This window comes from Xyrauchen texanus, chromosome 2 (assembly GCF_025860055.1).
Source record: "Xyrauchen texanus isolate HMW12.3.18 chromosome 2, RBS_HiC_50CHRs, whole genome shotgun sequence".
NCBI lineage: Eukaryota > Metazoa > Chordata > Actinopteri > Cypriniformes > Catostomidae > Xyrauchen > Xyrauchen texanus.
In genome coordinates, this window is record NC_068277.1 from 8251726 (window position 1) to 8322280 (window position 70555).

General features: G+C 38.2%; 1 protein-coding gene across 2 annotated transcripts; it reads left to right on the forward strand.

The window, feature by feature from the left end:
* The first annotated feature begins 912 nt into the window (after positions 1-912).
* LOC127654008 (apoptosis regulator BAX-like) lies at positions 913-28103 on the forward strand. 2 transcript variants are annotated; one of them, XM_052140923.1, is made up of 6 exons: positions 913-1266; positions 3406-3454; positions 10569-10730; positions 11627-11759; positions 14745-14849; positions 15574-15842. In XM_052140923.1, the coding sequence occupies exons 1-6, from the start codon at positions 1200-1202 to the stop codon at positions 15805-15807; spliced, it is 750 nt and encodes a 249-aa protein (XP_051996883.1). In that variant the 5' UTR covers positions 913-1199; the 3' UTR covers positions 15808-15842. The 2 variants fall into 2 exon arrangements, with proteins under 2 accessions (XP_051996883.1, XP_051996892.1); XM_052140932.1 differs by lacking the exon at positions 15574-15842 and adding an exon at positions 27151-28103 and having other exon boundaries at positions 917-1266.
* Positions 28104-70555: the final 42452 nt, after the last annotated feature.

Sequence of the window (70555 nt, forward strand, 5' to 3'; positions counted from 1 at the left end):
TGAATGACGGATACACCGAAATTTTCAAAACGGTTGGTCAAGATTACAACCAAAGAACATATCTCAAAACAGCAGTAAAATCTGACCACAATAGACCACCAATTGTTATGACGCGTTTCCGCCTTATTTATCAGCGTAAATCTCGCAATTTTTTACATTATACATTTTTTAAATATTGAGTGTGAATTTATAAAATTTTTCTTTGTGTTACATTACCCTGTAATTCGTTTAAAAAAATGAATTACCACAGCTTCTGAGTGACAGTAAATTTGGCATCTTCTCCCATTTTACTGTCTTAATCACCCGCTCTATATTTTTTCCTCTTTTGGAAAGTCATTCAAACGTAATAGTGGATTTTCCCTTTGGTCTTGGAGCAAATGGGTAAGTGAAAATAATATTTGCTGTAATCTACCGTTCAACGCTGTCGAAGTTTACCCTGCAAACTTTTACTTCCGCGTTCCAAAACCCGGAGTGTGAAAAAGGTCTATCGTATCACTGATATTTTGTGATTCTTTAGCTCAGATCACGCTAAAAACGCCATTCTTCAGGCTGTTCCAATTGGGCATGAATGTTCTCGAGAGGGACTGACAGGCTGTCTGTCTGCATGAAAAAGGTGATTGTCTCTTTTATATGTGCAGCGGGAATTCCTTTTCTACATCCGCCATATTGGGCGTTCCAATTTCTCCCATTCATTTTTTATTAATAGAAGTGGTCCGTTTCGGGCTAAACAGTCTCTGGTTATCAATTTGACATGAATGAGAGCCTTTCAGAACACGATTTACATTGGATAATTTGGCAGAATTTCATGTATACAGCACTTTTTTTTACCAAATAAAATATATAAACAACGTGAAAATTCATTATTGTGGTTTTCCTTGGCACAGCGAATCTGCCGTTATGTTCACCTCGTAAAAAGCAAACGCCTTCTACATTTCCGCGTTACTTCCACAGTTTTGTTACGGAGTTCCTATGGATTGGTGGAGCTCTTGTTAAAGTTCCTCGACCACTTTTACCTACAGATCATGTTTTTATCATCTTAATAGTGCTACCGAGGGGGACATATAAACCACAAGCATCGACTACGTCAACAAATTATGTTGTTTTGTGTTTGCATCTGTGAATTTAGCTCATTCAGAAGTTGTTAGGCTGGTCCGTCTAGATCGCGAGCTTGAGTCGGCGAAGTTTTGCTTAATATAACTATGGCTGAGGCGAACGAAGTGGAGCGGACAGACGAAAACGAGCTAAAGGGGGCTACAGGTGGAGAAGGTAAGAGGTCTGATTATACTTAAATGTGAATGAGAGTGGCTTTAGTGTGTTAGCCGTCGATTTCAAACTATTTGAACGCCATTGTGTGACGTCACAACGAAGGACGAATGCGTACTCGCAACGCAGATTGATTCGTAAGAAAAACGACGTTTTCTTCTTAGAACATATATGGCGTTTAATGCTGGAATCAGTGTTGGGTAAGTTACTCTGAAAACGTAATTAATTACTAACTACTAATTACATAATCTCTAGTGTAATTAGATTACTCTGTCTCAAAAGTAATTGCGTTACTTATTACGAATTACTTTCTTAAACCCATTTCAACCTCGACCAGATGAACAATATAAGGATAGACGTGAAACTGTTCTTTTAATTCTTCCAAATAAATCATATAAAATCAAAATGAACTGACCAAAGAATTTAAAGGGGCAGCGTTAAATTAGAAAACATACATTTTAACAGTAGATGTTTTATATAGAATTGTTCTACAGCCTATACAGTATTTATCGCAATTACATCAGAAGTAACTGTAATTAAATGACTGAACAATTAAGAATAATCCCTTACTTTTCAATGAAAAAGTAATTTATTTACAGTAATTAATTACTTAGTAATGCATTACACACAACACTGCCTGGAATGACAAGTATTTGGTTGAAATTGGTTAAATCGCTTCATTGAAGCGGATGTACACTGTTTTCTCTGCTTTTGGTCTCCTAAACCCTCTAGTAAAGTTGGTGGTTCGATTCCCAGCCCACACGATTCCACATGCCGAAGTGTCTTTAAAATCCTTTATTTTTTTGGTCACACATTATACACAACATTTTTTGCATATGTACAGTGAAATGTATTAGTTTTCACATATCCCAGCTAAGCTGGGGTCAGAGTGTAGGGTCAGCCATGATACGGCACCCCTGGAGCAGATAGGGTTAAGGGCCCTGCTCAAGCCTTGAACCCCAAGTTACTTCCAATGGCAGGTTGGCGCCTTGTGTAACCGGTCCTGATCGCCCCGCTCCGTACGGGACTCCAACCGACATCTCCGGCGTGGGAGGTGTGTGCGCTAACAAGGAGGCTAAAGGGTACAGCCTCTAGCGTCAGTCACTAGTGCACCTCTTGAGGTCAGGAGAGTGAGGTTTACAAACTGCACAGCTATCTACCAGCTGGCTCCCGTTACACTCACCCCCCCTAAACCTCACTCCCATCCGGGTCACGGCACCATTGTAACCGGTCCTGATCGCCCTGCTCCGAATGGGACTCGAACCGACGTCTCCAGCGTGGGAGGCGGGTGTGCTAACAAGGAGGCTAAAGGTTCTATCAGCTGGCTCCCGTTACACTTGCATGGCAGCTCTGCTGTCATTGGTGTGTGAATGGGAGGCAGTGTAAAGTGCTTTGAATACCTCTAAGGTTAAAAAGGCGCTATATAAGTGCAGACATATTTGTATTTATTTAATTTTTGTCACTGTGGCTATGTTCGGGATTGCATACTATTATATCACTATCATACATTTTCTGCAGTTGGCTATGTATTGTGTGGATAGTATGCACATTTTCCCAAAATGTACAGAATGAGCTGTGTAAAAATATAGTTTAACCAACCAATCGCGATCTTCATCTGAACGATCCTGATATCGATTTTTTTTAAATCCCGTAATCAATATTGTACATTGACTTCGAAGTTTATAGTTTCTATTAATTTTTAATTTAATGCTAAATATAATCGGAATTGAATCAAATCAGAAAAGAATGTTAGTATGCCGACAATTAGAGGTTAACGTTAAATGTCATAATAGCAGATACTGTATACTTTTAAAACAAGGCTGTACAGAGAGAAATATTAAGAATAATGCATATACCACCAAATATTGTGGTGTTGATTAGAATAGAAAAGAGAAGTGGGAATAAAAATGTGGCAATAGTGTTATTTGGCTTCAAACATTCTCATAAACTGTGACCAACTGGTGTCAGAACAGGAAGTTGTGCCCAATAGAGGTCAGTGTTCACCACATTTTGGAACATACATTTAAAACACAGGAAAGGAAAGATCTGCACTTTGAGCTTGTTTCCTTTTCAAATGCTATGCAGTTATTTAGAGTAATAAATATGTTCATATTAACTCACAACAGCTTTTCTCTTTTTCAGATGTCATTGATGATGTGATTGTCGAGCAAAGTGCAGTTCTACTAAGAGGGTAAATTGATGTTATCCTAATCCATGTTTTATGGGTCATTCCTGTTATTCAGTATATTTTGAACTCTGAAATGTTTAACAAACTTAAATATTTGTATGTAATTTCAAATGTTTCTTTTAAAAGGTTTACCAGACTTTCAGAAATATGTCCTAGTCAAACTAGGGCTCTTAAACTTTATTAATTAATACTTGATTAAAACGGACCATTTACACAATTTCAAGGAAAATATCAGGATGCCTGACCTTTACGTTAAGTAATTATCTAAAAGTCGTAGTTTCAATTGATTTTTAAAAATATTGATATAGCGAACAATTTTTTTTGTAATTTTATCAGACAGGATTGAATGTTTTACAGTGAGACAAACCAACATAACAAAACATTAAAAAAAAAAATTCCAAGAATTAATTCCTTCCATGTAAAAAAAAATCTAAAGTTCCTTAATGACATCATCCTCCAGGAAGTGACAATGTTTTGGTGGGGAAACACCAGCATAAACACAATTGTGTAATAATAAAAAAACCCCCCAAACATTAGTAATTTTGAGGTCATAAGAAAAACCTCTTAAGTTATGTTCATTTATTATATACAGATAATATATATTATGATATTACATTATTTTTAATGATTTCTAATGTAAACAATATTGCCCAAAAGCATGTTTTGTTATAACATTGATTACAGAAAGCAAAAAATGTGAAAAAAAACCACCTGGAATATTTTTTTATAAATTTCCAGTTTTTCATTTTTGAGGTTGAACCCATTGTAAAAAAAAAAAAAACGGCAACATCTGCTCGAAAAAATTAAAGTACAGAAATTCTTGGTAATGCTTAATAAGTTCCCATTTGTTAACATTTAATGCATTAGGGATCATGAGCTAACAATGAACAATATTTTTTTTTACAGCACTAAATATTTCTTTATGCTAGTTAAAAATACAGTTGGCCATTCGTAGTTCATTAAATAATGTTAACTTATATATAACTTTTTTGATTTTAAAAATGTGTTAGTAAATGTTGAAATTAACATTAACCAAGATGCTTTAAAATTGTTAGTTCACTTTAACTAATATTAACCAATGGAACCTTAATGTAAAGTTGTACCAAATTATAAAAAATTCACCCGTTTTTGCTTAACTGTATTTTTTCCAATTAAAGATGCACTCAGTTACCTTTGTCTTTGTCATCTTGACTTACACTGACACCTAGTGGCTTGGATGCAGCATAATTTAAAATTAATAGTTTTCAGTTTCAGATGCCATTGTAGAAATGTAGTATTCACAGTCAGCCATGATTACTTTAATCAGTGAATGAAAGTGTCAAATAACAGAGACTAACATGGCAGCCCCCATGTGCGTACCCTCTCAAATGGAGAATAAAACAGCTTTTATAAGGTTACTACTAGGCGCCAGGGCAGTTGTGTTAAGATCCATGTGCAGTTTAATAACAGAATAAATAGTAAAACAAAGTAGCAAAATGAAGTGAAAACAAAAGGCAGGCAAGGGTTTGGTACACAGGCAGAGACTGTCCAGAAAGGCAAACCAAGTAAATCCGAGAGGTAATCCAGTAAACGGGCAATAAATCCATAAAAACTCTCAAGCAGGCTGGGAAATACGAAGAACAGACAGGAGTCAAAACACACGGTAAACAACGCTCAGAAATTTTGACTAGGCAAACAAGACTTTGCACTGAATGCAAGAAAACAGGGAACTTAACCAGAATTAATGTGGAACTGGTGAGAGAGTAATCAGTCTGAATGGAGGATGATGGGAAATGTAGTTTGTGACAAGTTAGTACTCTGGGGATGGAGACCTCTGGCAGTGTACAGGAGAGATAGCAGATGCAACAGGTGTAAGAGAGCCCCCCCCCAACGGCTCCTGATGTGAGGTTGTCTACGTCGGGCCTACCTCGACCTCTGGGAGTGGGACGATTAGGAAACGTGGTGGAATTTAGCGATGAGAGCAGGGTCTTGAATGCCCTCAGAGTTCATCCAGAAACACTCCTCAGTGCCGTTACCGTCACAGTCCACCAAGTATCGAAGCATCCGACCCCGGCTTCGAGAGTCCAGGAGCTCGCGTACCCGAAAGGCTTCCTCTCCATCAATGAGGAACAGAATGGGTCTCTAGGGTCTTGAGGGCCCTCCTCTCTCGGAAGTGCCGTTGGTTTGAGCAGGGAAACATGAAAGTTGGGGGAAACACTGTAATTAGCAGGGAGCTGAAGCTTGAATGAAACAGGATTGATTTGACGAAGAATCTTGAAAGAGCCAACGTATCTGGGACTTAGTTTCTTGGACGGGTTTCACAGACGAATATCTCTGGTAGATAGCCAAACCCATTGTCCTGGAGCATAGTTAGGGCCAGAGCGCTGATGGAGATTGGCCTATTCACTCTTGTCAGCAAATAGCATGCTGTAAGTGGTCCTGAGCTTGATCCCAGATAGCCTTGCTGTGCTGCATCCAGTAGTGGACTACAGGTACAGTGTATGGTTCCCCTTTCAACAGGGGGTTGAAAACTTGAAAGGCGTGGTTCCGGTGGCTGGTTTGAACAGCGAGTTTTGAGCATATTCTGCCCAGGGAAGGAAACAACTCCAGTCATGCTGGTTGACTTGACAGTAGGCCTGGAGGAATTTCAGTTCAGCTTGACCATTGGATTGAGGGTGGTAATCAGACTCACATTGAGTTTGAAGAATGCAGAACAGACTTGGGAGGTGAATTGGGGGCCACGGTTGGAGACAATGTCTTCAGTTAGGCCATAAAAGTGTAAGACGTACCGAAACAGGTTGTCTGCCCATTCGAGGGGTGCTTGGACAGAGGAATGAATCTACAGGCCTTAGAGAAGTGGTCCACCACGGTTAAGAAACCCTGAGAGTTGGGTAAATCGGTGACGAAATCCATGGCGACATGAGACTAAGGACGTCGAGGTGCAGGTAGAGGCTGAAGGAGACCAGATGGGAGCTGTCGAATGGATTTAGAGGTGGCACACACATTGCAGTTTTTATATAATCAGTGACCTCAGTCGCTAGGTTCTCCCACCAAAACGGGTTTTGTGCTAACCTGCAAGTAGCTTGAATGCCTGGATGTCCCGAGCAGGCCGAGTCATGAACCCACTGAAGAAATCTGTTGCTTGAGGAGATGGGAACGAAGACCTTATCTGGAGGGCAGTCAGTGGGTGTGGGTTCTTGGTTCGGAGCCCGGGTGATGCCTGCCATTTATGCCCCATTGCACTGGAGCGACAATGAAAGTAGGTGAGATGATGGAAGTCACTGGGTTGTTGCCAGTAGTGGACCCATAAATGCGGGACAGGGTGTCGGTGTTGGTGTTCTTGGAGCCAGGTCGAAAGGTGATGGTGAAATCGAACCTGGAAAAAAAGAGGGACCATCGAGCCTAACGAGGATTTAAGCGTTTATCAGACTGAATGTATTCCAGGTTGCAATAATCCGTGATTACCAGAAAATGACGAGCTCGCTCTAGCCAGTGTCTCCACTCCTCGAAAGCTACTTCATGGCTAAGAGTCCTCAGTTGCCGACATCGTAGTATCTCTCAGTAGAAGATAACTTGCATGAGTAGAAGGCACAGGGATAAAGTTTGGTGGGAAATCCTTGTCGTTGGGAGAGTACCGTACCAACTCCTGAGTTGGAGGCATCCACTTCCAGCACAAAAGGTTGAGTGGGGTCTGGATGATGGAGAATGGGGGCAGTAGTGAAGCAACGTTTGAGGTCATTGAAGACTTGACAGGCAGGAGGTGTCCAGTTTAGTTTCTGGGCTTTACCATGGAGCAATGATGTGAGTTGTGCAGCCACCGAGCTGAAACCTCGGGTGAACCGTCTGTAGAAAATAGCCAAGGAAGCATAGGAGTTCTTTGACTGACACCGGTAGTGGCCACTGAAGAACGGCTTGTACCTTGGAAGAGTCCATGTTGACCCACTCGGGGGAGATGACATACCCCAGGAAAGAGATGGTCGATTGGTCAAACACACTTCTTAATCTTGGCGTATAGTTGATGTTGAATGAGGCGGTTGAGCACCACTCTGTCGTGTTGAATGCACTCATCAAGGGAAGAAGAGTAAATCAGAATGTCATCGATGTAGACCATCACCCATTTGACAATAATATCGCTAAATGTAATTCACAATGGCTTGGAAGACAGTTGGAAAGTCCGAAAGGCATTACCCGGTATTCATAGTGGCCGGTGCATGTAGAAAAGGCTGTCTTCAATTGATCCCCCCTACCAGATGCAAATTAAATTGTAGGCGTTACGAAGATCCAGTTTGGTGTAGATCTCGGCGCATCGTAACTGCTCTAACACTGCCTATACCAGAGGAAGGGGGTAGTGATACTTGATGGTGACTGTTCAGGCTTTGGTAGTCAATGCATGGATGAAGACCCCTGTCATTCTTTCCTAAAAAGAAGCAACAGAAGCGGATGATCGAATTAATCCTTTTTTCAGGGATTCTGAAATGTACTCCGCCATAACTTTAGTCTCAGGCTCAGATAAGGGGTATATCTATCTGCATGTATGAGGAGCCTGGGAGAAGGTCAATGGCACAGTCACCGGAATAGTGAGGAGGAAGTTGTGAAGCCTTCGATTTGCTGAATGCCTCCTGGAGATCTGAATAACAATGTGGTAGGATCTAAATCTCCCTTTCAGGGAGGATCGTTGTGATGCTTACAGGAGGGAAAGAGATGGATTCAGGTAGGCTGAGGCAAGACTGGAAACACGAAGTACTCCACCAAGTGATTTGTTCATCTCTCCAGAAGATCTCAGGGTTGTGAAGTTGCAGCAATGGCAGGCCAAGAACAATCAGGTTCTCAGGAGAGTGAGTGACTAGGAACTGAATTTCCTCATGATGAAAGTGTCCAACTTGAAGACGAATGGGTTGAGTGATCTGTTGTATCTTGCCAGAGCCCATGGGGTCGTCTGTCTAGTGCTGAGACATGGATCTTGCCAGAGCCCAGGGGTCGTCAGTCTAGTGCTGAAACATGTAAAGGAGGGACACAAGGGACAAAAGACCGTTTTAGATTCATAGCGAGAGCCAGGCCAATAAAGTTACCTGCAGCCCCTGAATCTAAAATGGCAGACAATTGATGTTCAATATTCAGAACTTGCCATGAGACAAAGTCAATACAAATTAAGTTTGAAAGTTCTAAACTTACCACTGCATCCCCCTTCCTAAGAGTTGGGCATGCAGCCAGAAAATGTCCCAACTGTCCGCAGTAGATACATAGTCTCTCTCAGAGATGGCGTCGTCGTTCCTCGGAGGAGAGAGGAATGACTTGCATGGGCTCGTTATGACTGGTTGCAGCGTGTCAAAGTGAAGTGACTGTAGAGAACTGACTGGACGGCTGGCTTTGATCAGGTTATCCAGGCGAATGGTGAGTTTGATAAATTCATCAAGAGATCTCCCTTCGTTACAACATGCTAGTTCAGTTTGAAGGTCAGGATTTAACCTCTGACGGAAAAACAGTTTCAAAGTGTCCTCCATTTATACAGTTTGCGCTACTAGCGTGCAGACTTCTTCCCCTGTTTTAAACTCTATAAAAGTCCTCCTGGGACCTTCCCACCCTCAGAGTGCTCCAAAACCTCCAATAAACGAGCTAGAAAGTGAGACAAGGAACCCTTTAATATGTTCTCAGGACTCCAAACTGCCGTAGCCCAGTCTAGTGCTTTTACTGACAGCAGTGGAAGGAAGGAAGGAAACATTCATCATTGGGATACATTAGAGGTAGTTGGGACAGAAAAAGCTTACATTTAAAGAGAAATCCTCGACAATTACTGGGTGAGCCGTCAAACTTCTCTGGAAGCGAGAGTCGAGAATTAACAACGGCAGTAGAGTGCGTTGTGCTGCAGGCTGAGTTGTTAGTGGAAACCCCATTCGGATATACTTGCGTGTTTGGCTGCACGGATTTAAAGAGTTCTTCTATGATTGAGGTGAGCTTGCACAGCTGCTGATGGTGACCGGTAAGCATGGCTGTTTGCGCTTAAACAAGCTTGTGTAAGGGTACTTTCACACTGGCCGTTTAGTTTGAAACGGAGCAAGGCTCGCATGAAACATAGGTAATGTGAAAGCTGTCATGCAGACCAGTGTGCGCACCGCGGTACCAAACCCGAGACTACCTGTAGGAGTTCGGTTGCAGTGGAAATGTAGCGTGATTCGCATGAATGTGAAAGCGACTCGGGTGCGCATTTGTTCAGGAAGTAATCTGCGCATGTGTTTTAGCCGATGACGACATCATTAGTCTCGACAACACAGGAGGATCCACACATTCCTGAAAGTCCCCAAAAAAAGTAATGACGCCACAATGACATACAAGTACAATCAACACTATAAATTCTGTCTATCTATACACCTTATAAATACTATTATAGGTTATAAATATAGAGTATAATAGGACATGACAGTGATGATAATTTCACCTTGGACACGAGCGTGAGTAAGTGGGCAGTGTAAACAAAGTTGCAAATGAATTCCTTGCAATCAGCGGTCTCCTCCAAAAAACGCAGTTTGCGAGCAGCAGCAAGCCTCCTTCCCCTGGACATCTGATGAGATAAACCATGAAGCGCACAAACGCACAGCACCCCATGAAGCGCACAAACGCACAGCAAACATGCCCAGTGTGTAACGCTCAGAAATGTTGACTAGACAAAAAAGACAGGGAAACTTAAAGAACCAGAGTTAATGTGGAACAGGTGAGAGAGTAATCAGTCTGAACAAGAGAATTATGGGAAATGTAGTTCGTGAAAAATTGGTACTTTGGGGATGTCGACCTCTGGTGGCGTACAGGAGAGCTAGCAGGTGCTGCAGGTGTAACAAATGGAGTCTTAATTTTAACGTGAGTGCTCGTGATTTCCTATATATATATATATATATATATATATATATATATATATATATATATATATATATATATATATATATTGCAAAATTACAATTCATGTCTTTAGGAGTTAAACTTTTTTTATGAGGAAAAAATGACTGAATGCACCTTTAAGACATGCTGGGGCACGTAAATGTACTGCATATACGGAATGACCCGTGTATCTCATTCACATGTGACCCGCTAGCAAAATGTATTTCTCACTGTTATTCTGCTTTGGTCTTTCCTTTGGATTCAAATCAAGGTATGTTATTGAGCGTGCTGCTGTAGAGGATCCAAACATACATGTGGGCCATGAGGACCTTGGAGGAAGACCTCAGGATTCATATGATCCTCAAATCAAAGAGTTTGTAGATCAACTTCTGAGGATAGCAGATGACCTTAACAGGAATGCTGAGCTTCAACAGTATGTATTTAGTATTATTTAATCTCCTCTGAACTTGTGTTCATTTGATGTCACTATTGAGGAGCAAGGAAGTGATTTGTGTTCTCCTCACACTACAGTAGCAATAGTATTTGAAGTAAATGACACTGTAGTTTCATCCAAGCATTTAATGGTTTTTTCTTTTCTTAAAGAGGATCAATCTGAGCATGTTACAGTTTTATTGAGCAAATTCTAATAATGTATCTGTTCTGATCCTGTTTTGTATTCAGTTGCAAATGGCTTGCTCTATATCTGCCCTAATGTTGTTTGGGAGGCAGGTGTGATTGTCACCGTTTAAGCGAGTCAGTGTTTTAAATATTACTTTATTTATGCTTAAAATATTTCATGTAGGCTACACTAACTTAGTTCACCCATAAATGAAAATTCTGTAATCATTTGCTCTCCAGCATGTTGTTCCAAACCTGTAGGACTTCCTTTCTTCTTTGGAACACAAAAGGATATGTTTGGCAGAACGCTAGCCTCAGTCACCATTCACATTAATACATTTTTTCTCAAACAATGAAAGTGAATGTTGGCAACATTTCACACCATCTAATCATTCATTTGAGCAACATTGATCAAAGAGTAAAACTTTGAACCAGATACATTGTAGATAAAAAAAAAAGAAGTAATTTGTTTATGTAGTAATAATGTGACTGGAAGCTTTTTAGTTTACATGTAGTAACATCCCAAATAGTTTATGTTGCATGCTTTGTTCCTTTCTTTGAATGCAGATTTTTTCTTTCAAATTGAAACAGACTTTGGTAATAGAACAGTTTCAGTTCCATTTTTCATTTGTTGCAAATTAATGTTAGTGAATAATTGCCAATTGATAATGTATACTGCATGACATACAAAATGCTTTCCTTTCCTTATAGTCTTATTAGTACTGTGGAAGCTAACTGCGCTCAGGATGTCTTCATGAGCGTAGCCAGGAGCATCTTTGAAGATGGCATTAACTGGGGACGTGTCATGTCTCTGTTTCACCTCGCATTTAAGCTTATTTTCAAGGTAAAACACCCAGTTTATACAGTGGATATATATCTGTGGCAGACAAGCCTCTTGTTCGGTAGGGAAAGGAGGAAGCAGGAACTGGATTAACGATCAACAAGAAATTAATTACAACATAAAACTCTGAACTTAAACAGAACGACACATTGACACACACGCACACACATACACACACAACGGCTGCATGCGTCTCTCTTTCTGGCATTCCCAGCTCCTCCTTTATCTCTCTCCCGCTGATTGGGCAACTCTGCACCGGGCATGCATCTTCATGGCCTGGTCACGCTCCCCTCCTCGTCACAATATCGAAATATCAAACCATATATGGTTAATGTTCATTGTCAAACTACACCTGTGGTTACTCTACTACAGTGGCAAGAAAAAGTATGTTAACACTTTGGAATTACCTGCATTTATGTACAGAGCATTCATAAAGTATTCAGACCCCTTCATTTTTTTCACATTTTGTTATGTTGAATCCTTATGCTAAAATGCTTTAAATAATTTTTTTCCCATATCAATCTACACTCCATACCCTATAATGACAAAGCAAAAACCAGATTTTGGATAACTTTTCAAATAAATAAAAACAAAGGTAAAAATCATATTGACATAAGTATTCAGACCCTCAACTACTTAGTTGAAGCACCTTTGGCAGCGATTACAGCCTCAAGTCATTTTGGGTATGATGCAACAAGCTTTGCACACCTGGATTTGGGGATTTTCTGCCATTCTTCTCTGCAGATCCTCTCAAGCTCTGTTGGGTTGAATGGGGACCATCGATGGACAGCCATTTTCAGGTCTCTCCAGAGATGTTCGATTGAGTTCAAGTCCAGGATCTGGCTGGGCCACTCAAGGACATTCACAGAGTTTTCCCTAAGCCACTCTTGTATTGTCTTGGCTGTGTGCTTGGGGTCATTGTTCTGTTGGAAGGTGAACATTCGGCCTATGCTGAGGTGCACTCTGGACCAGGTTTTCAGTAAGTATATCTCCGTGTTCAGCTTTCCTTCAACACTGACCAGTCCCTCAGTCCCTGCCGCTGAAAAACACTCCCACAGCATGATGCTACCACCACCATGCTTCTCAGTTGGGATGGTATTGTGCAGGTGATGAGCGGTGCCTGGTTTCCTCCTGTTTGGAATTGAGGCCAAACAGTTCAATCTTCGTTTCATCTGACCAGAGAAATTGATTCTCACAGTTTGAGAGTCCAGTGTCTTGCACTGAGGAGAGTGTCTTGCACTTCTGTCTGGCCACTCTGCCATAAAGCCCAGATCGGTGGAGTGTCGCAGTGATGGTTGTCCTTCTGTAAGTTTCTCCCATCTCAACACATGATCTCTGGAGCGCAACCAGAGTGACCATCGGGTTCTTGGTCACCTCTCTTACTAAGGCCCTTCTCCCCCGATTGCTCATTTTGGCCAGCTGGCCAGCTCTAGGAAAAGTCCTGGTTGTTCCAAACTTCCATTTAAGAATTGTAGAGGCCACTGTGCTCTTGGGAACCTTCAATGCATCCAAATTTTTTTTGTTTTGTAGCTTTCACCAGATCGGTGCCTTGATACAATCATTGATACACAATGAGGTAAAAAGAACCTTAGAGAAGTACGGTGGAGGGATCATCATGATTTGGGGCTCCTTTGCTGCTTAAGACCTGGAACGCTTGCCAACATCGAGGGCAAAATTAATTCCCAAGTTTTTGCAAGATACCCTAAAGGATGATGTCAGGGTGGCTGTGAGCCAGCTGAAGCTCAGTAGAAGTTGGGTGATGCAGCAGGACAATGACCTTAAACATTGAAGTAAACCCACTACAATATGGCTTCAAAACAAGAAAATCCACCTTTTGGAGAGGCCCCGTCAGAGCCCAGACCTTAACCCAGTAGAGATGCTGCGGAATGACCTCAAGAGAGCCGTTCACACCAGGCATCCTAAGAATATAGCTGAGCTGAAGCAGTTCTGTAAGGAAGAATGATCCAAAATACCTTCTGAACATTGTGCAGGTCTAATGCAGGATGTGTTCAATAAAGACATGAAAGATTATATTTGTTTTTGTGTTGTTAGCTTAAACACATTGTGTTTGTTTATACTTGTGACATTGATGGAGATGAGATCACATTTTATGACCAATTAAGGCTGCAAAAAAACAGCTAATTCCAAAGGGTTCACATAATTTTTCTTGCCTCTGTAGGACTTGAGGACTTGCGAACTGACTTCATTCATACACTACAAGTCACCTTGAACCCAGTTAGTTTAAGGAATGTTCCGGACTCAATACAAGTTAAGCATGTGTGGCATAATGCTGATTACCACAGAAAATAATCTTGGCTCATCCCACACATATTTTGAAGCAAATATCCCGGTTAAAAGGCACTTACTATGGAAGCGAATGGGGGCCAGTTCATAAACATGATTCGAAAATCATGTTAACATGTATATTGTTTACGTCTTTAGGCTATACTTTTAAAACAGTGAGCATTAAATTTTTTTATGCACTGGCCCTATTGACTTCCATTGCTTTACTGGAACCATTTTTTCATTTGTTTTATTTTTAAATAAGCAAGGGACAAGTCCAAATTATTTGTGTGATTACATTATGCCACAAATGCTGTCAATTGAGCCTAACTTGTATCAATCCTGGAATATTCCTTTAAAAGTATTCACAAAAAGTGAAGTTAAACCTGAAATACAGTATGGCCTTAACATAATTTGTTTGCAGAAATGTATAATTCATTTATTTACTGTGAGTTGATTATGGTTACATGTATTGCCTGTATTGCCATAAGCTTAAGTGTTGATGGAATTACTAATTAGCATGCTGTAATGTAGGAGGAACAAGGAAGTTTTTTTCTGCGACAACTGCGTCAGAGCAAAGTCTTAACAAATGCTGCTTAGATGTATCATCATAATGGCTGCATGATGCTGTCCTTAAAAACTTGAACTTGATTCTTATAGATAACACAGAAGTTTTAAGAACATTATTCCCCTTTATTCCTTCAGGCACTGACTGTGAACCACCGTGAAGTTATCAAGACGATCTTTAGCTGGTTTTTACAGTTTATCAGGGAAAATATTTCTCCTTGGGTCAGACTGCAAGGCGGATGGGTAAGTTGCTGTTTTTTGGTTATATGTGTGTATAAGTGTTGTATATGGCCACCCATGTGGAGCCACACAGGTCGAGCCAGACATGAGCCACCACACACACAGATGCACCCACTCGGGCCAGGAAGTGCACTGGCACAAACCCAGGCACATTCCATCTAGTAATACACAAACACAAAAACCCACCGTCCCATTATGGCACACAGCTAGACAATAGTGATTGCATACATTGGAACGATTGTAATATAAACATCATATAAACTAAAATAAATATGTATGGATGTTTGATTAAACATACAGATCTAATTCTCATAAACACCTGCACAAATACTTGCATTTACAGTTGGGTTTAAAAGTCTGCTACAGAAAACGCTTCTACTTAATACCATTTTTTTCATTACAAATTATATTACCATTATAACAATTAAAATGAGTTTCAGATTTTCTTAGTATTCGGTATGTCAAGCTGGCATGGACTCCACAAGTTGATGATTCATGTTATCTAACATGATTTGAAAATGTTAGAGCATCTTGTGCGCATTAATGAAAGCAAAGAAATCTGATCTTTTGGTCAAAGGAGTTAACAGAGCGTCACAAATTTGCTTATTTGTTTAGTGACCAAAAAATATTGCAGAATCTTAAATATTTCGTATTTATTTTACGTCATAACATTTATTTTATTTTTTTTATGTTTAAAAATCCTGAAAGTCCTTTTCTGCATTTCAAGGTGCCGTTTTGTGGTCCGTTCGGCATAACGCGGCGGCTCATTTTAGCTCATCTCAGCCCATTCGGCCCGTTTCGCCACCGACCCACTGGACCACTCTGTTCTCCCGATGGCCAGTCCTCCCCTGATCAGCCCCAAAGTGCGTTGGCCCACCGGGAAAATGCCCGGTATGCCAGATTACCAGTCCAGCCCTGGTCACAACATAATTCCCAAAATTCCATTTATGTTATTCCATAGATTTGATTAAATTTACTATTATTCTAAAATGTGAAGAAAAACATTATAATAAAGAATGAGTGTTTCAAAACATTTGACCGGTTGTGTGTATTATATGATAATTTTTGCAATCATGTAAGATGTTATTATACTCGAGTAAGACACAGTTTGCATGTGTTCAGCAGAGGCAGTGCTTGCTGCAGTTCCTGGGGCCACTCAAGTTTAATAGCACACATATGATCATAAAGGAAGCAGTATGTGGGGTTCTGGGGTTAGACTTCAAACACTCACGGAGCGTCATGGAGCATACTGTGGCACTGAGAACGGGAAGACATGCCTGGGTCTTGCTGGGGGGTGGGGGGTGGGGGGGGTCCAATGAAGATACAACAACTTGCGCATCATAAAGATCAAAATAAAGTTCAGCAAACCTTGTCAGAGTGAAAAATGGTAGGGGTGGTTCAGCATTGAGACCCTTTGCATGTCGAGTGTAAAAGTTTGGTTTTACTCCATCCGTCTAATGTGTGTCCAAAGACATGATCCATTTGTCATTGAATAATATCTCTTACCTTTTCTGTTCTTTACAGTCAGTTGTTTAGCAAAAACAACAGCAACAAAAGCACAGATCACACAAAGCACAGACAAAATAAAGAAGCCATATTTAACTCCAATCTCATTAATGTGCGCTCATCTAAAACAATTCTGAGATGCTCGCTGACCTGCCGGTATTCTTAAAGAGACAGTACCAGTTAAGCACTTGTTCTACAAATCAATGTAAATACTTTTAAGTAGTACGAATTATGGTTGTAAACAATAAACATGTAGCTATATATATATACTAATATAATATATATATTAGGGCTGTCAAAAAATAATAGTTTTTTAAATAAATTTAATTGCATAGCTTGTCGATTAATTAATCTCAATTAATCGTATACAAAATATTATGTGAGAAAGCCACTCAAATAACAATAATTCAATATATCCTCGCCTTCCTAAAATAATGTCCCTAGTCATTTTTTGACCAATTTTTTTTATTTTGCCTAAATCATCTCCTCATTATATTTGGTTACTTGGGACATTAGGTGACGATATAATTATTAAATAATTATAAATAGTTATTTAAATAATTATAAATAAATTATATATATATTATGAAAAATGATTAAACAGGTCATTAAAATACATGACATTATTTTTGCACACAAGTGAAGCATTAAATAAGACAATACAAAAAGTGGCTTTAGAATGCAAATATTGTTTATTAAACATAAGCCTATCACTGGCCTACAGTTTACTGTCCGAGATTTATTCTAAGTTTAAGTTTATCTTGTTTAAGGACGCGTCAATGTACACCTGCGTCAGACGGATGCTTTTGGAGTGGCTCTGTTGCTTTGCGTGATAAACATACAGTTTTTAGGTCGCTGTGTCAAGTTAAACGAAGTTTGATACTTAGAAAAACACGTATTGAGATCCCTGCCTTCGGATATGTGTTTGTTCGCAAGAAAGTGTTCTCATTTGTGTTGTGTGCTCTCAGTAAGTGTAGTTTATTCTCTGTCTGTTTGAGCTGCGCGTTGCCTATATAGCAAGTTTCGCTTACTGCCCCCTGGAGAAAATAGGTGGTAGTCCATGCTTGAATTGCTCATATGGAAGGAATATTCCTTATTACTGTCCAAGGACATGATTAATTGTGTAAAAAAATTTTACGCTTTATTTTTTATATAATTAATCGTACTGAATTAACATATTAAATACACGTCCTAATATATATAAATTAAAATATATGCAATTTCATCATATTTATTGATGGAATATACAGATTAGTTAATTCTTCGAAAAGGAAGACGCACTATAGATCACCTCATCTGCCTTGAAAGTTTTATATATATATATGATGCTTTTATCAGAAAATAACATGCTGTTGCTGTCTTCTTTGACTTGGCTTATGACCCGACCTGGAAGTATCGACTTTGTGTTAGAGGCCATCTAGAGGTCAGCAGCCATATCACCCTGTAGCTCATGACCGGTTGCCCGCTGAAGCTAAGCAGGGTTGAGCCTTGTCAGTACCTGGATGGGAGATCTCATTGGGAAAACTAAGGTTGCTGCTGGAAGAGGTATTAGGGAGGCCAGCAGGGGGTGCTCACACTGTGCTCTTTTTGGTCCTAATGCCCCAGTATAGTGACGGGGACACTATACTCTAAAAAGGCACTGTCCTTCGGATGAGATGGTACACTGAGGTCCTGACTCTCTGTGGTCATTAAAAATCCTAGAGCACTTCTTGTAAAGAGTAGGGGTCTAACCCCGATATCCTGGCTAAATTCCCCCATTGGGCCTTCTCAATCATGTCCTCCTAATAATCCCCTTCCCCTAATTGGCTCTATAACTCTCCTCTCCTCCAACAGCTGGTGTGCGGTGAACGGCGAGCATTCTGGCTCACTATGGTGGTGGTGGTTGAGAAGAGTCCCCTGTTCACTGTGTAAAGCGCTTTGAGTGTAGTGTCAGAAAAGCACTATATAAATGTAACATTCATTCATCTACCCATTTTTATTGCCAATGTTTTATGAAAGACATTTTAAAGTCAGGATAGGCAATACCCTATCGGACTCACACAGACAGTTCAGGCCAGGCCTGGTCTTTGTCCAACAGGTTTAAGATCTCAAAGAGTAAAACAGTCTGTATGCATTTCTGCCAGTTATGCTCTCTCCATTATGACCCAGATGGATAACGATCCTATCAAAGTTGTCAAGGAGACCAAATTCCTTGGAAAAACCTTTGACAATAAGTTGTCTTTTATCCCTCACATAAAGATTTTAATAGCCATGGATATATTTATTTATTTATTTCTCTACAAAATTGGAATTCCCAATGCACTCTTAGACCTTGTGGTGGTGGCAGAAGAATCTCAGTTGCCTCCGTGTCTGAGATGTCAATCCACGCATTTAATCACGTGGCTTGTTGATCACGTTACCGCGTAGACCTAGCGCTTTTGGAGGGTTCACGCTATTCTCCGCAGCATCCACGCACAACTTGCCATGCGCCCCACCGAGAGCGAACCTTATTATATCGACCACGAGGAGGTTACCCCATGTGACTCTACCCTCCCTAACAACTGGGCCAATTTGGTTGCTTAGGAGACCTGGCTGGAGTCACTCAGAACGCACTGGATTTGAACTCGTGATTCCAGGGTTGATAGTCAGCTTAGTCGCTGAGCTACCCAGGCCCCCAGCCATAGATATTTTAAAGGTTTTAGCAAAGACTAAGTTGGGAGCTGAGAGCTCGGTTCTTCTTTTACGGAACACTGATCAGACCATGCTTTGACTATGGAAGCATAGTGTATGGCTTAGCCAGGAAATCATTTATCTGACTTTTGGACACAGTTCACCAATGCATACCTCTATATGTAGTGGCTAATGAACTATCTCCAGAGAACGGACATCTCAAATTAGCCCTTCAATACACAACAACTTTAAAGACCAACTATGAATATCCAGCAGCCTATCTTCTCACCCCAATATTCATATCTGTATGAGAGAAAACCAAGGCATATCCATGCTCCTGGACAACGGATTAAGTTCCATCTAGAAAACATAAAAGTTAACTTAAGCATACTGGAACAGACATACATGGCGTGGCATGGTTGTTGGTGCCAGACGGGCCGGTCTGAGTATTTCACAATCTGCTCAGTTACTGGGATTTTCACGCACAACCATTTCTAGGGTTTACAAAGAATGGTGTGAAAAGGGAAAAACATCCAGTATGCGGCAGTCCTGTGGGCGAAAATGCCTTGTTGATGCTAGAGGTCAGAGGAGAATGGGCCGACTGATTCAAGCTGATAGAAGAGCAACTTTGCCTGAAATAACCACTCGTTACAACCGAGGTATGCAGCAAAGCATTTGTGAAGCCACAACACGCACAACCTTGAGGCGGATGGGCTACAACAGCAGAAGACCCCACCGGTACCACTCATCTCCACTACAAATAGGAAAAAGAGGCTACAATTTGCAAGAGCTCACCAAAATTGGACAGTTGAAGACTGGAAAAATGTTGCCTGGTCTGATGAGTCTCGATTTCTGTTGAGACATTCAGATGGTAGAGTCAGAATTTGGCGTAAACAGAATGAGAACATGTATCCATCATGCCTTGTTACCACTGTGCAGGCTGGTGGTGGTGGTGTAATGGTGTGGGGGATGTTTTCTTGGCACACTTTAGGCCCCTTAGTGCCAATTGGGCATCGCTTAAATGCCACGGCCTACCTGAGCTTTGTTTCTGACCATGTCCATCCCTTTATGGCCACCATGTACCCATCCTCTGATGGCTACTTCCAGCAGGATAATGCACCATGTCACAAAGCTCGAATCATTTCAAATTGGTTTCTTGAACATGACAATGAGATCACTGTACTAAAATGGCCCCCACAGTCACCAGATCTCAACCCAATAGAGCATCTTTGGGATGTGGTGGAACGGGAGCTTCGTGCCCTGGATGTGCATCCCACAAATCTCCATCAACTGCAAGATGCTATCCTATCAATATGGGCCAACATTTCTAAAGAATGCTTTCAGCACCTTGTTGAATCAATGCCACGTAGAATTAAGGCAGTTCTGAAGGCGAAAGGGGGTCAAACACAGTATTAGTATGGTGTTCCTAATAATCCTTTAGGTGAGTGTATATACAGACAGATGGAAGTCTGGAGATCATGTTTCTGCTGAATGTATCTATAGCCAAAAAAGTCTAATGATCCCCAATCAGAGTTCAATTTATAGGGCAATGCTATTATTCTAACATTGGATCAAATTAAGACCTCACAACAGAAATATTTCTTAATAATAACAGTTTCATCATCAACTGAATGGGATCAATGCATTACAAACAAATTGCATGAAATCAACCCTGTAGTGGGCAAAAGACGCATCTTTAATTTCAGTAATCGCTGGGATCAGATCATTTAAACCCCTTGCAGAATAGGACATTCCAGACTCACACACATGTTCTTAATATCAGACAAAGTTCCACCATTATGCACAGCAGAATCCACTGTCCATGAAACATACTTTATTGGATTGTGCTGGATTTCTTTTAAGAAATTATTTCACTCAGCAAACACTTTGGAAGGGATTGTTCACAAAGTCAACCCTGAATCAGTTTGAGTGTTTATCAAAAATACATTTTAAAAACCTTTTATATTGTTTTTTTTTTAAATCACTCATACCTTATAATATATTTGAACTTGATTATTGCCATGAAAATATCCTTGGAAGCTGGCATGGCCTAAAATCACTAAATAACTTACTAACTAGATATCCTGCAAATAATCTTAATTTGTGTCCACAGAACAAATATGCATAAGTGGAATGATATTTACATTTACATTTACATTTATTCATTTGGCAGACGCTTTTATCCAAAGCGACTTACAAAAGAGGAAGAACATCAGCGAATCATCTTAGGGAGACAGTGGTACAAAAAGTGCCATATTACAAAGTTTCACTATTATCAGAATAGTACACCAAACAGATTTAAGTGCAACAAGAAATGTAAATAAATTTTTTTTTTAGTGACCGGTTAAGTGCTTTTGGAAAAGATGTGTTTTTAGCCGTTTTTTGAAGATAGAAGCCGTTTTTTGAAGATAGAATATGATATGATGGTGAATAAATGGCAAAGTTATTATTTTAGTGTGAACTATCCCGTTTAATCCATTTTTTTATGTTTACAGTTATGTTTACATTGAAAACAGTGATAGTTCTCATTATGTTTAATACTAAGGGGAACATGGTTCATTTTTGCTTCTTTGTGCCATTTCGTTCTTCTGGTTTAAAAACAAAAGTTGAAGCAACTTTACAAAATGTGAAGTATATGCGTAAGGTCAGAGATGTGATTTGGTTAGAGAGTTTGTGTCTACATCGTTAGATTCTGAGCATTTCTCCACATTATTCATGAGAAGAAATGCTTCCGTCCAATCACTGCGCTGCCTCATGCTTGAGATCGCATTACAGGAGAGAATTAAAGATCACTCTCAGATGTGACAGCAGTTCCGGACATGAGCAAGTTCAACGGCACTCGTGGAACAGAAATGAGAGCAGACTTTAAAATAAACCTCGTGGTGAGATCGAAATCACTCGTCAGATCGAACCGCAGTCCATAACCAAACATGTTTGTTTATGAGGTGCCCCTAGGGACATTATTCAGAATTACCATGCACATACATGTACTTTTCCTCTCACATACACATATGAAACCAAATTCATTCACATACTATAGTGAAATGCTCACACACATACAAGTGAAATGCTTTTACAAACACAACTGAAACGCTCTCATACATTCAACTGAAAAAATTACGCTCACACACACAACTGAAATGCTCACACACACACAACTGAAATGCTCTCTCACACACAACTGAAATGCTTGTTCTCTCCTGACTGGACCTGCAGTTGACAATGCAATGCTGCTACGCTGGCGGGAAGGGAAGAGCGACGCTAGGTGATCGTCCATCGACGTGTCCACACTTGGAGTTGCAACGGTCGGCTGCTGCCCGATTGTTGTGGCATTTGACAGTGTTCTGATGGTCTCCGCTGAAGCCAATATGGTGTTCAGCAAGCCCGCTGCATCGACTAATGTTCTTTGCTGTTGTTGGGAAGACATTGGTGTAGCGCAATTGGCGGGCGAACTAACGGTCAACAGTCGCTTATGTTGTGGAAGGCGCGGTTTTCTACTATGCTTTCTTTCAACAGCTTCTAGTTATTCGTCTTGAGGTGCACTACTGCCACCAACTGGAGTGGAGTGGGTACTTTAACCACCTTCCGTTTCAACTGAAATGTGCTTCCGTTTCAACTGAAATGCTTGCATACAACATACTGAAACGCTTGCATACAACATACTGAAATGCTTTCATACAACATACTGAAATGCTTTTCAGTTGTGTGTGTGAGAGTGTAATCATTTTAGTTGTATGTATGAGAGCATTTCACTTGTGTGTGTGAGAGCGCGTTTCAGTTGTGTGTGTGAGTGCATTTCAGTTGCGTGTGTGAGAGCATTTCAGTTGCGTGTGTGTGAGCATTTCAGTTGCGTGTGTGAGAGCATTTCAGTTGTGTGTGTGAGCATTTCAGTTGTGTGTGTGAGAGCATTTCAGTTGCGTGTGTGTGAGCATTTCAGTTGCGTGTGTGAGAGCATTTCAGTTGTGTGTGTGAGCATTTCAGTTGCGTGTGTGAGAGCATTTCAGTTGTGTGTGTGAGCATTTCAGTTGTGTGTGTGAGAGCATTTCAGTTGTGTGTGTGTGTGTGAGCATTTCAGTTCTGTGTGTGAGAGCATTTCAGTTGTGTGTGTGAGAGCATTTCAGTTCTGTGTGTGTGTGAGCATTTCAGTTGTGTGTGTGTGTGAGCATTTCAGTTCTGTGTGTGAGAGCATTTCAGTTGTGTGTGTGTGTGAGCATTTCAGTTCTGTGTGTGAGAGCATTTCAGTTGTGTGTGTGAGAGCATTTCAGTTCTGTGTGTGAGAGCATTTCAGTTGTGTGTGTGAGAGCATTTCAGTTCTGTGTGTGAGAGCATTTCAGTTGTGTGTGTGAGAGCATTTCAGTTGTGTGTGTGAGAGCATTTCAGTTGTGTGTGTGAGAGCATTTCAGTTGTGTGTGTGAGAGCATTTCAGTTCTGTGTGTGAGAGCATTTCAGTTGTGTGTGTGAGAGCATTTCAGTTGTGTGTGTGTGTGAGCATTTCAGTTCTGTGTGTGAGAGCATTTCAGTTGTGTGTGTGAGAGCATTTCAGTTCTGTGTGTGAGAGCATTTCAGTTGTGTGTGTGAGAGCATTTCAGTTGTGTGTGTGAGCGTAATATTTTCAGTTGTATGTATGAGAGCGTTTCAGTTGTGTTTGTAAAAGCATTTCACTTGTATGTGTGTGAGCATTTCACTATAGTATGTGAATGAATTTGGTTTCATATGTGTATGTGAGAGGAAAAGTACATGTATGTGCATGGTAATTCTGAATAATGTCCCTAGGGGCACCTCATATTTGTTGGCCGCAGTTCTGCTACTCTAGTTCTCAAAACATGGATGCACATATCCCATCGCATCTTCTCCGTACGTCTGATCAAGGACATGATCACACAATGTCTTGTTCAAAAACAGAAAAACTAAACTAACTAAAAGTCATTTCAACTCTGTTTTTGGGTATCTTTTACATTGTGAAAAAGTTAGGCTTACATGGTTTATCCAACTAGAGTCATTTTAACACAAATTATGTAGGGATGTCCCGATCCGATACTTAGATCGGTATCGGCTTCGATATTGACGTTTTTAGACGGATCGGGTATCGGTCTGACGAGCCCGACCCAAATCCGATACTCTGTGTTAGTCATGTTCGTTACTGTCAAGCTTAAAAAATGACATAAAAGAACTGTTAAAACACCATTAAAGCGGTTCATATGACTCGTGCATTTTATTCAAAGCCACTTGAAGACACGCGATAGCTCTGTGAATTGCAATAGGCTGTGTTTAATAAGTAAACATATAAATGCACGCGCAGCTTCAGCCCGTTAGTGAATGGTGCTTCGGTTTACACACACACGCGCAGCTATTTATAGCCTTCACACGTGCACAATATTTGAGCGCTACAAACGAACATCTCAGATGTAGATGCTCAGCAGTTTGGTTCACTTATAATATGGACTTAGAACGGCACTGGAGGTGCATTTAACCAGAATATAAATAAGAAGCGAATTAAACTTGTAACGCTTGGACCGGATAACTCGAGAGAACTCGAGGGAAGAAAGAGCTTGAAGGCTGAAAGGCTGTATCACGCACATTTAATGACAAGTGCACAGGCAATGCAATCTTCTCATACATGAGAGCTACTCTTCCTTAGCGTCACAAAACTTATAAAATAAAATATACAGAAAAAAGGGAGAGCACGTCTAGCATCTACAATGTCCTCATCTCATCTCCAACCATGTCATCACGCATAGTACACGTCAAGAGTGACGTAACCATCTCTCTTAAAGGGGCACACTGCATTATAATGTGATAAACATGAATACACAGTAACGATCGTTACAAACTGTGAATAAAAAGGGTGAGGGTTTAAAAGTTAAAGCTGTCATGGAGAGACTCACAGCAGAGATATTGAAACAGTGATGTAAACATTGTGAGTATATCCAGTTAAGCAGAGTGGCAAACAGCAGGTAAGTAATATCCAGACAGTGTATAGACACGATGAAAGAGATAACTTACAACAATTTTATGATACTTGCAGGCAATAATGAAGACAATTGTTTGACATAGTATTTCTGAGACTCCAGAACTTTCTACTATCGATGAGAACAGGCACAGAGTGTGAAAGTGAAAGTGAGTGAGTGAGAGAGCGAGCGAGCAAGAGAGAGAGAGAGCGAGAGAGTGTGCGCGCGAGAGAAAGCGGGGTATTTATGCAGTCATTGATTAGCCACTAATGATATGCAGGTGCGTGTAATCAGAACTCAGGGAGTGCCAGTATCCAGTATGCTAGTTAATAATAAAGTGTTTCTTAATAAGCTATACATTTATATTGAAATAATGTGTAGTTAAAGTTTTGTTTCTTTACATATTAAAGAGTACACCCAATTATTTCCACACAATAATGTAAAGATATTATAAACTGATTATGCAATAAAACAACACTGGTATCGGATCGGGATCGGTATCGGCCAATACTGAGATTTCCGTTATCGGAATCGGATCGGAAGTGGAAAAAGTGGTATCGGGACATCCCTAAAATTATGTTTAATTATTGTGGCTATATTTTTGAAACTGTGTTTAGTTAATGTTTTGTGTACTGTACCTAATACTTTCATTGTATGCACAATTTGTTTTCTTTAGAAAAAGAGGAATGAGTCGATATTATTTTCTGTGGTAATCAACATTATGCTACAAATGCTATCTATAGATTTAAACATTTCTTGTAAGAATAATTATCTATGAATTTATGTTAAATACCTGTTTCCACCTGGTATTAAGATGCATTTCGGGTGATCCGATCACATGTGGTCAGCCCTAAATACACGTCTAAATGATGTGTTAAACGTTTTGTGATCGGATCACAAAAACCTCATACGATTGTGGTCAAAAACAGATGTGACCACATCACATTTGATTTGTAAATGCTAATCCGTCCTGTATGTGTCCTGGCAGCAGCGAAGCACTGCCCCTCACCTGTCAATCAACCGCTGAGCTAAAACTAGAGTTTAAAGTTTGCCATTTACGAGCGGCTTTAAAAATAATTAACCATCACAGGTGAAACATTTAAGTGACCAGGTGTAATATGCATCGTAATACCAGGCTGAAACGGGGTCAAAAAGTCCTGGTTTTGGTTGCAATGTCTGCTCTGAGTGCTGTTCATACTACAATCTCCAAGGTTTGAACAAAACATCCAAATCATTGATCTGCAAACGGTTCTATCATCTTCACTCTTTACTCTTTCACACTTTTGTCTCATGATTGATAGACAGCAAAGTGCCCCAAAACTCTTTTGTTTTGTGTCCACTCACATGTTGATGTTCAGGCATTTCTATCGTGTGTGTGTGTGTTGTGGAAGTGAGTGAATTGTTGTGCTTGCCCCCCTCCCGCAATCTCCCTTAGGGGCGGCTGTGGCTCTGGTGGTAGAGCGGGTTGGCCACAAATCGCAGGGTTGGTGGTTCGATTCCAAGCCTACACGTACATGACTCCACATGCCGCAGTGTCCTTGGGCAAGACACTGAACCCCAAGTTACTCCCAATGGCAGGCTAGCGCCTTACATGGCAGCTCTGCCGTCATTGGTGTGTGAATGGGTGAATTAAGCACAGTGTAAAGTTTTTTGAAAATCGATAAGGTTAAAAAAATTGCTATATAAGTGCAGACCATTTACCTTCCCACCCACGACCCTTTCATCTTTGCAAATGCATTTCAAGGGGTGTTTCATGAGACTATTAGTTATGTTGTTGTTTTATTTACATGTATCCAGATAACTCTATATGACCTTAATTTGCCAGGTATTATGCTTGCATATTTAATAGGTGTCATTCAGTCTCTTTCCATTTCATTCTCAGTCTATTGCCATATTCAGAGTGTCAGGCCTAATACGGTGTTCACATTTTGTTGGAATTACAATAATTACAAAATGCCAACTTGTAAGTTCTACTCAGTTTTGTTCACATCCTCAGAATCACAAATTATGTTTCATGACAAAGCTCAAACTCTGCTCACAATGCTCAAAAATGTTCAGTACGGTCTAGTCAGAGATTTGTAATATTCTGCATTTCCAACTTGTAATGACGAGTTTGGTGAAGACGCATTGTGAACGCATAATGGTAAATCCAGCATGACATGAGTTGTGAACGCACCCTAATACTTTGTTCTGTTTTACAGGGAGGTGTTCTGCATAGGATACCAAGATGGCGCACTGTGTCCTGCATCGCTGCGGTGGCGTTCATTGTAGCTGCTGTTTACTGGAAAAGAACTCGCTAAGAAGTCATGACCAGTCGTGCCGGATGTGCAGTCTCACAAATGTGGAAACTTGTATCAAAAGCAATACAATGTGTAATTGTTGCAAGTAAACTTACTCATCTCGGGTCAGATGGAACAATCATGCGGCATATATCTTTTCTATTTAAATTAACCTTTAAAGACTTAAAGTTGTGTAACTGGTAAAGGAGACCGGCACAACGATAGATACCGTTGCCCTTAATTCGGTTTTGTTTTTCTATTAAGGTGTTCAATGCAATCGGGTGAAGGAGAAATTTTCACCTCGATTTATTTATTGACAGGGATGTGTTTCTTTACTCAAATATTTTAAAGACACTGCACTTTTCTCCATCAGTGCCTTTTTACTATAAGGTGTTTTTATAAAAAAAAAAAAAAAAAAAAAAAAAAATCTTGATCATGTATCAACTTTTTAATGTGCCACTAAAGTTACCAGCTTTACCTCCAATCAGCTAAATATCTGAAATCAAATGTTTACTGTCAAGTTTTTAAATTGTCATGGGGCATTAAAAGTAGTCAAATATTAGACCTGCTTAAAGAAAGGTAAACCTAAACAAGGGTTTAAAATGCAGTTGAATAAATGGCTGAAAGGGATCACCGTAATAAATATGAACAATTCTTGCATACCTCGAATTAAAAATGATGAATTACAATGTTATTATATACCTTTTTATTTTATTTGTCTAAATTTCTGTGACTATGTTTCTGGTTGGAAATGCATTCATTTCTTTTTTTGTTTTGAAAATCAAGCAAAAAAAAAAACAGCCAACCTTCCAATACTGTTTGGTCATTTTTGACCGAAATCACCTTTTCTGATGTAATAAAAATGGTTTCCTTTATCTGAGAAGTACAAGACATGGTTACTTTTCCACCATTAGCCATCTGAACACACACACACAATGTGGACTTGATTTGATGTCTTAAGTGGTCTTAAAAAAAGCAACACTTATACTATTTGCAGTCAAAACTGACCGGCCATAAAAAAATGAATGGGAAGGGCTAAAAAATAGCATTTTATTTATTTAGCAAATACAATATATAAATCAGCCACAATGCAAACAAACACACACAGAAAGGTGAAGGTGTGAGTCTATGAAGAGTGCAAAACATACACAAATGAACTGTTGACACTTTAACCCAGAGCATTTTATTTTTTATTTTGTCAAATAAAATTCAGAACACGCACACAGACATAAAAGAGGCGGGTAAGACCATAACACATAAAGCAGAACACCACACAGACATGCATTCATACAATAACTTTCACAGTCCATTGCGGCTCATTTCTGTTTATTACTGTTCAATTTCTTGACATTTAAATTATTATATTTAGATTTTTGTAATAAATTATTTTACCACCATGTCAGGTTTGACTGTTAGCATATTGTGACATTACTGCAAAAAAAAAAAAAAAGTTTAACTTTGACAAATAATAGTTTGATAATGTCTAAATATACAATATATCCAAATGCATATCTTGTGATAAAATGTAGAATTACATCACAATAGGTGGCTGCATAGAACACAGTAGCCCTCTTCTGGCTATTATTGTCATAACATCATTTTCAAGACAGTTTACTTTTTTGTGACCGGATTGCAGCAATCTTCCCCCAGTACATGACACATACTCATATTGTCTTCATGTTTCAAATTATAGAAGTGTAGGTTTTTACTGTAGTGAAGTTACATACATTTGCATATGCAAATGAATGGTGAAATCGAGAAATGTATATGTAAACAAGATTTAAAATCCACAAAATTGGTTCTTGGTGAGAACAGACCAAAATATAACTCCTTCCCAATATAAATCTTGACATCAGCTGTCTCCTAGACGATCATGATTTCAAGCTCAATTACATTTCCTAGTGCCATCGAGCACTCTGCGCATGTGTCAAGCATTAGGATGTGTAATCGAGCTTGAAATCATAGTTGTTTAAGTGGCCTCCCAGCCTGAAAAGTGCCCACAACCCCTCTATAACCAGCCAGCAGACCAGTCTGACCAGACTGTTTAAGCTAGTTTAAGCACGTTTTGTATTATAATGTACACCTTGAATAAAGTGTGAATATGGTATTGATATGAATATGGCGATCAGAACCATTGTATTACCATTTGGTACCACCACAGTACTTTTTTGTATCTATTAATAGCAATACTACAAACCATTTAAATTCTATGCTTTGGCTTGTCATCTATATAAGACAACCAAAGACTACTTTACACAACTTATAAGTATGTGGTTTCATACAACAAATAAAAAGCATTAAAATGTACACTTTAAATACACAAACACATGTAAAGATGGCTGATAAATGATTAAAATTACCAGCAGTATCAGGTAAGAACAAAGAAAATAAGAGGCATATAAATATACATAAATACGTATTTATTCATTTTGATGCTGCTTTTAAGTCATACCCACCAGTTGTGAACGTTATATAACGCTTTATATTGAATATATTCATATATACACCAATGACGTGCTTCAGCTACGTTTTTGCATCTGATTATGATTAAATTAAATACATTGATTCCTTGACGTCATCTTGCCGAAAATACGCCAGTTGGTGGGGTGTGGGCTCCTGAATTTGATTAACTCTGGGATACACTTAGCCTGAAAGACATACACGGGCTAGTGCGGATTTAGTGTGTGTTTTAAACATGGGACAGCCTTGAACATTAACTTGGTGCCACATGCACTTAAGTAGGCAAGAGCGCAAGAGTTGGTATTGGGACAGGGCCATTGTCCCTGGCTGAGGGCCCTTATTTATTTATTGTTTCCTGTTGTGATTGAAACCATGCATTTTCAATCTGAAGCATATCTATGATGGATCTACAGGTCTGTTGTCATCTCAAACCACTTGAAAGAAGCTCCATGTGTTCGATGGAGGGAAGCAGTTTTACTATTTCCTCCAGTCTCTTACCTTCAATCAGAGCTCAGTTACACTCGTAACCTAAAGCATATGGACTTTGGGTTTAGCCAGTTTAATTTACATAAATTCTGGTGAAATTGATTTTTGCATACATTTTATTTAAAATAAATGTAATATTTTGGTCTGAAACGGACCAAATTCCACATCGGACCCACATTTGGACACCCCCAATGTTCAAACCAAATCTCCGCCATTGCATTTATCAGACCATATTTTCAAGTTAAGGCTACACACAATTCTTGGTGGCTTTAATTAGAAATTCTCAAGTAGTTTACTTTGCAATGCTCTGTTTCAAGTAACATTTTACTCATTTTTGTTGGTACATTTTACTCAACCAATGTAGCACTGAATGAAGCCATTCTTTTAAATGTGTTCTGGCATTTCAAGGCTTTTTTTAACGTATATAATCATGTAGCACATGACACATGGAAGACTTCCACAGTGAAGCTTAATGCATGCTTTGAAACCTATTAGACAACATCAACATCATTTGTTTACATTTGAATAATTTGAGTGTATTCAGTTGGACCGGTCGAGAGCTGGAGAACGCAGACATTAAAATCTTTATCTTCAATACAAATACAAATGCCAAATCAATTACATGCTGCGTACGTCACAATGCCCACCACAAAAAGTGTGTGAAAATCAGTGACGGTAATCCATTGACAAGATGCTTTGTGAAATTTCTTTCATATAGAGACCAGATTAGAGAAAACAGATTTGAAGTCTGAACCATTTATTCAGTCATTCATGACCCGTGTTGTACAAATACTTATTGTTATTTCCTGCTGTACTTGGGTATGCTAGATTAAATGAAGCTTGCCATATGTAACCTCAAAATATAAATGAATGCATGTTCCTGTATTTTTGACATGTCAAAATTTGATAGCAAGAATTATTTACAATAAATAATACACTACTACACACTCGTCCCTTTGCTGTTCAGGCTTTGCGTCAGTACTTCTGAGAATCCACCATAGTGGCTTTGAACTCAGTGACACCATAAGTATTTCAAGGGCATTATGAGTAGCAGGCCCGTGCCTGTGTTAGCTCAGCTGCTAGAGAATACTGCGGGTTGCCATTGTGACAATAAGCAACATTTTCAGACCTCAGATTTCACATGTCGTTATGAACTTTGCCTGCTATAAACATTGTATGATCAGCTGGGGTGTTTCAGAAGGTAGACATGGTAAACAACTGGGTAAAATATTGGCATCCTGATGTGATGCCAGGTGTACAAACAACATAAAATGACTATATTAAACTAGATTTTTTACCTTTCTCTTACTTGTGCAAAAATCACTGCTACAATGCTAGGATGATTTGTTTTTACCCGTTTAAATGAATAGTTCATCCAAAATTAAAACTCTCCCATCATTTACTCACACTTGTGCCATCCCAGATGTGTATGACTTTCTTTCTTCTACAGAAACAAAGATTTTTCAGTGCAAGTGAATGGTGGCCAGAACTCCAAAAGCCCCTAAAAAAGAGATAAAAGCATAAAAGTAATCCATAAAACTCCAGTGGTTTAATCCATGTCTTCTGAAGTGATCCAGTTGGTTTTGGGTGAGAACAGACCAAAATATAATCCCTTTTTCACTGTACATCTTGCCATTGCAGTCTCTAGGCACGATCATGATTTCAAGCTTGCTTACACTTCTAATGCTTGACGCATACGCAGACAGGGTTGGGGAGTAACGGAATACATGTAACGGGATTACGTATTTAAAATACAAAATATAAGTAACTGTATTCCACTACAGTTACAATTGAAATCATTGGTATTTAGAATACAGTTACATTCAAAAAGTATTTTGATTACTGAAGAGATTACGTTGCATTTTATTGTCATTTGTTTCATTTAATATTTAGTTCTTTCAGATGGAAAACTTTAATACATATAAATTATGCGATCCACAGTGCATTGGATGAAACACTTTCTTATGATTCTTATGATTACTGACCTTGAGTAATCTAATGAAATACATTAAAAGTTACATTTTACAGCATGTATTCTGTAATCTGTAGTGGAATACATTTAAAAAGTAACCCTCCCAACCCTGTACGCAAAGTGCTAGATGGTGCTACATGAAGTCTAATTGAGCTTCGCCAAGGAAACCGTCAAGATGTACAGTGATAAAGGGGTTATATTTTGTTCTGTTCTCACTCTAAACCAACTGGATCGCTTCAGAAGACATGGATTAAACCACTGGAGTTTTATGGATTACTTTTGTGCTGACTTTATCTCCTTTTTGGAGCTTCTGGAGTTCCGGTTACTATTCAATTGCATTGACCGACAGATTTGAGTGAATCAAGAGCTTACACAAATCTAAACAATTCAATAAAATGCATGTCGTTTTCTTAGAAACTTGTTTTTCAAGTGTATGTTATGGCAAAACAGGTCTGAAATCATATCATGCCATCTCTGTGATCACATATCAGGCCACGGTGTAAGATTCTTTTGAAGCGGTTAATGTCACAGAGCTCACGTGTGATGTGTGGTATTGATGTGGCTTCTTCTAATCTAAAACGCACAAAAACTTGAGCACAGAACTCTGGCCTGTCTCCAGTACACACAGCTGTACAAATGAGCTCTGCACCTGAGCAAAATGAGCTCTTGCTTCAGATGAATAAGCAGGTGGCTCTTATCATGTATTTAAACATTTCTGGGAAATCTATCACTTATGCAATGTGTCTTGTAGGTTTGTGTGTCTGGTTTCAGGACATGTACTAAATTAGAAGTCCCTCCAGGGTGTATCTGCCTGTTTTTTTTTTTTTTTCTCAATGAAACTATGATTAGTAATTAATGGAAACACGGTTATGATTCTCTATGATATGCCAATACATGTTAACCTCTCTTAAATATTACAGCTGTATTAACCCTTTAATGCATACATTGGGTCTTTAGTGACCGTGGACCTTATTCCACCCCCGTACCTCATCCATTTTTTGGAGTTATGCCTATACCTCTTTAGTATTCCTTAACCTTTCTCTTCTGAATAGTGTAAAAAAAGAAGAAAAAAATAAATAAAAAATGTCAGAACTGCTTGTTTACCAAATCTGAATAGACTGTATAATACTCTAGATATATAGTTGTGTCTTTTTTTTGTGCTTCAGATTAATTCCAGAATATATTTTATTCTATTATTTTCTAATTGACTTGAAAATGTTTTGAAAATTGACTCTATCTGGGCATTTTGTAGATCCAAACATGATAGATATACATGCCGGGTCTCTAAAGACCTGAGTATGAAATAATATTTAGTGAAACACCCATGCATTTAAGGGTTAAGAGTTGTTAGGTTTAGGGTCAGAGCTGGACTGGGAAGAGAAATCGGCCCGGGATTTTACATGGCAACAGGCCCAACTGGCAACTGGTGTTCGCTGTCCTTTTCTGCATATCGCGGCACCGTTTTGTGGTCCGTTCTGCATAACGCAGCGGCTCATTGTTGCTTATCGCAGCCCATTCGGCACATTTCAAATCCGAACCACCGGCCCGCTCGGTTCTCCCAATGGCCATTACGCCCCTGATCGGCCCAAAAGTGCGTCGGCCCACCGGGAAAATGCCCGGTATGCCAGATTACCAGTCCAGCCCTGGTTAGGGTTAATGACTTTCATACACTTCAGTAAAAGGATTTATATGCATATAGATAATCTAACATAATAAATATATATACTATAGCCCCTAGTGGCAATTATCAGGGTCCAAGCACATGTAAAGAGAAGGTGACTAAAATAGCCAAATCTGACAGAATAGTCCGTTTTTATGCCAAACTAAAACGATTAAATTTGACATGTTACCGTAGAATGTTCTGTTGTCGATGTGCAGTAAGTTTTGTTAAGTTTTAATATTGAGCTCACAAGAAACCGGCCAATTAGTCCTCATAGGCTACACCCAAAAATGTATTAGCTTATATCTTCTGAATGATTTAACAAATCAGACAAATCTGACAAATGGCGTAGGAGGAGTTTGAAAAAGTAGGCTTTTAAAAATTTTCAAAAATGGCTGAAAAGAAATCAGAGATTTTTGATTCTAGCCTATAGGGTTGTGAAGATAGCTGCCAAGTATGATGAATATATATATATATATATATATATATATATATATATATATATATATATATATATATATATGTTGCTTGGACCACTTACTAGATTGACAGCCATAAAATAAATGGATTGATGCATCCCAATCTGACAATTATAATTTATGCATCAATCATGGAATATAATAACTTATTACAACTGCTGCCATGGCTTTAGGGTCTTTTAGGTTATTGCTATGGTGCTGTTAGATGTTTTTTATATTTTTTGTTATTTATTTTTTTGGCACGTTGCCATTCATTTGCTTACTGGCTATGGGATTTTTTTTCTTTATGGTCTGTCAGGTTAGAAAAAGTCTGATTGCTTAGAAAAGAAATAGCACACCACTCTTGAACATGCTACATGTTCTGACACTTTCGATTAGGTTTAGTTTTCAGTTTTAGGGTAAGGAGGGCTTGATAGAGCATTAACCTTAGTAACCTCATTTCACTCGCTTTTAGCGCCACACAGTGGACCTTTCACCTCAGAACTGCCACAATACGTGTAAAGAACCACGTAATGTCAGTTTGCAAAAATGTCGCTACAGTCACGTAATTTTCTTGATATCAGGCTGCAAACATTTACACACCTAATAATGACTTGTCAACATTCAAATATCAGTTATAAAGACATCTTTCACTCCTTAGGCACATTTACAGACTTTATTTACCGTAGGTTGCTTAAACAAGCCACCGTAAGCCTCTACGTTTCTTGACGTCAGTCATGAGCACAGTCAGTAGTCTAGCGGCCGGTGTCTTGCATTCAGACAGACCACATAAAGAAGAGTTATTTCCTTGAGGAAGCTGTCATGATTGGTTATGGTCAGGTCTCAGTGGAAGGACCCACTTCAAGCATTAACCTTTCCATTGTTTGGGTGAAACTCTAGTCGTTGTACAAAGGTTATACTTAGCAATGACTCAGTGTAAGACCCCCATTGAGAGCGACCTTAGTAGTTGTCAGTGTCCTTATGGAGCCGGACCCCCAAGAACGAGCATGTTGCCATCTCTGACGCATAGAAGACTCCCGCTGGTGAAAACAAGAGAAGTGGAACCCCAACTGTGGATCTTTGCAGTGCAGGGAACCCATCTAGACAAACCACATTGCCTTGCCGTAGCAAGTTCCTATATCTACAGTTGTTGGGAATGTAATGTTGTTTTGCGCTACAGATGGCTTGCTGTGCAGTGCATCATCTTTTACACTTATTTAGCAACAGGTCATGTCAACTCAAGTCAAGGAAACCTGGCTGCTATTCTGCATTATTTGAAACCAAACAATAAACAAATTAGTCATTGCTTGTGAGTAGAGCAACTTTAAAGTCATTTGCAACAAAACTGAGAGGCCGATCAGACTAGGGTTGCCAACTTTTGCCACATGAATACTTCAATACGGGACGTTTCGCCATCAGGGTCATTTTTCCTCTTCAATACAGGAAATGATGCCTTCACTACAGGGCCATCCATCAGGGGTGGGGATAGGGGCACTCCCCTTTAAGCATGTTGCTGCTAAAATATAGGAGAATAGCCTTAATTTCAAAAATAGGGATGTCGTGGCTAATACAGGACATTTGGTGACCATAATTCAGACCGAATGCATTCTTGCATTAAAAATCTAGATGCAGCAAAGGGAATATAACAGAACTCAGGTGTCTTGAGACACGTTTTTAATACAAAAAATATGGCTTTCAAGCGTCAGATGCTGAATACACAGGAAGACGTGGAGCAACAGTCAAAAACATCTGTCCAGCACATGTTTTCACAAGAAAAACAATGCAGACGGACACAAAAACATGTTACGGCCCCTTAGTTATTTTTTAATTTATGTTTGCTGGCCGATTCACCAATGTTCTTGGACTATATACTGTGAATATATGTGGATGCAGCACTTGTCAAAATACTGCATTTGATGTCATAATTTATTCACGTGCAACAGTGTTTTAGGAAATGTAAAATCAGTGCTCAGTTTTCAGTAGTAGCTACAAGAATAGAATATAGAAGTTAGGAGAATTTCAGGGAAACATTCTCCAAAATTTAGGAAAACTTTACACGCAAATTAATTTGATCGAGTCATCCTTTTAATTATGTTGAGGCAACTTAATTTATTTCATTTTGATCAAGTCTTGTTGTAGGAACTTAAATTAATTTCGTCACATCTACTTGATAAAAATGTGTCAGCATTATCCTTTTAATTATGTTGAGGCAACTTCATTTATTCCACTTTGATCAAGTCTTGTTGTATGAACTTAAATTAATATCGTCATATCTACTAGATAAAAATGTGTCAGCGTTATCCTTTTAATTATGTTGAGGCAACTTAATTTATTCCACTTTGATCAAGTCTTGTTGTATGAACTTAAATTAATATCGTCATATCTACTAGATAAAAATGTGTCAGCGTTATCCTTTTAATTATGTTGTGGCAACTTAATTTATTCCACTTTGATCAAGTCTTGTTGTATGTACTTAAATTAATATCGTCATATCTACTAGATAAAAATGTGTCAGCGTTATCCTTTTAATTATGTTGAGGCAACTTAATTTATTCCACTTTGATCAAGTCTTGTTGTATGAACTTAAATTAATTTTGTCACATCTACTAGATAAAAATGTGTCAGCGTTATCCTTTTAATTAGGTTGAGGCAACTACATTTATTCCACTTTGTTCAAGTCTTGTTGTACAAACTTAAATTCATTTAGTCACATCTACTTGATAAAAATGTGTCAGCTTTATCCTTTTAATTAGGTTGAGGCAACTTACATTTATCCCACTTTGATCAAGTCTTGTTGTACGAACTTAAATTAATTTCATCACATCTACTAGATAAAAATGTGTCAAAATCATTATTTAGCTTATTTTATACCACTTTTGTCAAACATTTGTTGTTGTAAATTAAACAAGCTGTGAGCTTGTGGTCTCAGCAATATAGGATGACACCTTGCCAATTTTCATTCAAGTTTTCCAGCCAGGCTTGTGGGGTCATTTAACATCCAACACACAAACCACAATGACGGTGACACTCAATATCTTAGGATAATAAGCATGGGCAATTTGGCAAAACTTTTGGTAGGCTAACATAAGATGACTAAAAAATAGTATCATACACAAATCTTAAGCATTTTTTATCATTGACCTTGCCTTAACTTTTAAAAAACTAAAATAGTAATATCAAGTTTTACATTGAAACTTTGGTTTTAAAAGGATTTAAAAAAAAATGATATGCAGAATGTCACAAATATGTCCACAGAGTGATGGAACGGTCTCTTATTCCATCGTGAAGTCATTATTGTGACCTAAAGGCTGACCTCAGCAGAGGGTTATATGTGAACTCGAACATCCGAGAAGACTGCAGTGAACCCCTGTTCTTATGACATCAGAATGACCTCAAAAACCAGCATGCAGTCTTAAATCAAACAGTGAAGAAACTGAACTGACCCTTTGGCAACAACATCTAAGCTCACAGAGGGTGGCAAAGGGAGACGCTCTCTTACATAAGACTGTCATACTTCATTCATTGGATATCATATGTTAAATTGAAGGAGCTATGACGCACTGTAACAAATGGAGTGACGCCATTGATGACAGCACAGCTGAAACCCCTCTGGACAGACTTTGCATACAGAACTGCATACAGATGCCCATTACTTGATTTACCTACTATATACCAAGGGTGAGAATTACGGATTTTCAAGGAAAATCATCCAAGGGGGTGAATGCTCTTTATAGTGATTCTAATGCTGCCTTCATGTGCTATCGGAATTATCCCACTTCCCACTTCTGAAGTGATAATTACAAGTACGTCACTTTCAAGTGCTTTGATGTCGGAAAGAACAGGGAACATGGACGAGGCCAGGTTCATTCATATTTTTTGAGGAACTTATATTTTGACAGCATAATACATTACTCAGTTAGCTTGTTGACGATAATGGCATTTTGGTCAAATATAAGCTATTTTCACAGTGTGAAAATGTAGAAAATGCATCAAATGGTTGCTGATATACACAATTAAATATGACCGAAACGGCAAGCGTTAACAATTAGCCGTATGTTAAAAAAACAGGTTTATAAAACCTGTCATTCACAGAAACTGTACTCTCCTCCACCATGTTGAAAGATTGCGTCTCTTCCCATCTCGGCAACTCGGGTGTCATGTATAATTCTGAGTTTCCCACTTGAACTTCCAACTTTGCCGAGTCATTCGTGTGCTCAGAACATGTAATTACGATATTTCCGAGTCCACTTGAAGGGCACATAAAACACTGTAGAGACAAATACATACATATGCATACAATGCATATACAACACCATTAAAGGTGCACTCAGTAACTTTAGTCTTTGTGTCATCTTGGACTTACACTGAAACCTAGCGGCTTGGATGCAGCATCAGATGCCATTGTGGAAATGTAGGATTCACAGTCAGCCATGATGACTTTAATTAATGAGTGAAAGTGTCCAATAACAGGATGGTTATACTGAGATTAAGCGAGTAGTATTCGGCTGGTCATGTGATTGTAACATGGCTGCCCCCATGTGCGGACCCTCTCCATGTAGGATAATACAGCTTTTATAAGGTTACTGATATGACTGGGGTCTTCATTTTAATGTGAGTTTCTTACATATATTGCAAAATTACAATTCATGTTTTTTAATGAGGAAAAAATGATTGAGTGCATCTTTACCTAACTGATATTAAAGTATCTTTGTATTTAATTGATCCAGATCTACCAGAACTTAAAACTATTTAGCAGGGATGAGACTGCTTGCTTTAAAATCTAATCAGTGTTTCCTCCGAATGTAAGGCTGTTCCTGAACCACTAGAGGTCACCATATGTCAAAGTTTTCAACTAAACGACCACTGGACCACCTGTTCATGGAAAGATCATGGGTTTAAAGATCAAATGGTTACTTTTAATAAAATAAAAAAAGACTATAATAAAATAAAGAAAAATGTCCTCGGTTTTGTACAAGCAACTTATATTGTCATTCATTACATTATATACCTTCAAAGGACCTTCACTTTTGTTTGCCATATCTAGTAGTCAGTCATGTAATAATAGTGGACCAATGACCAAAGAACCCCATAAAATGAGAATACATTTTAACACCAAAGCACACTTTAACTAAGTTATGGTTAACATCAAGGCTCCTTGATATTTTAAGTTAATTGGAAATTGTAGGTGGTAATGAAGCATGCACTCTTTGCAGAATGAAATTAAAATCAATTTACTTTTTTTATGCAGCAAGAGTAAATTTAATTTTATTTGAATGAATTTATAATTATATATTATGTTATGTATTTTATTTATTATAAATCTTAATATCTAAATCACGCCCTGCGATGGACTGGCGACCTGTCCAGGGTGTCCCCCGCCTTTCGCCCAATGTTAGCTGGGATAGGCTCCAGCCCCCACGACCCTGTACACAGGATAAGCGGTTGACGATGGATGGATGGATGAATATCTAAATCACATAAATATACATATATATATATATATATATATATATATATATATATATATATATATATATAATATTTACTTTATAATAAGCATATCATATATAAATAAGTATTAAAATAAATATGAATAATGCATAAAATATTGTATAATTACAAAATATACAATTATTAATTAATTATAAATATGTATTATATTTATTATCCATTATATTTATTTTATATACATTTTAAGAAAGTTCATTGGAATTTATAAGGATTTAAAAAAATTTGGAGTCTTATGGCAAAGTTATTCATTTTATTTAATTGACAGCTGTTTGAATTTCTATACATTAATTTGTATAAACATAGATGAAACAGAATTTAAGAGAAAGACACATTCATGGGCCGGACGACTGTTCTGTGGTCACTTCAAATTCCTTTCTGACAGCAAGAGCTCTTTAAGGTCTCTGAAGTGCTCATTCACTATAGACCTACAGCAATGTGGGTTTGGGCAAAAGGTTTTCTTTTGCTTTCTTTTTTTGTCTTTTTAAAGGCAAGCGGTTCACAGCAGTTATTCTAGACAAATTATCGACACTGAGAAACCCTTCAAGTCAGATGTCCTCAGAGGGGAACCTTTAACCCTTAAGTCTCTGCACCACCTGTACTACCACCTCCTACCTCCGTCAAGTAGCCTCAACAAATTTCCACTATGGGACACCCCATCAAACTACACAAACTACAGTTGCACAGATTCTATTACATCAAATTCAGCGTATTGGGTAAAAATTACTTTAAAGGGTTAATTCATCCCAAAATAAAGTTCTGTCTTCATTTACTCAACCTCATGTTGTTCCAAACCAGTGTGACTTTCTTTCTAGCATGAAACAATGTACATTAATTGTGCCTCATTTATGAAACACAAACAGAATTAATTTTGGTTTAAATCATTTGTAAAATCATTCTGACGTAAATTCTCAGATACATGAAAGTTTTTGAAAACGTTAGTTGGTACAAACAAAATGTACACCTGCTCCAGACCACATGTAAGTTGTGTTCTTTCAGGCAAACTGACATGAGGACATTTTGGTAGAAGAGAAATAAGTAATGAAATAAAAAAGTATCTAATCATTCAATGATTGAAATGAAACTTAAAAAATAACATAAGTTAAAAAAAAAGAAAAGAAAAGATAAGAAAAGCTTAAGATACGTTTCTCTGCTGCATGCATTTTAGTTTTTTTTAAGTAAATTTTTTTCCAACTCTTAGCGTTTTTCCACCAGAAGTGCTTGAAATGGGCTGAAAGGTTCACGGAAGATGCAGGTTTTTTTTTTTAAATTAAAGCCCTCTAACATGACTGGTTGGACAGTTTTTTAATTTGATATGAGCTCTATAATTTAGGTTTCATAATTTAGTATATGCATTGGTAAAGTTGACATTGTACGGTCAATACTAATGCTGTTAAATCCATAAAAAAACACACTGTGGACAGGTGCGTACACAGTAAAAAATTGATAAAACAGGGAAAAAAATTGAAAAAGCTCTCACATTGTCGTATAGCTTGCAAATCTGTAATATCTTACAGCGTTTTGGTCAAAGATATGAATTTCCCTGAAGATTCTTCCAGTTGCAAGTATATCACTGTTCCCATCATAAATGTCCCTGAGAAGTTTAACAAATGATGCTGGCGATGCACTGTGAACTGAACCAGAGAAGGTTAATTGTGGTGGACATCCTCCTCCCAGCATGAAACTGAAAATAATTTCCATTCATGTCAAACCATTTTTATTGACATCTTGATCTGTTTGATTCACATGCAATGACAGTAAGTCCTCACTATCTTTGAGTTTGGGTTTCTTTTTATTGTGCATCAAAATGTCAAAAATATCAACATTTTACAATGTGAATGTACTACATTCATAAAAAACAAATTCATTGATGTTCTACATAGATGTCAAGAGCATTTATTAGCGAGTCTGGTGCCTTCCTTATTTGACATTTTCATGGGCGTGGATTCTGATAAATTTGAATGAACATGCACATGCCCTCTATTTACGAAAGTTAGGAATTCACTTACATACACAATCTGGGGAGTACGAAACATTTATGAAAGTTTTCGGGAAGGTCCATTTTACATGCAAATTACTCAGAATTAACTCATATGCTTACAAAAGTCTCACGAATAAGGCCCATTGTATATAAAACTATGAAAGAATGTTCAAACTGCTCTGTCCCTTGTCAACATTCACTTACACTGCCATGCATTTACATACAATGACATACAATGTTTAAAATACTTACCAGGAACTGACTATGCACAGAGCAGCTTGGACAATCTGCTGGATAGCTTTTTTTGTGTTCTACACAAGAAAGAAAGTCATACAGGTTTGGAACATGAAGGTGAGTAAATTAAGATCAAATGTGTATTTTTGAGTGAACTAATCGCTTTAAAAAGTAAAAATATTAGTCTGTTGCACTGCTTGATAATGATTGGTGTGGTTAGGTTCACTGTGAATGATCTTGTGTGACCCATTTTCTAGTTCTCTCTCTCGGTTTTGAATGGGACTTGGGAGGTGGGCTGAGTGATTGTGGGAGTTGCTGTAGGCTGGCTGAATCTGCTTTTCAGCCACTGTCTCTCTGCCTCTAACCAGCTGTGCAAGTTAGTGTTCAGGGATTTGGGATTTTTTTCCCCACTGTGGCCGGGCCTCCCTCCTGGTGGCAGAGCACTAACTCCCAGACTAAAAGAGAATATGACCCCCTGCCTCCCACCAGTAGTCCCTCAGCAGACTGCTGGGAGGCTATATGCTGCATGGTGGTCTGGCCCAACAGACCCTCCACTGCTTTCTCAGGTAATACCAACAAAATATCCTTAAATTGAGTTCAGACCCTCTTTCTCAAGTTAAATAAATACTTTTGCACTGTATGGGGGAACTGCAATGTTGCTTATATTTTCAGATTCAGACAAGAATCATATTTTTTGTGAGTCTGAATAAGCATTTATCTGAATGTTAGGAACTGAAAAAATGCAGAAACACTTTAGAAGTGTTTTTATTTAGATAAATAGATACTTGGATGGACGGACGGAAAGACAGACAGACAGACAGACAGACAGACAGATAGACAGACAGATAGATAGATAGATAGATACTGTAGACAGACAGACAGACAGACATACATACAGACAGACAGACAGACAGACAGACAGACAGACAGACAGACAGATAGATAGATAGATAGATAGATAGATAGATAGATAGATAGATAGATAGATAGATACTGTAGACAGACAGACAGACAGATAGATAGATAGATAGATAGATAGAATGATGACAGACAGACAGACAGATAGATAGATAGATACTGTAGACAGACAGACAGACAGACAGACAGATAGATAGATAGATACTGTAGACAGACAGACAGACAGACAGACAGATAGATAGATAGCTAGATACTGTAGACAGACAGACAGACAGACAGACAGACAGACAGATAGATAGAATGACGACAGACAGACAGACAGACAGACAGACAGACAGACAGATAGATAGAATGACGACGACAGACAGACAGACAGATAGATAGAATGACGACAGACAGACAGACAGACAGACAGACAGATAGATACTGTAGACAGACAGACAGACAGACAGACAGATACTGCAGACAGACAGACAGACAGACAGACAGACAGACAGACAGACAGACAGATAGATAGATAGATAGATAGATAGATAGATAGATAGATAGATAGATAGATAGATAGATAGATAGATAGATAGATAGATAGATAGATAGATAGACGACAGACAGACGGACAGATCCCTTTGGAATTACTTGCATTCATGTATGAATTTGTCTTTAAATATAAGATAAAATAATGAACAAACACAATCTTTTTTAACTAATAACACACACACATTATTGTATTGTTCTTGTACATATTGAATACGTCATTTAAACATCCAGAGTGTTGAAAAAGTATGTGAACCCCTAGGCTAATGACATGACCAGAAATGGTAGGTGTGGGTTAGAACTACTTTGGCTTATAAAAAGCACTTGAACATTTTGAGTTTGCTAATCACAAGAAGCATCTGCTGACATGGACCATGCCTCACAAGATATCATATCTCAGAAGATCTACGGTCCAGAATTGTTGTTTTACATAAAGCTGGAAAGGGTTACAGATATTCTACTGTCCACAGTTACACAAACTGTCTATAAATGGAGATGATGAACTGTTTAACATTTCTGTTCACGAGTCTACTGTACGGAATGCTTTTTAATATCAAACATTAAAAAGTATGGTGTCCATGGCAGGACATCACAATGGAAGCCACTGCTTTCCAGCAAAAGCATTGCTGCACACTTAAAGTTTGCCAAAAACAGCCTTGACACTCCACAACGCTACTGGGAAAACATTTTGTGGACTGATGAAACTAAGGTTGAATTGATTGGGAAGAACACGCAGCAATACGTATGGCATAAAAATGGCACAGCAACCAACATGAAAACATCACCCAAATTGTGACCCAAGTACGATGGAGGGAGCATCATGATTTGGAGTTGCTTTGCTGCTTTGGGGACTGGACCGCAAGCCATCATTGAGGGAAAAATGAATTTCCAAGTTTATCAAGATCTCCTACAGGATAATATCAGTGTGGCTGTGTGCCAGCTAAAGCTCAGTTGAAGTTGGGTGATGCAGCAGGACAATGACCCCAAATATTGAAGTAAATCCACTACAGAATGGCTTTAAAAAAATAAAATCCACTTTTTGGAGAGGCCCAGTCAGAGCCCAGACCTTAACCCAGTAGAGATGCTGTGGAATGACCTCAAGAGAGCCGTTCACACCAGACATCCTAAGAGTATGACTGAGCTGAAGCAGTTCTGTAAGGAAGAATTATCCAAAATGCCTTCTGAACATTGTGCAGGTCTAATCTGCAGCTAATGGAAACACTTAGTTGAGGTTATTGCTGCCAAAAGGAGGAGACCAGTTATTAAATTCAAGGGTTCACTTTTTCCACAGCACTGTGAATTCTTTATGGGATGTGTTCAATAAAGACATGAAAGATTATAATTATTTGTGTGTTGTTAGCTTAAGCTAACATCTATAGCTACATCTTTGTCTATACGTGTTACTTTATGAGCAGTTAATGCAGAGAACCAGCTAATCCAAAAGCAGGATGGATGGAAGACAAATTAATACAAATTAATTTATTCATATCTCACAGCTGAAGGCTGTTTGTCGCAGGAACACTAAGGAATACACTCTTAATTCCACTGAGTAAACATTTTTACAGCACAAAGCAAATCTGGATTCTCCCATTATTTTGACAAAAGGCCACTCACCTCATCCCCTCGTCCTTGTTGCTTTTTGTCTCTGAAAATCCCAAATCAATTGACAAAGCCTGTTCTAAACAAAGAGATTATCACACACCTAATCCCGACTGCAAAGCCAGGAGACACACACTGCTCCTCCTTCAGGCCATGACACAGTGAAAAAGCCCATGTCCATGTTCTTATGAGCCACAAAAGAACGACAGATTTTAGGGGATAAGTAGGAAATTCAAAAGAATCGGGCTTGAGTGCAGATTAAAATCTCCAGAGGGTGATTATAAAGTTTGCTGACTCTTGCTGTAGGTTTTACAAGATGTACAAGATGTACAAGAAGACTGAACTTCGAGAATTAGCATGAACCTGAAAAAAGTCTCTGCTGTAGAAATCAAGCAAAAAGTGACATATCACGCAAATTTGGTTATGGTCTGATTATAACGGTAAGGCAAGTATCACAATTAACTATTGCTCATACTTGGTGCTAGGGCAAAAAACCTAACCTAAATATTAAACTTCCGTGTGTAACTGGTTAAAAAGTGATCGATCAATGGTACTTTAAATTGTGTGGCATGTTGAGGTCTGTTTTTACTTTTCTAAGTGACTGGACTGGACTATAGTTCTAATTTCTGCTTGGTGGATGACAAAAAAGGTGAAAAAATTCAGAGGGACCAGAGCCATATTGCAATCAGAATATCATATAGACTTGGGGGTTGGCTCTTTTGACTTGGGCCAGTAAGCAACCACTTATTATAACATTCTGCCTAACACCTCCTTTTGTGTTCCACATAACAAAGTAAGACCACATCTACCCTATCCTAACCCTACCAACTGCATAGCAACACAGAAAAAAACACCCTAGACACCTTAACCACATAACAACGCCTGACCACCACTCATAACACCTTACCATCATGAGAGTGACTTTTGAATGGTCAAGAACCACACACATTTTCTTAGAAAATGTCAAATCTAGTTTGCATTTGCTTTTCGCAGATGTTTCTAAAACACTCCCAATAAAGCACACACACCACATAAATGTCATTTCTATCAGGAAGACGTGCAGACTTGAGTTCAATTTAAGATGACATTTATTTGATGAATATAAAACAGAAAAGTAATGTCTCTCTCTTTGGCGTAGGCCCTGTCTGGCGGTCTGAAGAAGTTGCACTCGGAACCGTCATATCCTGCCGGAGATAGGAGGCAGGGGCGAGGAGCCTAACCCCGTGCAGGACAGGACTCAACTGGTGGTGGTGGGGTGGTGTCACACTGAATCAGCAATGTGATAGATTGTGAGCAGACTTATAAAGCAATGGCTTATATGTGATTGGCTGGGAATTACCCAGCTAATGATGTACAGCTGCTAGTCTTCCCGCTAGAACTACGCTGCACTTACATTTCTTGTAGATTCATTCTTGCCATATACACCTCCTCTCAAGAGTCTAGCCTTTAAATCTTGCCACTGCAAGCCAAAGATAAGATCTCTGGGTGAAATAAGTATTTTTAGACTAGCCTTCATCCCATGCACAAACACCATGCCCTTCTGACAGGGCCTACGAGGCCTCAATCAAATATTTTTAGCCGTGTGGGGCCTGCCTGCATACTCGCAGTCTGTATCATGCACAGCAGACGGATTTGCAAGATTATGATGAATCTTAAAGCTGCAGATATGCCTTGTAGATGCTCCACAAACTATGGCAAGCATATAAGATCCAGAATGCCAGTCTCTGGAGCATTCCAAAATTTCCAAAACAAGATATTCCAAAATAAAGACAATCTACTCCAAACGGTGTCCAAAATGATTGGCTGAAAAACAGCTTGCCTTTATCCCGCACTCTACAGAGTAGGCATTCCGGTAAGTGTACTACAGAATAAATATGATATCAAAATGATATAAAGAAAATGTGTGAGTAATAAATACAAAGAAATATAATTTAAAGGAATAGTACCCACCCCCTCAAAAGTCAACATTTACTCACCCTCAAGTTGTTCCAAACCCATATAACCTAGGCCACATCCACACTAATACTTTTTTGTTTGAAAACAGATTGCTTTAGCTACGTTTACACCTCTCAGCCACACTAGAATTACATTTTCATTCACCAAAAATTTAGAATTTCGAAAACGCTCTCCATGACTGTATATTTTGGTCTCAAACTCAAACTTAATTTACAGTTTAGTGTGGACGGATTAGTGAATGATGACTGAGAATAACATCCTCCTTTTTTGTTCCATAGAAGTAAAAAAGCAATATGGGTTTGGAACAACATGAGGATGAGTAAATAATGACAGAATATTCATTTATGACTGCACTATGCCTGCATAGAAATAAAATTCTTCAAGATGACTCCAACGTTAGCAGTAAGAAGCATAGTTTTAACTATTTAACACTAATATTATATTCCCTCTCATTGAACTGTCATATAAGCAGTCAGGGATCTCAACACTGGGTCGCATCAGTGGAATATTTACAGTGTTTACATTTAGAGACTGAAGTTCACTGAGAAAACAGCCGCCCTTGTGCTCAAGCTAACAGTATATCATATCTGAGTGGCTGCCGGTGGCCCTCCAATCATCTTAACAACTAGAGTATGCGTGCTTTCCATAATTCTCAGAACTCGTGTAGTTAATGGCTTTTTTCCTCATCAACATCAAGATTTTAGGTTAAAATGCACATACACGTAAAAAGGAAAGTGTAGTAGGGCACAATGTCTTTTAAGTTTTTTAACATTTTTAATAATCCTTTTGCCTACACTTTTCATTTTAAATAGTGCTGCAGTATGACAAATACATTTAAGTACAAATATTACCTGCAAATTTTGTTTGCAGTCTTCAAATGCTGACCTTTTTCAAATATTGCTAACAACACATAGGAGATCAGGTAAAGCAGCTTTCATCCACTATGCCCCAAATACAGTCATTGGAACATAGACAGGCTTCAAGCATCCACATTTAAAAAAAATAGTTTAAAGCACTGATAAATTATATATTTGTGACGCTGCTGTTCTACCCGCTCCGTATGAGACTCGAACCGGCGTCTCTGGCATGGGAGGCGGGTGCGCTAACAATGAGGCTAAAGGCTACAGCCTCTAATGTCAGTCGCTAGTGCACTTCATGAGGCCAGGAGAGTGAGGTTTATACACATTGCACAGCTATCTATCAGCTGGCCACCATTACACTCACCCACCTAAACCTCACTCCCATCCGGGTCATGGCACCATTGTGAGGCTCCTGTTATACTTGCTCCGTATGGGACTCGATCCAGTGTCTCCGGCATGGGAGGTGGGTGCGCTAACAAGAAGGCTTAAGGCTACAGCCTGTAGGGTGAGAGAGAGAGAGAGAGAACGAGAACTGGATTGTAGATGACATCATAATGAAGCCACTGCGCCGCCATATTGCTATGCTCAACCATTCCAGTGTACTTAATAGAAAATCATCTAATTTAAACAGTGATTTTTGCCTGTACAGTGAAATCTGCCTGTATATCCCTACAACTAAAATTCCATACACATGTATTTAGTTATTTATTTAAAGCCGGTGATTTTTTCTTCAAAGCCCAAGCGAGTTAGATATATCTTTGTATATATGTATATACTGTACCTCTAACAAACTTCAGTGGCAAACAGATCAGCTGAATGCAAATAAGTTCAATGAAACTGAGGCAAGATACAAGCATGCACAGAATGTATGACATGTATCTATGTATATGTAAAGCCATTCCAGTATAAAGACACAAAAATACTTTTACGTGGAAAAGTAAAAGCTGAACATTAAAATACTCAAGTATAAAGTAACTTAGACTGCAACAAGAACAACATAATAAACCAGTGAATAGTAAAAAAATCTAAGTAATTTCTTCGCGTCACAGTGCATGCTGGGAACTTAGCTGTTCATTTCAATAACAGTAGGTAGTAGGCAAATTCCAAACTGCATTTTTGCACCCTTGAAGGACATTGCGGGAAGGGTACGCCACTCGAAGAGGTGTTCCAAACGAAAGTGAGCAACTCAAGCCCTCAGCGAAGGCTCTTTCACAAGGCCGTTAGTGAAGGGTACATGCGAAGGTCACTTCGAGGAAGTAATTTGACCTTTTATGATCACGTGACCCTGGGTGGCGTGTCTTGGGATACATTTTTAAACAAGGTTGTCGATCAGAACATATTACATGTTCAAATGCTCAGGCAAGCAGTTTACATTCGTCCTCAGACTTAAGATAGTAGACAGCCATAAGCAGACAGATACTCCAAAAACGGGGCCCCTTTTCTGGCATGCCCAATTCCCAATGCACTCTAAGTCCTCTTGGTGGCGTAGTGACTCGCCTCAATCCGGGTGACGGAGGACGAATCTCAGTTGCCTCAGCATCTAAAAGAGTCAATCCGCACATCTTATCACGTGGCTTGTTGAGCACGTTACCGACATAGCGTGTGTGGAGGCTCACAATATTCTCCACGGCATCAACGCAACTCACCACACGGCCCACCGAGAGCCAGAACCATTTATAGCGACCATGAGGAGGTTAACCCAAGGTGACTCTACCCTCCCTAGCAACCAGGCCAATTGGTTGCAAAGGTAAATGGTCTGAACTTAGCGGTATTCAAAGTGCTTTACACTGCGTCTCATTCACCCATTCACACACGCATTCACACACCAAGGTGCAATGTCAAGGTGCCATTCATAAGGGTTCAGTCTCTTGCCCAAGGACACTTCAGCATGTGGAGTCGTGTCGGCCAGGAATTGATCCACCAACCCTGCGATGGGTGGACATAAGTGGACAACCCGCTCTACCACCTGAGCCCCTAAGGAAGCCTGACTGGAGTCACTCAGCACGCCCAGGATTCGAACTTGTGACTCCAGGTGTGGTAGCTTCTTTACTTGCTGAGCTAACAAAATGCTTTTTAAATAAGATTGTTTACTGTTGTTCCAACCCCATATGACCTTCTCTCCTCCATGGATCTCAAAAGAAAGAATTACAGCCTTAGACACCATTCAATATTATTGTTTGAAATATTATGCAATAAAAGTAAACTATCATATCCTTTAGTGTTCCACAGAATAAAGTCACAAGGGACAACATGAAATTGAGTAAATGAAGAACAACTTTTCATTTTTTTGGTTAAGTATCCCTTTAAAGTAGTTTTAGCTGAGTATAACATGTCACACCGCAAGACATGTCAACTTCCCAAAAGTATTTGATGTCAACTACCCACATTCATTTTGAAGTTGTGATTTGAGACCAGTTTTATCAATAGAGATTTGTTTTAAGAGTCATAAGGAACAAGCACTTGTATGGATGGCTAAAGTTCCCGAGATGTAATTTACGACACCATCCTTCTGCCCACCCGACAGCTTACTTATCTGTTACTGACAACGATGCGTGGCGCTTTGATATAATATAAGCTGTGGTGAAGGATTGGTTTAGTTAATCAGATATGTTTATCTTCCCACTTTCAAAAGCGACGGCCTTCCTAACACCGCTGACATGGATAAAGGTGGCACCATTCGCCCCACGGCCAGCAGGTCGCGACCTTAACAAGATCCAATGAGAGATCCAGAATGCAGATCCTAACCAGTTCCCTGGCCGAGATGGCTCCTTGTCCCCTTCCCCCATCAATCTCCACTTCCAACAGAACTTCAACAAAGACGACACAATTGGGAAACAAGAATGCCAAGGGTCAAAAAGAGAAGGGGTGGTGGGGGGTTTGAGCCAAATCACATTTGATCCAAAGATAGTCAATGGCTCTTTAACCGGGAACATGCTTTGAGAAGTATATGGACTGTGACTTTCAGGGACTGTTTGCACAAAAGTGATGCACCTTTGAATGGGCCCCTAAATTGACAGCTTTTTCTTGCTCTGTGTGGTGCGGGCCAGGGCCCCAAGACACTCATATCACTGGGCCGTGACGGCAAGAAGAGGAGTTACACTTTGAAAACACACAGGGTTCCATTGGACCTCGCTTTTGTTCCCTGGTTGCAGGCTACTGTTCCTGCTCATCGCAAGAAGACAATGAGTGGGCAGCCACTGGATTGGTCGCTCCCGAATCGAATAGCGAATGGCTTCCGATGCAGAACTAATCTGTGAAGAGGTCTTTCCTGTGTGATAACCACCCCCCTACCCTTCTGCCCTCCACCAACTCCTCGAAGCACCAGCGCAATCTTTGATGGGAGATCACACGCACAAAAAAATCCAGCCCAGTTGCGAGGTTCCCATTCCTTCTTGTTCCGACTTATTTGATGTGGCAGCAATTAGTGAAAGACTTTTGTGCCTGGAGAAGATGGAGCATACCACTTCAGTGATCACGTTTATGCTCTGAATAGAAAACAAAAAAGCCAAAGGGACAGATAACATGTTAACATCAAACGGCCACACCGGTTGCACTTGTTACTGTTATGGCTCGTTCTCCTCTTTTATGGCGAGTAGAGCAAAGTGTTACTTTTCCCATGAGAAAGCTTGCTGGGGGCTGAGTGACATCATAGGGCGCCCCTTTTGCACCCACCTCGACAGGCACAAAGCGCTGTCCCATTGATGTGGGCACCTTGCATTCTGTTGGCGCCTGGCCCCTTTGATTGCTCCTACTTTAATGGCCCCATTCAATGATAATAACAATTTGAGAGTCCTTTTGGAGATGCCCTGTTTATTCTTAATGACAACATTTTTAATCACAAGAGGCAGGAGTTGGCCACCTCTGCTCTGGTTCACAGTATGCTCACACAGATTTGTTGCTCTCAGCCCCAAATAAAGGACGAATGGGATTGGATTAGTCTCAAAAGCATTCATTAAAGGGATAGTTCACCCAAAAATGAAAATTCTGTCAGTATATACTGACCCTGATGTTGTAGCGAACCCGTCTTAGTTTTTGTTTCTTTTGAATGTTGGGGACCTTAGTCACTTTTCAATTTCATATCATGGAGATAAAAGAGTCAACAACTAAATCTATAAAATCGATAATGAAAATGATCAACAACTAATTTTATTATAACTTAGTTGGATATGTGCACTGACTTGTTTTTAGCCAGTGCATCATTACAATTGTCTGTTATTATAAAAGTTGTGAATTCAAAGTCATGGCCTATTTTTATTTCACAAAACAGTTTGTCTTTACCGCAAACGAGTCTCAATTAAAGACTTCACTGTGCGAATGAGTACACGCACAGTTGCTTCAATCAAACCGATCGGAAAAGAGAAATGGAGTGCAATCATTTAATTTAATTTATGCAAATTGATAAAATGTTTGTTGTTGGGACATAAAAGTAACCGTTCTTTATTGAAATCCTACATATAATGTAAGAAATGCTATTTAATAAGAACAGTAATGGGATTATAACACAGAGATATTTATAGAATAAAGACATTAGGCTACTAAAACGATCTGTTATTATTATTATAGGATGTTGTTTTTTGTGGAAAACAATGTGCATTTTATAATGCAAGAGGTAAGATTGATTTTCATCAATCATAAACTTATATACTTAAATACAAAAATATAAGATTTATATTGTCTAATTTATATTTATTATAGATTTATTTAAATATTTCATATTTTTTATTTTATATTTTACAGCATACAATCATACATTTATATTTTTTTAAATATAAAAATAAAAGATTTATAACATTTATTTTTTCAGCTATTTTTGTACACAGTATAAAACATACAATCATAAATGTATATATTTTCATTAAATAAAATACAGCAAATACAATTGGGCTATTTTATCCGATTACTCGGTTAATCAAAGAAATAATCAACAGATTAATCGATTACCTTAATAATTTTTAGTTAAAGCACTAGTGTCATCATTCTTTAAAATTTCTCCTCTCTGAAGAATGACATGGTTTGGAATGACATGAGGGTCCATAAATAATTACAGAATTTTCTTTTTTTTTTGGGTGAACTGGCCCTTTAAATATTTGTTTGTATCAAGGAATTCTCAAAACGTAATAGTTTTGCAAATGTAAATATGTTTTTTTTATGAAAGTTGGCCTCTTTCAAAGGACTTCAAATATAGACGTTCCCATATTTTTTTTGCTGTAACAACGATGATTATTTGCTTAATGTAATTTTGATTTGCCACTATGCTCGCTGCAATATAGACTCAATATCTCATATAGACTCAAATGCTTTACCAGAAATTCATACCCAGGTCGTCACAAGCACAGCTTGCGCCCTTATGTCCTCAATATGAATGAAAATCTACAACATTAAATTGTGACCTTGTTAAACCCACTTAAATCACTCTGACTCCAATTAGGCCTCCAGACTGAAAGAGACAACTCTATTGGATAGGGATCAAGGCAGGCCCCGTAATCACATAATGAAAGATTCAAGTGCCTTCGGTGAGCTCACAATACACAAAACACAGAGCTCTGGCTTTGTTTTAGCAGTTAAATGTGTGTATTCCTTAACTGTGCTGTGTTGCACTAATTGCAAGGCTGACTTGTTTATTGTACTTGTACAATGCAGTTGCCGCTGATTGAGCATTTTGAGAAGACGGCTGGCGTAATGCGATAATAATATGCTTTGGGCATCATAAAGCATTTTTTATGATTAAGCTGGATCCAGCTCAAACATCTGTGGCTTTCATTCACACGTTAAAGAAACTAAAACAATTACTGGTAAAGGCCTTTTACAAGATTTAAGGGTCACTTAATAGTAGTTATGTCAGGTTATATGAGCTAAGTTTGGCAGGTTTTTTATTTTATTATTTATTAAGACTGTCAAACCCATTTTTAGGTCATTTGTGTTAAATGGAACGATATGTACATATAGCAAGACTATAGCCTTTTTTTAAGAGATGCACCAATATAAACATTCTTAGCTGATAACAATATAATTTAGAACACGCACACAAAATAATAGGCCAATACCGATATTTTGGCAATTACTCAATTACTCAAAGGCTTAAAAAAAAAATTACAAAGAGCTATTTTAGACTTGGAATGGACCTGTTGAACACAAGAAAGGCCACAATGTAAGATGAGCCACAATGAAAGACAAATATAAGATAAAAAAAGGCAAAACATTATATGACGGGGAAAAAGGTACTTTTTTTTTGGAACTTCTGTTTTTGTAGTTCTAAACAAAAGAACTTGATTATGATTATAAACGTTATACACACTTTTTTGCATGCTTATATGCTGATATAAAAAAATAATAATAATTGGCCGATATATATCGGTGCCTACATCAGTGCATTTCTACTTTTTTTTAATCAAAGATAAATAAGATCAAATATCTTATCTAATTAATTTATTAATTAAAAAATCTTCACAGGTTTATGTGACATATAATGAATGTAAATAGTGGCTCCAGTCTGTCAAGCTTCAAAAAATAACAAAAATACAAATTACATTTTTCCATTGCACATTACGGTTCGGTTCGACTCGACTCTACTCGCTTTACTTTTCTGAGCTGGCTTTTCCACTGCACTTTAGTTCCGCCTCAACGTGGGTGGGATTATAGGCTGATTGTCATAGTGGCGCTGCCACTACTGCCGTGACATCATCTTAAACACAACACTAACTGACCATAAACAATAACAGGACCGCTAGCTGTTAGCTGTTAGCATTGTGCTGCTTAAAGCAGTTGTTGCATGGTGATTTTACACAAGTGCAACAGTTAAATTGGCCTAGTTGTATAGAAGCAAGCTTTCCAGTAGCTGGTCAACTAAATAAAGTGAAGCTTTCAAGCAGAGTATAGAGTTAACATAACAAAATGTAACATCCTCCACCGTGGACTCCAACAATGTCGTGGTTTTGCGCACAGCCATTTCTTTTTACAATTAAAAAGTCGCATGAACAAATGATACTGCTATCACTGTTTCTAACTTTAAAACTAGCGGGTTGATGTCCCGTGTCGCAAATCCAGTGATGCTGACAGTGACGATTCTCTCTGACCAATCAGTGATCTGCAGGTTTTGACGTCACATTTAGTATCGGCTCGGCTCACTTGGAACCTCGACTGAGGTGGTTCTAAAAAAAGTACCAGGTACTATCCACGGTGGAAAACCCTGAAAGATAAAAAAAATCTTATCTAATTGTTTAATTGTATTTATTTATTTATTTTAATCTTCAAAGGGTTTATTTGCCATATAATGAAAGTAATTAGTGACTCCAGTCTTCTGAAGCTATAAAATAACTTTGTTTGATGAACAGTAAAGCCATATTGAATAAAAATATAATCTATTTTTGATTTGGTCAATAATTGGACAATAAATATCGGTGGCTGATATATCGGTGCATTTCTACTTTTTTGTTTATCAAAGATAAATCAGATCAAAGATCTTATTGTATGAATTAACTTTCATTAACAAAAAGTCTTCACTGGGTTTATTTGCCATATAATGAATGTGATTAATTTGAAAGGATTTTTTATGACTCATGCATGAAGCCATACAAAAACTTTATTTGATGAACAGAACAAAATTAAAGTCATTTATTTGTCATATAATGGAAGTGAAGTCAGTCAAGCTTCAAAAATACACCATCCAACCACAGTAAATATAGCTTTAATGATTACATAGCTTCAGAAGACTTGGAATATAGTGCATGAGTCATAACAAATTTGTTTACTGTGGCTTTATGGTGTATTTTTGTTCTTTTTAAAGCTTTACGGACAGGAGTCATTATTCACTTTCATTATTTAGCAAATAAACCAAAATAAACATTTTTAAAAGGTCTACTTTATATTCCACAGTAAATAATAACAGAATTTTCATTTTTGGGTGCACTGTCCCTTTAAATAATACCTATTAGTATAAACAAGGCCAATAAACCCATCAAAAAGGGGTTTTAATGGGGTGTGAATGATTTAATGACCTCAAATGCTCTTTACAGAGCCAATGTGAGAAATTTGGGGCTCAATCTGTAGAGATGACTGTGTTCTTCACACATCTGTTCTGCAAAGAGAAGACATCAATACTTCAAATGCTGCAAGGAAATGACAAGTAAGTAAAGTCTGCCAGGGTGAACAATAAAAAGTGTTCCGCATTGTTGCCGCACACTATACAGAAATAGACATATGGGGAACCTTCCCAGGTCAGGCCCTCAAGGGTTTGTTTCTTTCTTTGATTGACTGACTGTGGGCTTCAGTGGGGGCTTTCTCTTGTTGGGCTTTAATACAGTAATTTGCCACCTCATTACAGGCTGGATCCACACTGGACCTGTATACTGTCTGGCACCACAGGCCTGCCTCATCTTCTCTCTTTCTTTCTCTCTCTCTATATATCTATGTGATTGGCAGGGGGAGTTGGGCAGCGTGCATAACAATAGAGCCCGAGCTTATTCCTGCTGTTTCTGCGGTAAATACATTTAAAGCTGCTCTTGACTGACATGAGAAAGTTTAAGGCAAATGTTGCTCAGCAGATTCCACAGCTTGGCCAAACCAGACCAAACCAGAGCAGGCCAGACCAGTATACATTATGTGTACAGTACAATGTGACAGCTCGGAAACCAAATGATTGAAAAGCGGTGATTTTAGGAGATTTGATTCTATTTAACATCAAGTTTAAAATAAAGATGGACAGAGAAATAATAGGCTTGGTTGGTTCAGAATTGAACACTAGTGTACTGCCTACTGCATACTACATATCATATAGTGTTTACTATATAGGCTGCTATTTAAAAAATATGGAATCATAAACGTTTCAAAATGTAGTATGCTATATTGCTGTCCTCATCCCATGACTTTACCACATTGGATGTTTAATTGTCAATTTTGAAACTGGTAAAATAACCTTTATCTAGGGTGACCATACATCCTCTTTTTCCACGGACATGTCCTCTTTTTCAGACCTTAAAAAAGTACCTTGCCAGGATTTAAAAATTTGCGAAAATGTCCGGGATTCGGCTTTAGTTGCATTATGATGTGCATCTGGTCTAATACTTCATTGTGTGCACGCGCGCATATTTGCATTGCTTTAACCCCTCTTTGTAAGTCCCGCCTTCTCGCACACCAATTGGTCGATTATAAGAGGCTTGCAGCAACTAGTGACCAAATCCCTGCCTGTCAATCTCTCCGCGAACATGCAAAGCGTTGTCTTCAAGCAGTAGCTTGACAGTGGCAGCAAATGACAGCTGAGTGCAAGCAATGTCCAAATGAAAGTGCAAATTTACAGAAGATTTGCACAACAAATTTGCATGCTTTCGTGCAGGTCAAGATCCGTGTGAAGCAGAATGTATGACATGTAAAGCTGGCACTTATGTGTCAGTTGCTAATAAAGGTACAAGTTATTTAGAAGCACACATTAGCTCTGAAAAGCATAAAGGGTCAGCAAAAGGTGAAAGTTCATCAGGTAAATTAACAGACTACTTTTTGCGACCAGGTAAAATTGTTTTCACATTGCTTCATTTTCCATGGCCATTCAAAATAATAGTAATAGTAAATGAAGTGTCCCGATTAATTAATCGCGATTAATCGAACTCACGGCATCACATATTTTATTTTAGTACATGGACATTCAAAAGAATGTTGGAAATTTGTATTTATTTACATATATATATGTATGTTACGCTAATAGAGTGTATTTTTCACTGTATTAAAGTCTGCATTCATAGTAACACTGTTTTGAACCCTATTATTCCACCCCACAACCCTCTTTTTGGAAAATCAGAATATGGTCACCCTATTTTTTCCAAACAAATAGTGAGTCAAGAAAGTGAAGATAAAACCACAGGTTACATGACTAAATTCAAAGATACCAAACCCTCATTGCTTCATTTAAAAATCCACTCAATTACATAAACTATGTGTATAAGTTTTTCTATTGGTGTTGGGCACTCATGACATGTATCAAAACATATCCTATAGCTTTTGTAAATATGACTGCAGTCAAATTAACAAACTATATAGTTTAATCAAGTTGCTTCTTCCTTGTTCTAACATGCAGGACAGGATGAAGACTCGGTTGATATCACTGAGGGGGAACAAACTACCAGCATTCAGTTGTTGCCAAAACATCAGGTTTTTATTAATTACTACCTATTGTTTGTGTAGAGCACTTTCAAACAGCTTCCGGAACAAAGAAGCTCTCAATCCAACAGGTATACCCAAGGATCCATGTGTCAACTTCCTAAAACGATGTACCGATGCACCCATAAGGAACAAGCACACTCAAAATAAAACGGCCCACTTCACACATGAACTGGTGGCCGCTGCCATCAAAGAGCTCAGAAAATACACTCTCTGATCAGCTGCAACATCACTCCCTCATTCTTTCTCGCATCCTCCATCACTTTGTGTTGCTTTATGACTGCCCTTAACAGTCTTGCCCTGTTGGAGGGTTGAGAAAATCCTGAAACCTTTTAATAGCTTAAAAAAAAAATAATCAGTTATGAGAATTGACTAACACAATTTTAACATGATAGTATGCTTTAAAAGTCCTTTATGAAAAATTACTTGAAATTACTAAATTAAAAATTGCATTAAACTTTACTATGGGGTCTCAGAAACATGCAAAGATTTTTGGATTGGTGTACACATGCCAATTGTCTTCTTGGATGCGTTTATATTGTATTATTCAACAATCTGTTCTGGTTGGGCTCAAATTGACCCTAAACAGACACAAAGTTACTATACACTATACTATACTGTCCAGTAGTATGCTATAGTGCCGTGTTTCCCAACCTTTATTTTCTGCTACGGCACAATTTTTACAAACAAAAATACCACTGCACACCACTATCAAGTCACGTATGCACTCTGTGTGAGGTCACAGGTGGCAAGAGCGCTAAATGGGTAGTGAAAAAACTACAAATTTGCTTCTTTTCTAATTTGTAGATTTGTTCTTGCAATGCCACAACAAATTACAGGGATGCAAACTCATGAAGGGTGAAAAAGGTGAGAGAAACACTGGTCCAACAAAACTTTTTCTGGGTATATATATATATATATATATATATATATATATATATATATATATATATATATATATATATATATATTAGAGCTGTCAATCTATTACATTTTTTAATCTAATTAATTACATGGTGTTCTGATTAATTAATCGCGATTAATCGCATATACAAATATTTGCTGAGAAAGCCCCTCATATAACAATAACTCAATATATAATGATTATACATATTTATATCAATATATAATTATACATAGTTATCTTAAAATGTTTAAAAATTATATATGATATATATATATAAATATTCAGATAATTAAAATGCTTTACATTCCTGCAGCAGAAGAGTTAATCATTGATTACAATAGAAAAAGCAGCTTTAGAATACAATGTATTGTTTATTACCATATTATTGATCATAAGTCAATCATTGGCACACAGTTCACAGCAATCCATTACACAAGTGAATTTGTCAGTCAGTTGGAGATTTATTATGAGGGCTTGTTTAAGGACCCGTCAATATACACTTACGTCAGACAGATACTTGTGTAGCGTCTCTGGTGTGTTGCGTCATAAACATAAAATGTTTAGTTCACTGTGTCAAGTTAAATATAGTTTAATACTCAATCTTTAATCACATATTGAGATCCCTTAGATCGCATTTGCGCTCCTTCGAGTGTTTTGAACGCAAGAACGTAACGCATGTTTGTGTTGTTCTGCCTACTGAAGTGTTTTCTTCACTCTATAAACTGTGCGTTGCTCATACAGCTGAAATTTCACTTACTGCCCTCTGGAGTAAATGGGTGGTACTACAAGCTTGCATTTCTCAGGAATCTTCCTTATTATGGTCTGTGTCGACATCCCTAATATATATATATATATATATATTTAAGAATTAGCTAAAAGCACCAATTCTAGCGATTTTAATGATTCCATTAGAGCAAATTAACTGCACAATTGTGCAGAATTAGCTGCAAAAATAAAGAGTATTCTGAGGCTTGCTTCTGTTTCACAAATTTGTTTAATTTTATTAACTGATTAGTTCAGAGACCCCCTCTGGAAATGTCACTAGGTGGCTGACAAATGAGCGTCTTATGTGCTACGAGTGAGTCAGTGAATTGTTCACGACCGAAAACTACCAAGAGACTTTATAGTGTTTAAGCATTTAAAGAACAAAGCAGATCTATAGTCATCCTTCAGTCTGAGCATTATTCTTCATCCAAAAAGACAACAATAATAGTCTAATAATAGTGAGTTTCAATAACGTCCTTCTCCTTTATTAAAACTTGCGTGGCAAAAAATCTACTGACTTAAGTATACGGATAATTAACACAAAGCAGATCTTCAGATTTAAACTGCTGAGCATGACTTTTATAGCTAAATACAATAGACAATAATAGCTAAATCATTTTGAGTTTCAATAATGTTCTTTTGTCATTGTAAAGCACATTTTACATGAGTTGAGTCAAGGTGTCAAGCGCTGCATTGCCCTCCACATGACAAGTGTTGCAGAAAGCATCATGGAGGGGCAATTTATGAGTTTGCCATGCAAGAAAGCACAAGATAAATAATAAACATGTATTTGGACGAGAGAGAGAGAAAAAAATCGCAGATACTTTAATAGCGGAAAGTAATACAATTAATAGTTTTAGTTTAGGACGAAGCGTTTTCTTGGTGAATTTAAATTAGTGCAATAACTGCGGTCTCTGATACTCAGAAACGACAAGGTTATATTTAAAAGAACATTCAAAATTTGGACAGTTTTTAAATATTACTTCTTGCTTTGTACACTATAAGACATTATTTGTGAAGAAAAAAAACAAGTGTGAAAAAACACTTTGGTGTAAATTGACGTCACTTCATAGACTTCAATGTATTTGGCAGCACTAACGCGATCCATAACGTGTATAAGCCACTCACGTTTACACATTATTCGTAGCTCTTCTGCCCTTTTCTCACCTTGATGAACAAGGAAGACGAAAGATGACGAAGTGAACAAACAACACGACCCTCTCATTCAGTTGGTCTGTACATGTCCCAGGTCATTCAACTTGTTTACAAGTTTCATGAGTACCTCTTCTTCAGAGTTTAACCCTCTGGGGTCTGCAGGTGTTTTAGGCCCTGGAGAAGATTTAAAATGCCTTGACAATTGTGTTTTTTTCCGTTGTTTAAAAACATATTAATGGCTAAAGTCTGATAACACAACTGGGCTACAATAATATGTGAGCAACATGTGTGTACGTGTTTGTATTTTTAAGAAAATAACATTTATGCATGGTTTTTGAAAAAACTAGTCATTGAAATAAGGCCATATAACACATACCAAACATTTGTCCACAAGACTTTTGAGAACTGGATCTTGTAGCCTAGAGTTTTTGCTACAACATTATGTGAAAACCATCCTGATCACTCATTCATACAAAACAATATAGTAATTTAACTTTTGTAAGACACTTTTAGTGTTAGAAAGGCCATATGCGAGGAGGCGTGAACTATCATGAATATGCATTGTAATTCACACATGAGACAAAGACCCCTCCCCTGGGCCAAAGAGGGATAGAGAATGAATGTGAGGAGACTTAATGATCAAAATCAAGTTTTAAATTAAAATAAGTAATCTGTTTAAAATATTTATTTGCATTTATTTGATCCAAAATACAGTAATAACATTGATATTAATAAATTAATTAATTAATAAAATTGATAAAACAGTTTTCTATTTGAATATATTGTAAAATGCAATTTGGGATCAAAGCTGAATTTTCAGAATCATTACTGCAGTCTTCAGTGTCACATGATCCCTCAGAAATCATTATAATATGATGATTTTTCTAATATGGGCATATTTAAAGTGTATTTTACTCATTTAACCTGAACACATATTTGCAAGCACAAGCTTTGTTGATGATAACGAGGCAGCATAAACACTAGATAAAATATAATCTAAACATTCATATTATTTTTATATCATATTACATATCATATTTATATCATACAGCATACAATTTAAATACCTGCTTTAGCCGAAACAACATTTAAATGTAACTAAAACTTGCTTATTAGGACATATTTCAAATTTCAATACACTGAATCCTGGCTGGCAAGTCTGGAAACAGTCCCACTAGTAAAATATGTACATGTTTATATAAAATAATATGTCAACTAATGTAAGTAAAACTAAATGACTTACTCGTCCGAAACTGTATCCTCGGCTCGATCAAGTCTCTCTACAAAATACAAACGTTCATCGGAGTCCCGCTCTTCTTCTGAGGAAAATGTGGACTCTTCCTCACCTGTGTGCCATCTTCCAAACGCATAGAAAAGTTAATGAACTTAATGTTTTTAAGGCACAGTCGGGGGCGTTTACCATTTGATTTGATCGTCTCAGCACATTAGTGTATGAATGGCGTGCTCTGCTGGTGGGTGTATCTTTAGACATATGATTCATGTTTGTGTGATAAGTATTCGTGGAGTTTCAGTTCACTTTTTTGACGTGTTTCTGAAATATGCTCGTGAACACAGAGACTGCTGATAGCTCACCCTTTTTATTTTCTTTATTTTACAAAAGCACAAGGTTTTGTTGTTATTGTGAGTGTACACAAATAAAAGTAGACCCATTATAGTCTCCAATGATGTATAACGAATAATGATGATCTTACTCTTATCTGTATGCACCAAAATGATGGAGTATTTTATGCTGTTTCAGCTGAAATTATGAAAAAATCCAGCAGGACATGCCGGCGTGTCCATTGACCCCAGAGGTTTAAACTCATTCCTGTCAGACACAGATCCTTCGATTGGCCACAGCTGTAACCAATCAAGCGATCTGCCTTGGTAGGACTGCGTTTGCCAAGCATGCGATTGAATACTGCTGTAGTCAGTCAAGCGGGAGTTTTATTTATGCATTTATTTATTTTGTGAAATTTGAACATTTTCCACAGCACACCTGACAATCTGTCACGGCACACAATTGTACACGGCACAGTGGTTGGGAAACACTGCTATAGTAAACTATTCTGTACTGTGCTATAATATACTGTCCCATGTAATAGTATCCTGTCCTCAGTGCTGGGTATATTACTTCTGAAATTTAATTTGGTACAGATAACAAATTACATGACTAAAACTGTAGTCATTAATGTAATCTCTTGGATTACATTTTGAAGTAATCAAATCTGATTGCTTTTGGATTACTTCTGTCCAAATTCTTGTTCATTTGATGTCAAATGCATATAAGTAGGATATGCTTGTACCATTTTAACAATGTTACTTAAATGCACTAAGGAAAAAGAAAGCTTACTTTATTATTAACTTGGATTAAAATATGAGAATTTATATGATTATTTTGTGTTTGTGTGTGTGTGTTTTACTTGCTATTTGTCTGTTTCTGAGTAAAATAAAACATTTTAAGGCACTTCAAATGTTCTTCCTCTTGCAATTTTGGCACTACTAATTCAAAGACTTACCGAATATACAGTAAATCAGCTGCAGGCTGATTTAGAAAGAAGAAAATGTAATATTTAAAAAGATTAATTAAAGGGATCAATATATTATGAAAAATGTTCTGCTTTTGCCATATGTAATCATGTAATCCAAAAATTTTACTGTAATATAAATACAAGTATTTTCAAATGTAATTTCATCTAATTACAAGTCCTTTATTTTTGTAATATGATTACAAAATCCAGATTACATGTAATCCATTACTACCCCGCACTGACTGTTCTATGCTATGCTATTGTTCACTATACTATATGCCATACTATCCTATACTATTCCATTCTATACTATACTGTGTTATTCTATGCTTTAGTACATTATACTCTGATATTTCTGAAAAGTCAATGCCTGCAGTTTAGTTACACAGTGGGCTGAAGCTTCTATAATATATGTAAACTATGTTTTGAGTGGAAAATAGTGTAATTAAATATTATAATTTTTGCACAAGCAGCATTCGGACCTCTGGTACCCCACACATCATGAGCTTAATTCGTGAAACATAAGCAGAAATAATTACTTATTTTTAATTACTTATTATCATAACTTGATTTGAACACAAATTATCCCATTGAATTGAATGTGACAATTTACATAATAATGGTTTTACACTTGATTTACAAGGAAATTTGTTCTACTCGTGTTTCATAAATAAGGCACAATGAAAGTCAGTCTCAACATATTGGGATCTTTTAGTCATTTAGTACAACCAGTAAAGCATTTGTGCTTAAAATGACTCACAATGAAAAATGTCACCATCAGTGCCTGTGTGTATTAAAGCTAACAAACTGCAAACTGCACTAATTGTCTTCTCAGAATATGCATTCATAATTGTGAATGTACTAAAAAACAACATATCTAACCAAAAACATAGGAACCATTTGTAAATTGGTGTTTGGAGCTATACTTTAGATTTCATGTGAACGCAAATTGTATTATTGAGCAAAGGATGGCCATTAGAGTTTCAGTAAGTTTTTTAAAAAGTAATCTGTTTAATATAGGCTCATATCTGCAGATCTTCAGCTCTGGGAACACAACATAACATGCATAATTATGTTTAACATAGATGACTCCTGTTATTCAATTTAATTTACAATTGTTTCAGCTCCTTTAAGACTTTTCTATTGCTTCAAAGAGTGTCTGGGACTGACGGCTTTCCACAGGGCACGTTGATCTTTTCTTTTTGCCCCCGGCCAATGAGAAAGTTGAAAAAAGAAAAAAGAAAAAATGGCATTGGGTTGCAAGGTGGTCACATTTGAACTCCTTTGATGAATGGAAGGTATAGGGCTACCTTTGAATGCAGATAAAAGGTTGGGGGAGCCAAGAGATATCTGGCGAGGTGCCAGAGGAGGGGGACACTTGATTCTTCACTGGCAGCAGTGCATGAAAATGGGAAGCTATGTGAAGAATCCCTCACTTTGTTGTCTTGCTCTGTCTTCCATTGGCGCAACGAGGGCTTTCTTTCCGTGGGCTGACACAGTCACTCTCCCATGCCATTGCCGGGTGTGAGGCATCTTGTAGGACAAGACTGATGACACAGGGAGGGGCAGCAGGGGTGAGGGGTTGGGAGGTGGGGCAGCACCGTGTCCGTTCACTTCAGAGGCCTTGTTAATGCGATCTGCTGATCGATTAGTGGAACAAGAGGTGGAACACACTGACTCCACTGGCAAAGGCCATTCAAGTAACCACCCACTCTCTTTCTCCATCACAAAGATATACTGATGCGCACACACACCTCTCCCACATGAGGTCGACCCTCTCAAATCATGAAGACCGGCTCTAAAGCTGGACTCAATTACCAGTGCAGATTTCCTGCTTTATAAAGCTTGACTCGCTTATGAAAATGGGCAATTACAGCTAGTGGGGGCAGCAACTGTTGCTCACATTATACACAATGGAATGCTTCAAAAAGTGAATGACATTGTGAGACCACTGCATTTTGTGCACATTACACAGAAAACAGGTGTGCATTTTATTTTTGCTGTAATGTGAGCAGATATTGACTTCCAAGCAGGGACATGTTTCACCCTCTCTTTACGTGCATGTGTTTTTTAAACTTAAATGTGGTGTTTAATTTCTGCGGCACTAAAGTCACCAAATGGAACTAATAAAAATAATTTTCCTGTACACTTCCCACATTTTCCATTGGTCGACAAACAGATAGCCCAGCCCCAAACTCACGCAATTGTTTGCGCCATTGTTGCTTTGTTGAGCTGGTCAGGATGCTCAAATGAACAGAGCAAAGTTTGAAAACACCACTTTCTCGGAAATCAACCAGCAAATGGCTGACTTATAATTGACACAAACCACAACAACTGCAACCCGATATAGTACAGCAGCCCTGTAAATGGCCTCTCTCTGCTGTAGAGAGAGGTGACTACACCTCTGCCCCAGACCTGCTCCTTTGTAAGAAGGGGAAAGAGCAAGAGTTTACGCTAGGAATGAAATGCTAGCATGCTGTATACTCAACAGTATGTACTGTTCCCAACATGCTATGCAACAATAAACATTTCAGTTTCACATAACTATGTTGCATGAGTGGTGTCAGGTTATAATTTTTATTGTTGGAGGTAACGTGTTACAAGTAATGCACATTATGTAATCAGATTACTTTTTTTGAGTAACGAGTGAAGTAGCAAATTTTTTTGTATTTTAGACCATAATATCAGAGTTACTTTTTAAATTAAGTAACGTGTTGCTTTACTTTCCCTGTATTGCGAGAAATCAGGAGTAAAAATGTAAAAACTTCAAGGAGGAGACAAAGTGCATGATGGGTATTGTGGTTGTAAAGAGTGTGAGGCCATAGACACTATTTATCAGAGATGACCCACTTCTATTTAAATGAATGGAAAATTGGAAATTGGAAAGCCCAACCAAGAAGCTCTAGCACCCAACAGTCAATGGGTGTAGAAAGGAAGTCCCGCCTTGGCGGTAAAAGAGCCAATCACCTTTTAGATACAGGCATCCCCTGTCAATCAACTCGCTAACATGCATGCAGATTAGCTGTACAAGCCAGGAATAAGGTGTCTTAGAGTAATATCAGGTCAACATTCAGTTGAGTGAAACACGATTGATTCATGATTGATTTATTATTCTCAAACTGTGAACTTTCTGTGAACTGGGAACAACTGGGAACAGTGAACATTTGCACAATCTATGGTTCATATTCTGCAAATTTTTTGCACATCCCTGCACAACTGCACATATTTTTCACAACTGTCCAGCTCCTTTATTAAAACCAGTCAGTTTACATTTTCTCTATATATTGTATCAAAAATATAGTTTATTATTTATCTTACTATGTTTATTATTATTGCACGCATTAAACACCAAGAACACGTTTAGTCAGAGGGATTATAAGACTAGTCTTCCACTGGCCATGACATGAAACACAGGGTGAAATACTAGCTCAAGTCACTGACTTAAGCAGCCAGTAACTGGGAGAATGGGATGAGAAAAGCTGACTCTAGATCAGTGGCTCCGAGCAACTTTCTACATCGATTGTGTAAGCAGAGAAAATGTCTTAGTTTCTATAAAGAGTCTGCATTTTTGTAGTTTGATTCATGAAACAAGCCATTTTTATTATATTTTTAATCATTAAAATGCAATTCCATTCAAGTTGCGCCTTTGAAGTTGTATGCGATCAACCAGTCGCGCCTGTACGCACCGTGGATCAACTCAAAATAAGCGTGCACTGAGATATTATCAGACACATTCCTTGAACATGTTAGGCTGGCATTCCCTACTGAATTTTATCTTGACTTTTGAAAAACATCTTAAGTTGACTGACATTGTTGATGGGCACAGCACATGATGAGGGACATGATGCAGGTTCAAGTGTTGCTGCTTTAGGTAAAACAGTGGTTATACTTCATTATTCATATTGGCTGCCATGTTGATGGAAAAACAAATCATGCATATTCATGTTATTGATTCTTTATTATAAATATGATGTGAAGACCTAATTTCTAAATATCTTTTTGTTTACTATGCTGTTTGGACATGAGTGTTGTACAGTAGCTAGCATGACCTGTAATGTCTCTTGTATGCAATGCATGGCTTATCTGTATGGAATGCATATCATAGCAGAAGAGCAAAAGTAAAACATATATTTTTAATTAATTAAGTTACTTTTTTAAGGATTCATGCAAGATCCTAACAAGTTACTTTTAAAGGTAACGTTACCCAACACTTATCATTTCAGGAATAAACCGGATAATTCTGAATTTTTTTAATTAAATCACAATTTGTGTGAGCTGCTATCCACATTAAATGTATAGCACTATACTCTTACTGTACGTCAACAATTGTCTAATTTATGTCTAGTTTTATTTGTCTTATAAGGGATTTTAGGATAAACATAAGAGACAAAGTTGATACCTAAATTGTTCATGAGAAGTCCATTAAGTCTGGAGTCTGAAGTTTAGATTCACAAAACATTTTTAAAGAAAATAATTATTAATTATTGTGGGGCGGCTGTGGCTCAGGTGGTACCGCGGGTTGGCCACTAATCGCAGGTTTGGCGGTTTGATTCCTGGCCCACTTGTCTCCACATGCCGAAGTGTCTTTGGGCAAGACACTGAACCCCAAGTTGCCCCCAATGGCAGGCTAGCACCTTGCATGGCAACTCTGATGTCATTGGTGTGTGTGTGAATGGGTGACTGAGTCACAGTGTAAAGCTTTTTGAAAACCGCAAAGGTTAAAAAAGTGCTATATAAGTGCAGACCATTTACCATTAACTATATTCTGCTGATTTTAAACCTAAATAAATAAATATTATTTTGCATTCCTGATAAGTCTTCTTAAAGGGTTCCATAATTAATCCATAAGATTTGTTGATTAATCCATGTCTTCTGGAGTAATATGATAGGTGTGGGTGTGAAATAAATCAATATTTAAGTCCATAAATTCACCTCCCTGCCCAGTAGGTGGTGCTATGCATGAAGAATGCAGGCACATGGACTTAAATATAGATCTGTTTCTCACCCACATCTATCGGGTCACTTCTGAAGGCATGGATTAAACCACTGGAGTCGTGTGGATTACTTTTATGCTGCCTTCTATGCTTTTGGGCCTTCAAAGTTCACTTGAATTGAATGCACCTATAGAGCTGAGATGTTCATCCAAAAATCTTTGTTTCTGTTAGTAGACAAAATAAATACATACACATCTGGGATGGCCTGAAGGTGAGTAAATAATGAGATCATTTTCATTTTGGGGTGAAATATACCTTAACAAATTGCTTTTTGCAATTAAGAACATTCTTACAAACTTCTAATAATTTATCCTAAGAACTGTGAATCTGGCCCCTGAGCTATACAATTTTCCTCTAGGTCTAAATGAATGGCAATGAGAGTGGCTATTGGCTTGCATGCTGTTTGTGAGTAAACATGTTTTACGAATCAAGACTCCAGCCCACTAGGCGAACAGATGTCAATGGTTTAGCCATCAGACTTGTTTGCGTGCAACATATCCACCAGCATTTCAGGAGATAACCATTAATACAGCTCCCAACAAAACACTATAAATTACACCCTGTGATGGAACATATTGACAACAAGAATGTGTGCACACAGCCTGCCCAAACATACACACAGCATGGGAAAACTGACTAAGCAATCGGCTAATTGCACTACATGTAAGACAACCTCTGAACTGTCCTCCCATTTAGCGGCTGGTATATTTTGGACTTTTCCCTTTAATTGCATGTGAAGTTCCCAGGCACATTTCTAGATTGCGGTGAGTGGCCAAAAGAACTCGGCTGTTTTCAAATTGTCGAGTAGTTTCTCTGGTTTGGAAGAGTACCAGCTCAAATGTGGCGTAGCATAGATCTAAGAAGCCAGCACTAAATCCACTTGCCTCTGGCCACATAAAAACTTTGTTTTCAGAGCACTAGGAGAGAATGTGCCAAAAAGAAATTCAAATTAGAGTTGTTAAGCTCACACAATACTTTACAAATCTCATGCTGCCAGATGAAAATATTGTTGCTCACAGATTGCTCTTTTGTAGCTCAGGAGACCGCTCAGTTAGGTTTCATTGAACTTTGTCCAAGGCCAGTTCTAGACATTAAGAGGCCCAAAGCAAATTTTATTTTGGGGGCCCCCCCTCCCCTCACAAAACATATTTCTGATTTGGACACTAAAAGAAAGAATAATTTATATTAGAGCAGTAATGTTAAAATCAGTTTACTTCGGAGTAGTTCACACAGTTAACTGATGTTACAATAGGTGTTACTTCATTTTTGTGATACTATCACAGTATACTATCAAAATTAACCATTAAATGATTGAGATAATTAAATATGTTTTACAGCATTAATAGTTGTGCAAGAGAATCACAATTTCCAAGTTCTCTATTTATATTTATAATGAAATCCAGATGGACATTTAGCAAAAATGTAAAAAAAGTATTTGTATACTGTAAGTTCTTTGCAGTCTTTGTATAGAAGAATTGAACTAATGTTGATGGTTAGGGGATCTTCTAAATTGGCACATTTCAAAATATTTATTTTATCATTAGTATTTAATTTTGGTCACAAGTGCTAAAACGGTGCTGTCTCTTTAAAGGCACGGTCACACACCTTCACATGAGCACGAAATTCCATGGACAAAATACAGTCATCTCAACGGGAATCTGTGTAATCATACATTTTACGCAATGGATTTCCATTGGTGTTCAAGTCCCATTGCGGATTTCACGTGTTCAAGTTTGGTGAACTTTGGCAGTGACCTTTGGCACGCTCAATGTCCGTCCACGCCATCTGCGCTCGTGGAATTTCGCAGTGCGAACGTATGTTTGAACGCGCTTTGAGAATAGCAGCTGTTCAGCGAACAATGTTCAGCATGCAGTGAAAGGATCTAGGAGCTGAACTTCGCATGGAGTAAATTAAAAGATCGATCTAGGATTTTCAAGAATCGACATTGGGATTGTTTAAATGAAGATTGTGCTTAATCCCTGTTATTTTTATTTTAAGTCATACATTTTGTTTTATAGGTTCAACAAGCACAATCCAATTATTTTCGTGTACACTTGGAACCTTGGTACATACCCCTGGAGTAATCGTACCCTGGGTTGGGAATCACAAATAATTTTTCTCTCTTGCAGGTGTCCTTTTTTTAAAGCAACCAGTCTTGTGCATTTGTATCCCTTAGTACATTGCTGCCATGTTTAGCTATAGG

Coding starts and splice junctions, on each gene's coding strand:
- LOC127654008 (XM_052140923.1), top strand. CDS start 1,200: ATGGCTGAGGCGAACGAAGTGGAGCGGACAGACGAAAACGAGCTAAAG. Junction 10,731..11,626: donor AGGAATGCTGAGCTTCAACA/GTATGTATTTAG, acceptor CTTTCCTTATAG/TCTTATTAGTACTGTGGAAG. Junction 11,760..14,744: donor CATTTAAGCTTATTTTCAAG/GTAAAACACCCA, acceptor TTATTCCTTCAG/GCACTGACTGTGAACCACCG.